At 39.9% G+C, this 72,089-nt stretch overlaps 2 protein-coding genes, 1 long non-coding RNA gene and 1 pseudogene across 4 annotated transcripts in view; 2 read left to right on the top strand and 2 right to left on the bottom strand.

Annotated features, from left to right (window-relative positions):
• Positions 1-2,705, bottom strand: part of HSD17B13 (hydroxysteroid 17-beta dehydrogenase 13) — a 15,749-nt gene extending 13,044 nt beyond the window's left edge. Inside the window, exons 1-2 of the mRNA XM_070505385.1 lie at positions 2,360-2,705; positions 1-12 (exon numbers count right to left, since the gene is read on the bottom strand). The exon at positions 1-12 is cut by the window's left edge and continues 96 nt beyond it. Coding sequence (XP_070361486.1) covers positions 1-12; positions 2,360-2,569 — 222 coding nt within the window. The 5' untranslated portion in view covers positions 2,570-2,705. The remainder of the gene's footprint in view (positions 13-2,359) is intronic.
• A 19,127-nt stretch (positions 2,706-21,832) lies between these two features.
• On the bottom strand, positions 21,833-59,903 carry HSD17B11 (hydroxysteroid 17-beta dehydrogenase 11). Its single transcript, XM_014842432.2, has 7 exons — positions 59,079-59,903; positions 48,852-48,959; positions 43,084-43,215; positions 41,753-41,859; positions 33,776-33,913; positions 25,452-25,568; positions 21,833-22,585 (listed from the first exon to the last, which is right to left on the bottom strand). The coding sequence occupies exons 1-7, from the start codon at positions 59,286-59,288 to the stop codon at positions 22,495-22,497; spliced, it is 903 nt and encodes a 300-aa protein (XP_014697918.1). The 5' UTR covers positions 59,289-59,903; the 3' UTR covers positions 21,833-22,494.
• LOC106831943 (calicin-like) lies at positions 46,464-48,456 on the top strand (annotated as a pseudogene).
• LOC139044838 (uncharacterized) lies at positions 57,900-71,799 on the top strand. Of its 2 annotated transcripts, none has more exons than XR_011502148.1 (3): positions 57,900-58,034; positions 58,989-59,064; positions 71,541-71,799. It is a non-coding gene; the product is annotated as an uncharacterized lncRNA (long non-coding RNA). The 2 variants fall into 2 exon arrangements; XR_011502147.1 differs by having other exon boundaries at positions 71,552-71,795.
• Positions 71,800-72,089: the final 290 nt, after the last annotated feature.

Genomic DNA, 72,089 nt, shown 5'->3' with positions numbered 1-72,089 from the left:
CTCAACACCGCGCTGAAATTGGAAAAAACAAATTCAGAAAGATGGAGGTCAGTTAGGTGACAAGAGTGGAGGAGAAAGCATTGGAGAAGAAATTTTTTTAAAGATTAAAATTCATGTCCCAAATGCCCTCCTTACTTGTAAGAAAATTTCGTGAGAGATACGCTTGCCTAACTGGCAAAGAGATTATACCTGGCTTTTCTGCCAGGGAACGCTCATGTTAGTCACGTGGTGTCACCTTGTTTGGCTACATTTTCAACAGCCCTTCTGCACCAAAGGAAAAGCAAAAAAAGAAGAAAAAATCCTTCATTTTTTCCCAGCTTTTCATCTGGGGTCGGAGGTTCTGCAGGAGGCGGTTTCTGTAAGGCAGGCTACACTCGTAGCTTAAAGATGATGCTTGAGAGATGGTGCTCTTTGTGGTGTCTTGAAAGGCGATGTTTGGATATGGAGAAGACAACTCAACAGTTCATTTAACATATATTTGTTGAGCGCCAACTATGTAATAGGCAGTAAATCACGAAGTGGCAATTCTCAATTAGTCGTAATTTTATAAACTATGTCCATCTGCCCATCATACTTTTGTCAATGATTCTGATTTAACCCTCTAGAGGGAAGGGGAAAGAAGGACCCTTATTTGAGGAAAACTTTCTTTTTTTTAAAAAAAATTATTTTATTGAGGTTATATTGGCTTATAACATTGTGTACTTTCACATATAAATTATTATATACCAGTTTCTATATAAACTGTACCTTGCCCACCCCCAATAGTCTAGTTTTATCTGTCACTGTAAATATGTGCCCCTTTCCCCTTTTCACCCTCCCCCTGACTCCCTTTCCCTCTCATAACCACTAACCTTTTCTCTCTATCCACGTGTTTATCTTCTGCATATGAGGGAAGTGTAACAAAAAGGTATTTGGTACCTTCCACAGGTGAAGGAGATCTGAATTATATTATAGCTGTGGAGTGAATTATTCAAAACCTTAAATGTTTAACCATAAAATTCAAGGATTCAAAGAGACCCTGTGAGGTTGCGTGACCCATCCTTCAGGCAGAATCTTAAATAAGTCATTTTTGTTTCTTGTCACTGGAATTTAAAAAAATGTAACAAATATCAGTCCTTTCCTCAAAAATACACATCTGGAAAGAGATCCAAAGGTTAGATTTCATCAAGCCTTTTTCATGGATTTATATTTATTTATATTTTTTTGATAAATGCCCAAGAACAGCAAACAACAAGTTTCTCAATTTGTAAATTCTTGTCCTCTTCTAGAAAGTTCATTGGAACCTCTTCAAGTACCAAACTGATGACAAATCACTTTCATGTATATCAACTCATCTGTTATGCAAACACCCATGTCTGTTATATAAAAATATATCAACTTTTTCTGTATTCTTTACTATCTAGAAAGAACCAGAGAAGAATGAGTTTTCTAAATTCGAGTCATTTTCAAGACCTTAAGAAAATAGGTGCCAACTAGACATGACAGCAAAGAATATGAGAGAGCAGTAACATAATAGCAATTACAATCTCACTGTGATTTGTGGAAAATCTGATTCTCAAAAAAACTGTACAATTTTTCCAATATTAAAGTCCTGTGAACATTTTTCTATGTATCTTTTTGCAGCCTTATCAGACTTCACAAGTTTATTTATTGTTTATAAATAACAGAATATGAAAAATACAAATGTCTAAGAGAAAGCCTGACTCACTCCATGTGGATTTTATTTAACGTGAATGATGTTTACTAGGGCCAGGCCTTGTTCTCAGCATTTATAATATTCACTCATTTAATCCTCTTGCGGAGGGGTCAGCAAACTTTTTCTGTAAAGAGCCAGATAGTAAATATTTTAGGATTGTGTGCGTGTGAGGGGAGGTACTAAGGGGTTCTGTTGCACGTTCCTCTTTGTTTCTTTATTTGGTTTTTGCTTTGACAACCCTTTAAAAATGTGAAAATCATTCCTAGCTCAGCAGGCTGCCCAGGGACCAGGTTTGGCCCATTGGCTGTAGTTAGCTAACCCCTGTCCTTGCCCATCCCATGGGGTATTGTCTGCCAGTTTCAGAGATAAGGAAACCTGGGCTGAGAGAAACTCACTAATTGCTCCATTCAGCAGCTTGGAAACAGCCTAGCTCCTGAGTCTGTGTTATCAACCTGCGTATAGCTGCATAAAAGTCACAGCTTAGGTCTCAATTATCTTCCTTCCATCAAACTATCCTATGCATATGTAGAATAAGGCTCCAGGGAATTTAGCTATCAAACTTTGAAAGAGAAAAATACAAAGCTAAGCAGGTGCTAAGTCAAGTAATTTTTTAAACATGTGTGTTACTTGTGACTTTGAAAGATGGGCGAACGAATCTCTTACCTTGTTAATATCCCACAGAACCAGTCTGCTCTTCCGTTTTGCAAACTCATAGGCAGTCAGCCTGCCTATTCCATGCCCAGCTCCTGTAATGAGGACGATCTCCCCAGCCACAGATTTTCTTGTCCGGGGAATGAAAACCTTCACCAAGGACTCCAAGTAGGAGTAAATGATGGTGATCAGAAGCCAGAGGAGATCCAAGACAATGTTCATGACTGCTCCCTGCTCTTCTCCTTTGGCTCAGTCCTTCCTAGGTCCAGCAAAGAGCTGCCCTCCTCACAGAGCTCTAGGGAAGAGCTGTGCCCCAGGTGTTGATGGGACCAGCAGAGGTGAGGCAGATTTGCAGGCAGGCTTTGTCCACGTGTTATAATTGATTGGATAGACCTCAAGGTTTTGAAGTGATGCCTCTTGCTAGTAAAAGCCTGGCACAGGGACAAAGGAACACACAAAAAAGTGCTCTCTGGACTTGCTTACTGAGAAGCAGTTCTGTGTCATGTTTCACCATGATGTTTCACCTGTAGAAAAAATTCTAGAGATACTGCATCAGCCAACAGTCTCTTGGTATCCCTCTGTAAACTGATTTTTTTTTTAAATAAAGGAAAAGGAGAAAGTAGAGATATTATATTAAGAAAACTTAAAGTATGTATGGGCCAACCAAGCTCAGTTTGGTTTGTTTATTCATGAAAGCTCAGCTTCAATATTTTAGTTAGCTAATCATTTTATGTGAGATGTCCATTTCCCTGAAAATCTCTTGAGTTTTGGGAGAGATTGTAGGTTATATAAAGCAATCAGTTCCCTTTGTGATAATATGGAAAAAAGCATTAGACCAGGGGCCAGAAATCTCCACTTAAAAGTGGTGTGATTTCTAGTACCTCAAAAGTGGAAACAACCCATGGGGCTGGCCCCATGGCCAAGTGGTTAATTTCACGCACTCTGCTTTGGTGGCCCAGGGTTTTGCCCGTTCAGATCCTGGGTGCAGACCTAGCATCACTCATCAGGCCACGCTGAGGTGGTGTCCCACATGCCACAACTAGAAGGACCCACAACTAAAATACACTACTACGTACTGGGGGGCTTTGGGAGAAGAAGGAAAAATAAAAAATAAAATCTTAAAAAAAAAAGTGGAAACAACCCAAATGTCCATTAATGGGTGAATGGATAAACAAAATGTGATATATACATACAATGCAATATTATTCTTCCTTAAAAAGAATTCAATTCTGATAGATACCACAATACGGATGAACCTTGAAAACATTATGCTAAGTGAAATAAGCAAGACACAAAAGGACAAATAGTGTATAATTCCACTTATATGACCTGGGATAGTCAAATACACAGCGACAGAAAGTAGAATGGTGGTTATCAGGGATGAGGGATGTAGGGGGAATGAGGAATTATTGTTTAAGGGGTACAGAGTTTCAGTTTGGGGTGATGAAAAAGTTATGGAGATAGATGGTGGTGATGGTTGCACAATGTGAGTGCACTTAATGCCACTGCATGGTACACTTAAAAATGGTTAAAATAGCAAATTTTATACTATGTATATTTTACCACAATAAAAAGAAGTAATGTGACTTCAGGCAATCGTATTTATTTTTTCTATGCCTCAGTTTCCTAATCTAGTAAATAAAGATAAAAACAAATGCTTTTGGGTAAAATGCTTTTACCCAACACAGACCTTCAGCACACATCACAAGCTCAACCTTCCCTTGCATACCTGCACACAAAGTGGTTATAAGGATCAAATGAGATAGCATGTATATGAAATGGCTTTGCAACTGGTAAGTGGTTATATAAATCAAATGATAATAATAGTAATAGCTTTAGGACGTCATCATCGTGTGACATGAGAGGATCTCTTTGTCTCTTCCCTTCAGTCTATAGTGCGTAAAACATCCATAACCCAACAAAGGCTAATTGCCCAACAATCAGGACACTGGAGAGATCCACACATGGTACATACAAATGTGAGTGGACTGAAGCACACAGAAGAGGTGAAACAGGACAATAGCACAGGCAGAGCCCAAGACCCTGGACCCCTGGCTGTCGTGGCTGAGCTAGCCAGCTCTAGCCCCAGAGAACCTGCTGGGCAGCAGCATAGGTGCATGTGCGACTCCAGCTAGCCAGCTGCAGTGACACCTGTGGCCACAGGGAATTGAACAGTGTTGGAGGCTGAGCCCCAGGATCCTGGGGCCCCCCAGCTGCAGCTCAGAGCCTGGTAGCAGCAGCAGAAGTGCACACACGACTTTGACATTCCAGTCAGAGAGTGCCTGCGGCCACAAGGTAACAAACAACAAGAGGCATTGCCTGGTGAACCCAGCTCCCTCCCCACCCTCTCCCAAACCCTGCCATGGTGCTGGAGTTTCCAACTCAGTTGATTCTGACGTAGTGGAGGTGTCAGCCCCCCTGTACCCCTGGCGGCAAAGCCAGTGACCACAGTAACACCAGCAACAGCAAGATAGCAGTGACCCTCAGAGGTACAGACAGCAGACTAGAGTACTGGAAGCATGCAGAATAGAAGGGGTGGAGGGTGGAATGTGCAGATCCTCAAATAAAGCCAGAGGCAGCTCAGGTTAAAAGAAAACAAAAGCTAGTGCTTTAGTGCTACCTACAGAAAGACTGAAGAAAGGCCTTCAATCTCCAATTGTTTGAAAAGTTTGAATCAAAATAAAACTATATCTAAATACAACAAGTGCTTATTACAATAAATGTGCCAACAGAGGAATGACTCAGAAAGCACCACAAAAAGCCACAGTAGCACAAAACCACCACAAGAAAATAAAACAGTTCTCCAGAACCAAACGTATAGTCATGGGAGATTGTGATCTAACTGATGAAGAATTGAAAATAACTGTCACGAAGAAACTCAGTGAGCTACAAGAAAACTCAGAAAGGTAGTTCAGTGAGCTCAGGAATAAAATCAATGAACAGAAGGAATGCTTTACGAAAGAGATCAAAACTCTAATAAGGAACCAAACAGAAAAATTCTGGAGCTGAAAAACTCAATAAATGAGGTGAAGAATGCATTAGAAAGCACTGTAAACATAACAGACCATATAGAAGAGAGAATTAGTGAGCTCAAAGATTGAAACCTAGAAATGATGCAGCAAGAAGAGGAGAGGGAGCGAAGGTTAAAAAAAAAAGAGTAAAAGTTCTCCAAGAATTGTCCAACTCCATCAGAAAGGGCAATATAAGGATAAGGGATATCCCAGGAGGAAAAGAGAGAGAGATGAGAGCAGAGAGCTTATTTAAAGAAATAATAGCTGAGAACTTTCCAAACCTGGGGAAGGAACTGGATGTACAAATCCATGAAGCTAACAGAACACCCAATTATCTCAATGCAGAAAGACCTTCTCCAAGACACATGATAATAAAACTGTTAAAAGTTAATGATAAAGAGGAGAAGATCCAAGATGGCGGCATGAGTAGTCTTCTTTGTCTCTCCCCCTTCGAATCTTCAACTAATTGGACATTCATCGCTTAACAAAGGATATCCATATAGCATCTCAGGATGCCTGAGAGACCCACGCTGCTATACATTGGAAGGCAGACGGACTTCCCTCCGGGAGGAGGTGGAGATAGATGAAAACTCTCCGACCCCGACCCCCGAACAGCCTAGTATCTGCAAGTGGCTTTCTTCCAGCAGATGCCCCCAGAACATCGCCAAACACCAAGGGCAGGAGGGAGCGCACACCAGAGGAGCGACGGTGGAAACAGGCGACCAGAGCCCTACCTAAGCCCCCTGCAATTACACCTAAGCCCAGAGGGAAGCTCCAGAGTTACACACCGGAGGCGGTGCAGAAAACCCCTACCCGCCATTAGTGGAGAGGCCCCGCCTAGCATCCACAATGCCAGGAGGCTCCCGGAGAGAATTCCAAACGGTGTGGCGGCCTGCCAGCTGCCGCCGCTGGCTCCACTGACTGGGCTTTTGCCCGGGAGGGGCTCAGGACTACCGGAGATCTCCTGGGAGAGGACTGGGGCTGGGTGGAGCTCCAGTGGCCGGCTCCGTGGCCTGGGGGGGGGAAACTCCAGAGTTCTGTCCGGGCAGCAGGCAAAGTCTCTGCCTGCCATTAGCGGAGAGGCCCTGCCCAGCATCCACAATGCCGGGAGGGTCCCAAAGAGGAGAATCCCAGGCAGGGCAGCAGCTGGCCAGCTGCCACTGAACTCAAAGTCTCTGGCTATCCCCCAGACAGGGCAAGGGTCTCCCAGAAATCCTAGGGGAGAGGACTGGGGCTGGGTGGAGTTCCAGTGACCCAGCTCTGTGGCCCAGGGGGAAAGTCTACAGTCTCACAGCAGCCTCAGTGATAGCCTCTGCACAGCACTAGTAGAGAGCACTCACCCAGCAACCACAAGGCTGGAAGACCCTGGGACAAAAGTAGCATAGCTAGGTGAGCTAACCACAGACTGCAGAAGATGCCCATAGCTCTGCTGTGACCCATAGTGGACAAGTGAGATTTTGTGGGTGCTGACAGTGACAGAGCTGCAAATATAAGTGATCCTGCCCCTGGCTGCTGTGAAAGCCCATAACACCGCTGCAGACCCTAAGGAGGGAGCATGTCTAGGTGGTCTGCAACAGTAGGCACCAGCAGCCTGAAGCCCCCTTGTAATGGCCCCCACAGCTGAAAAGGGAACCGACAGGATCACTGTGACTGTGAGGAGGGGCCCAGGCCCAGTTAGCAACAGCTGATAGGGTTCCTGGTTGGGGCAGTATAAACAGCTGTCCCCCAACCACACCAGTAGAAACAAATGGAAGCAGTAACTAAACTCTACCTCTATGTGGAGGCACAAATCTACACCATCAAGCAATATAAAAAAAATATTAAATCTCCAGAACAGAAGGAAAATGACAAACACACAGAAAACAATCCCAAAGACAATGAAATACATAACCTAAATGATGACTTCAAAACAGCCATCATTAAAAAACTCAATGAGTTAAAAGAGAATTCAGACAGACAACTCAATGAGTTCAGGAGCTATGTCACAAAAGAGTTCGATACTATAAAGAAGAACCAAACAGAAATACTGGAAATGAAGAACACAATAGAGGAGATTAAGAAAAATCTAGATGCACTGAACAGTAGGGCTGATAATAAGGAGGAAAAAATTAGCAGTTTGGAAGATAGGAATATAGAAATGCTGCAGGCAGAGGAGGAGAGAGAACTAAGACTAAAAAGAAATGAAGAAACTCTCCGAGAATTATCTGACGCAATTAGGAGATGCAACCTAAGGATTATAGGTATACCAGAGGAAGAGAGAGGGAGAAGGGGGCAGAAAGCCTATTCAAAGAAATAATGGCTGAGAACTTCCCAAACCTGGGGAGAGAGATGGAACTTCATGTGACAGAAGCCAATAGATCTCCAAACTTTATCAACGCAAGTAGGCCAACCCCAAGGCATATAGTAGTGAAGCTAGCAAAAGTCAACGACAAGGAGAGAATACTAAGGGCAGCCAGGCAGAAGAAATTAACCTACAAAGGAACCCCCATCAGGCTATCAGCAGATTTCTCAGCAGAAACTTTACAGGCTAGAAGAGAGTGGAATGATATATTCAAAAATCTGAAGGACAAAAACCTGCAGCCAAGAATTCTCTACCCAGCGAAAATATCCTTCAAATACGATGGAGAAATAAAAACTTTCCCAGATAAACAAAAATTAAGGGAGTTCATTGCCACAAAACCTCCTCTTCAAGAAATGCTCAGGAAAACACTCATTCCTGAACAATCAAAAAAAGGAAAGGGGCTACAAAACCAAGAGCAGAGGAGATAAGTAGAAGGACAACAACAGAGAGTAGCAGCTCTCCATCAGAACAGACTAAACCATGGGACGAGAAACAAAGGAAATTGAAGAGAACCGGAAAACAAGACATAAAATGGCAGTGGTAGGCCCCCACATTTCAATAATCACTCTAAATGTAAATGGATTGAACTCTCCAATGAAAAGACACAGAGTGGCAGGATGGATCAAAGAACAAGACCCAACAATATGCTGCCTCCAGGAAACACACCTCAGCCCCAAAGACAAACACAGACTCAGAGTGAAGGGATGGAAGACAATACTCCAAGCTAATAACGAACAAAAGAGAGCAAGTGTTGCTATACTAATATCAGACAAAGTAGACTTCAAAGCAAAACAGATAAAGAAAGACAAAGAGGGACAGTATATAATGATAAAAGGGACTCTCCACCAAGAAGACATAACACTTATAAATATATATGCACCCAACACAGAAGCACCAAAATTTGTAAAGCAACTCTTAACAGAACTAAGGGAAGACATCAACAACAATACAATAATAGTAGGGGACCTCAACACCCCATTAACACCAATGGATAGAACATCCAGACAGAAAATCAACAAGGAAATTATAGAATTAAATGAAAAATTAGACCAGATGGACTTAATAGATATATATAGAACACCTCATCCAAAAACAGCAGGTTACACATTCTTCTCAAGTGCGCATGGAACATTCTCAAGAATAGACCATATTCTGGGAAACAAAGCAAGCATCAATAAATACAAGAGAGTTGAAATAATATCAAGCATCTTTTCTGATCATAATGCTATGAAACTAGAAATCAACTACAAGAATAAAGCAGAGAAAGGTGCAAAAATGAGGAGACTAAACAACACACTACTGAACAAACAATGGATTATTGAAGAAATTAAAGAAGAAATCAAACATTATCTGGAGACAAATGAAAATGAAAACATGCCATACCAACTCATTTGGGATGCAGCAAAAGCAGTCCTAAGAGGGAAATTCATTGCAATACAGGCTTAGCTCACTAAACAAGAAAAAGCTCACATAAGCAACCTCAAATGACACCTAACAGAATTAGAAAAAGAAGAACAAACAAAGCCCAGAGTCAGTAGAAGGAGGGAAATAATAAAAATAAGAGCAGAAATAAAGGATATTGAAACAAAAAAGACAGTAGAAAGGATCAATGAAACAAAGAGTTGGTTCTTCAGAAAAATTAACAAAATCGACAAACCCTTAGCCAGACTCACCAAGAAAAGAAGAGAGAAATCCCAAATAAATAAAATTAGGAATGAGAGAGGAGAAATCACAACAGATACCAAAGAAATACAAGGGATCATAAGAGAATACTATGAAAAACTATATGCCAACAAATTGAACAACCTAGAAGAAATGGAGAAATTCCTGGACTCTTACAACCTCCCCAAACCGAACCAGGAAGAAATGGAGAATCTGAATAGGCCAATCACAAGTAAAGAAATAGAAACAGTAATCAAAAACCTCCCCAAAAATAAGAGTCCAGGACCAGAAGGCTTCTCTGGAGAATTCTACCAAACATTCAAAGAAGATTTAATACCTATCCTTCTCAAACTATTCCAGAATATTGAGGAAGATGGAGCACTCCCTAACACATTCTATGAAGCCAACATCACTCTGATCCCCAAACCTGACAAGGACAACACAAAGAAGGAGAACTACAGGCCGATATTACTGATGAACATAGATGCAAAAATCCTCAACAAAATTCTGGCAAACTGAATACAGCAATACATCAAAAAGATTATACACCATTATCAAGTGGGATTTATACCAGGGACACAGGGATGGTTCAACATCCGCAAGTCAATCAATGTGATACACTACATTAACAAAATGAGAAACAAAAACCACATGATCATCTCAATAGATGCAGAGAAAGCATTTGACAAGATCCAACATGCATTTATGATAAAAACCCTCAATAAAATGGGTATAGAAGGAAAGTACCTCAACATAATAAAGGCCATATATGACAAACCCACAGCCAACATCATACTCAATGGACAAAAACTGAAAGCCATCCCTCTGAGGACAGGAACAAGACAAGGGTGCCCACTTTCACCACTCCTATTCAACATAGTACTGGAGGTGTTGGCCACAGCAATTCGGCAGGAAAAAGAAATAAAAGGAATTCAAATAGGCAATGAAGAAGTAAAACTCTCGCTGTTTGCAGACGACATGATGTTATATATAGAAAACCCTAAAGAATCCACAGGAAAACTATTAGAAACAATCAACAGCTACAGCAAAGTTGCAGGGTATAACATCAACATACATAAATCAGTAGCATTTATATACACTAACAATGAACCAACAGAAAAAGAACTCAAGAACTCAATCCCATTCACAATCGCAATGAAAAGAATAAAATACCTTGGGATAAATTTAACCAAGGAAGTGAAAGATTTATACAATGAAAACTACAAGACTTTCTTGAAAGAAATTGACAACGACATCAAGAGATGGAAAGACATTCCATGCACATGGATTGGAAGAATAAACATAGTTAAAATGTCCATACTACCTAAAGCAATCTACAGATTCAACGCCATCCCAATCAGAATCCCAATGACATTCTTTACAGAATTAGAACAAAGAATGCTAAAATTCATATGGGGCAACAAAAGACCGAGAATTGCTAAAGCAATCCTGAATAAGAAAAACAAAGCCAGAGGCATCACAATCCCCGATTTCAAAACATATTGCAAAGCTACAGTGATCAAAACAGCATGGTACTGGTACAAAAACAGGTGCACAGATCAATGGAACAGAATTGAAAGCCCAGAAATAAAACCACACGTCTATGGACAGCTAATCTTCGACAAAGGAGCTGAGGGCCTACAATGGAGAAAAGAAAGTCTCTTTAACAAATGGTGCTGGGAAAACTGGACACCCACATGTAAAAGAATGAAAATTGACCATTATTTTTCACCATTCACAAAAATAAACTCAAAATGGATCAAAGACCTAAAGATTAGGCCTGAAACAATAAGCCTTCTAGAAGAGAACATAGGCAGTACACTGTTTGGCAGCAGTTTCAAAAGAATCTTTTCGGACACCATAACTCCTCAGATGAGGGAAACATCAGAAGGAATAAACAAATGGGACTTCATCAGACTAAAGAGTTTCTTCAAGGCAAGGGAAAACAGGATTGAAACAAAAAAACAGCCCACTAATTGGGAAAAAATATTTACAAGCTAGTTATCCGACAAAGGGTTAATCTCCATAATATACAAAGAACTCACATGGCTTAACAACAAAAAAACAAACAACCCGATCAAAAAATGGGCAGAGGATGTGAACAGACATTTCTCCAAGGAAGATATAAGTATGGCCAATAGACACATGGAAAGATGTTCATCATCACTAATCATCAGGGAAATGCAAATCAAAACTACACTAAGATATCACCTTACACCCGTTGGATTGGCAAAAATATCCAAAACCAAGAGTGACAAATGTTGGAGAGGTTGTGGAGAAAAAGGAACACTCATACACTGTTGGTGGGAATGCAAACTGGTGCAGCCACTATGGAAAACAGTATGGAGATTTCTCAAAAAGTTAAAAATAGAAATACCCTATGACCCAGCCATCCCACTACTGGGTGTCTATCCCAAGAACCTGAAATCAGCAATCCCAAGAGTCCCATGCACCCCTATGTTCATCGCAGCATTATTTACAATAGCCAAGACGTGGAACCAACCCAAATACCCAGAAACTGATGACTGGATAATGAAGATATGGTATATATACACAATGGAATACTACTCAGCCATAAAAAAGGACCAAATTGTTCCATTTGCATCAACATGGATGGACCTTGAGGGTATTAGGTTAAGCAAAATAAGCCAGACAGAGAAAGACGAACTCTATATGACTCCACTTATAGGTGGAAGTTAACATATAGACAAGGAGAACTGATCAGTGGTTACAAGGGAAAAGGGAGGGTGGGGGGAGGGCACAAAGGGTGAAGTCGTGTACCCACAACATGACTAACAATAATGTACAACTGAAATCTCACAAGGTTGTAATCTATCATAATCTTAATAAAAAAAAGTTAATGATAAAGAAAGAATATTAATGGCAGCTAGGGGGAAAAAACCAGTAACTTATAAGGGAACCCCTGTTAGCCCATCAGCAGATTTCTCAGCAGAAAATCTACAGGCCAGGAGAGAGTGGAATGATATATTCAAAATATTGAAAGATAAAAACTGTCAGCCAAGAATACTCTATCCAGCAAAATAGACTTCAAGCCATAAAGGATAACGAAGAGACAAAGATGGACCTTATATAATGATAATGGGGATAATCCATCAGGAAGATAGAACATTTATTAAGATATATGCACCTGACATAGGAGCAAGAAAATATATTAAGCAATTATTAATAAACCTAAAGGGAGAAATTGACAGCAACACAATAGTAGTAGGGGACTTTAACACTCCACTTACATCAATGAACAGATCATCCAGACAGAGAGTCAACAAGGAAACATCAGCCTTAAATAAAACATTAGACCAGATGGACTTAATAGATATGTATAGAACATTCTATTCAAAAGTGACAGAATACACATTCTTCTCAAGTTCACATGGAACATTCTTAAAGATAGACCATATTTTGAGGAACAAAACAAGTCTCAATACATTTAAGAAGATTGAAATCATATCAAGTATCTTTGCTGAACACAATGCTATGAAACTAGAAATTAACTATGAGAAGAAAGCTAGAAAAGTCACAAATATGTGGAGACTAAACAACATACTACTGAACAACTATTGGATCAATGACGAAATCAAAGAAGAATAAAAAAATACCTGTAGACAAATGAAAATGAAAACACAACATACCAATGTCTATGGGATGCAGCAAAAGTGGTATTAAGAGAGAAGTTTATAGCAATACAGGCCTATCTCAAGAAACAAGAAAATCTCAAATAAACAATCTAACATTACACCTAAAGGAACTAGAAAAAGAAGAACAAACAAAGCCCAAAGTCAGCAGAAGGAGGGAAATAATAAAAATCAGAGCAGAAACAAATGAAATAGAGACTAAAAAGACAATAGAAAAGATCAATGAAATGAAGAGCTGGTTCTTTGAGAAGATAAGCAAAACTGAGAAACCTTTAGCTAGGCTCACTAAAAAAAAGGGAGAAGGGTCAAATAAATAAAATCAGAAATGAAGGAGGAGAAATTACAGCAGATACCACAGAAATACAAAAGATTATAAGAGAATACTGTGAAAAGCTATGTGCCAGTAAATTAGATAATCTAGAAGAAATGAATAAATTCTTAGAATCATATAACCTTCTAAAATGGAATCAAGAAGAAATAGAGAATCTGAATAGATTGATCATTAGTAAGGAGACTGAAACAGTAATCTAAAACCTCCAAAAAACGAAAGTCCAGGATCAGACGGCTTTCCTGCTGAATTCAACTAAACATTCAAAGAAGATTTAACACCTATACTTCTCACACTCTTCCAAAAAATTGAAGAGGAGGGGAACGCCTCCTAACTCATTTTACAACATTACTATGATACCAAAATCATACAAGGACAACACACGAAAAATTACAGGCCAATATTGCTGATGAATGTAGATGAAAAAAATCCTCAACAAAATATTAGCAAGCTGAATATAACAATATATTAAAAGGATTATATATCACAACAAAGTGCAATTTATTCCAGGGATGCAAGGGTGACTCAACATCTGCAAATCAATCAACATGACACACCATATTAAAAAAATGAAGAATAAAAATCACATGATCATCTCAATAGAAGCAGCAAAAGCACTTGACAAGATTCAGCATCCATTTATGAAAAAAATTCTCAATAAAATGGGTATAGAAGGACAGTATCTCAACACAATGAAGGCCATATGTGACAAATGCACAGCTAGCATCATACTCAATGGTAAAACACCAAAGCTATCCCTCTAAGATCAGGAACAAGACAAAGATGCTCATTAACACCACTCTTATTCAACATAGTATTGGAAGTCCTAGCCAGAACAATTAAGCAAGAAAAAGAAACAAAAGTGATCCAAATTGGAAAGAAAAAAATAAAACTGTCACTGTTTGCAGATAACATGATTTTAAAACCCTAAAGAATCCGCCAAAAACTGTTAGAAATAATAAATGATACAGTAAAGATGTAGGGTACAAAATCAACATACAAAAATCAGTTGCATTTCTATACACCAACAACAAACTATCAGAAAGAGAACTCAAGATACAATTCCATTTACAATCACAACAAAAAGAATAAAATATCCATGAATAAATTTAACCAGAGAAGTGAAAGACCTAAACACTGAAAACTGTAAGACATTGTTAAAAGAAATTGAAGAAGACACAAAGAAATGGAAAAATATTCCATGGTCATGGATTAGGAGAATTAACATAGTTACAAAGTCCATATCACCCTAAGCAATCTACAGATTCAATGCAATCCCAATCAGAATCTCAATGCCATTTTTCAGGGAACTAGAGCAAAGAATCCTAAAATTTATATGGGACAACAAAAGACCCTGAATAGCCAAAGAAATCCTGAGAAAAAAGAACAAAACTGGAGGTATTACATTCCCTGATTTCAAAGTATACTACAAAACTATAGTAATTAAGACAGTATGGTACTGGCAGAAAAATAGACACACAGATCAATGGAAGAGAACTGAGAGCTCCTAGATATGACTTGGAAACAACATAAATGCTCATCAAGGGAGGAATAGATAAAGAAGATGTGGTATATATATGCAATGGAATACTACTCGGCCATAAAAAAGATGAAACCTTGCCATTTGTGACAACATGGATGGACCCTTATGCTAAGCGAAATAAGTAAGATAGAGAAAGACAAATACTGTATGATTTCACTCATATGTGGAAGATAACAAGAACCACAACAACAAACAAACACATGGATACAGAGAACAGATTGGTGGTTACCAGAGGGGAAGGGGATGGGAGGAGGGCAAAAGGGGTAAAGAGGCACGTGTATATGGCGATGGATGGCAACTAGAGTTTTCATGATGAACACAATGTAGTGTATACAGAAGTTGAAATATAATGATGTACACCTGAAATTTATATAATCTTAGAAACCAATGTTGCCTCAATAAAAAAAAATAGTACTAGTTTAAATTTATTAAGAACTCGTTATATGCCATGAACCGATTTAAGGGCTTTACATATCAACTTATTTAATCCTAACAGGGAGTGTTTGAGGCAGGTACTATGAAAATCTGCATTGGACAGACAGGTGAAGAAACTGATGTATGGGAAAGTTAAGTAACTTGCTCAAGTCATATAGCTGGTAAGAGGTTGAGTTAGGATTCAAACTCACGAAGTCTGATTGCGGAGCCCCAACTTTTAACTTAGACCAACTAAGTTAAAAACCAACCCATCAAGTGGTTCTCCACCATAGGAACTTTTGCCCTATAGGGGACATTTTGCCATGTCTGGAGACATTTTTGGTTGTCACAACTCAGGCATGCTACTGGCATCTAGTGGGTAAAGTCCAGACAGCCCTGTGCATTGAAGGAAAGAATTATCCAGCCCCAAATGTCAGTAGCACCGAGGTTGAGACACGCTGACCTAGGCTATACCATACAGAGAGTGTAATCGGTTCTTTAAGTTTGAACCCTGAGTGTGTTTTAAAAAAAGTGCACTTGACTGTATCAGTGTGCGTGCAGGTTTGCAGTGATGTTTATATGAACCCATACAGATGTGTAGATATCAACATAGGTAATTTAGATCAGATCTCATACTGAGCTGCGATGTCAGGAATCTGTTTTCAGATTGATTTCAGATCTGTTTTCAGGTTTAGGTTGAATGTCTATAACATCAATATTCAGCTTGCTCAGAGTGGGCCAGACCAGAGGACTCACACCATCCAAATTCATATACTACTGATATATTTCTGAAAGGCAAACAAAAAATTCTAGCAGGATCTAGATTCTTTTACCTACTGGGGTATTTGTATTATCCAAGAATTGAGAAACTTTGAGGAAGTGAAAATCAGTCAATGTTACTTAGTTATTTGGGTGCTGAGAAATTTCATTAATCTAACCAAACAAACCAACCCCAAATTCACATCCCACAGAGAACCGTAGTATATTTTTGGTTTATAAAACCCCTCTCTTCATCTCTACATGTCAATCCTATTTCTTCCCCTATAGTAGGAAAGAAAGAGTCCTGATCTCTTTAGTCTGCTTCTCAACCTTTCTTTCCTTGTTCCTCTAATTATGCTTCTTTGCCTATTAATTCCAATCTCTTCCTGCCTACAAGATCTGTCTCTTTTGCTTTCAGCTATTTTCATATCTCTCCCACTGTAAAAATATTCAGTGAAATCTTTACCCACCCCATCCCCGTTGGCCATCTTGTCTTGCATATCTTACTGTCAAGTCAATCTTCAGTGATTACCTCTGCTTTTTTTTGGCTCCCCATTTCCCTGGGAGGATACAAATCTCTTGCCCCTTTACTCCCCACCTGGTGCAAAGTGCTATGACAGTCCCAAATGTAAGGGGCTACGTGAGCTCATGGAAGGGTGAATCAGCCAGTCCTGAAGATGGGGTGGGAGGTGAGCCATAGATGAGACCTAAAGGGTGAGCAGGGTTAGCCAGACGATGAAGGGGATAAGAGTATTCCAGATATAAGAAACCACATGTGCTGGCACTGGGAGTTGAGAGATTATGGTGCATTCAGGAAATAGGAAGTGTTGTCTTGGAGAAGAGGGTGGGGCAGAGAGAAGACAGAGAACGTAGCAGAGGCGCAATCACTCACAGTCTTAGCATCAGTGAGGGCTAGTGAAAGTTTTGAGCAGGGGACTGCTATCATCAGACTTGGAAATGCTTCAGGATGGCGCCTGCCTTGGAAGAAGGACAAGAATAGGTGGAGGGAGACTAGGTAAGAGGCTTTTCAGTAATCCAGGCTAGAGATGGTGATGGCCTGAATGAGGGTAGTGGCAAAGGAGATATTTAGGAGATAGAATAATAGAAGAAATAGGCATTCGTTTAATAAATACATATCAAACATTTGGCATGTTTGAAGGACTGTTCCAGGCAGTGGGGATACAGCAGTAAACAGAATACATAAAAACTACTTCCCTTGGGAAGCTTATGCTCTAGGGGCAATGGGGACAATAAAGAAGATAAAGAAGCAAAATGCATAGCATGCACCGTAGCGATGAGTGCCAAGGGGAAAAATAGAGACCGGGGGAGAAATGGGATCTTGCAGGGTATGTCTGTGTAGGCGAGGTTGAAGTTTTAGGTATGGAGTGAGAAGTTCTGAAAAGACTTAAGGAAAAAGACTTCAAGGAAAGAGGGAGCTAGCCATGTAGCTATCTGGAGGAAGAGCATTCTGGAGAGGGAACAGTAAGGTGCAGAGGTCTTGAGATGGGAACATGTCTGGTGAGTTGAGGAACATCAAGGGGAGCAGTGTGGCTGGAGTGAATTGAAAGAGGGTGAGGGTAGTGTGATGGTTAGTTTTATAGGTCAACATGGGGAGGCTATAGTTCCCAGTTCTTCAATCAAAGTGATCTAGGTGTTGCTATGAAGATATTTTGTGGATGTGGTTAACATTTATAATCAGTAATCTTTAAAAAAAATTATTCTTGACAATGTGGATTGGCCTCACCCAATCAGTTGGAAGGACTTGAAAGCAAAGCTGAGCTTTCTCTGTGCTAGACTGAATGTTTGTGTCCATTCGAGGTTCGTACGTTGAAACCTAATCCTCACAGTAATGGTATTTGGAGGTGGGGCCTTTGGGAGGTGATTAGGTCATGAGAGCAGAACTCTCATGAATGGGATTAGCAGCCTTATAAAAGAGATCCCAGAGAGGGCCGCTGCCTCTTCTGCCATGTGAGGACACAGCAAGAAAACAGGCTGTCGGTCTGTGAACTAGAAAGCAGGCTCTCACCAGATAGCAAGTTTGCTGGTGGCTTGATCTTGGACTTCCCAGCCTGTGGAACTGTGAGGAATAAATTTCTGTTGTTTATAAGCCAGCAGTCTTTGGTATTTTGTTATGGCTGCCAGAACTAACTAAGATACCCTGAGTAAGAAGATTACCTGCCTCCAGACAGCAGCATCAGCTTCTGCCCGTTTCCAGCCGGCCGGCCTCCCCTACAGATTTCAGACTGGCTGGCTTCCCACAAACACCTGAGCCAATTCCGCAACGCCTTGAAATACATTTCTCTGTCTGTCTGTGTGTACATATATAAAATCTCCTACAGGTTCTGTTTCTCTGGAGAACCCTAAGGCCGGTAGTAAGGTAGTGGGTAAGAAGACTGGATTACATATGGCCTTGTAGGTCACGGAAAGGACTTCAGCTTTAAGTTCTAGATGAGAAGCTAATGAAAGATTTTGAGCTGAAGCGTGACATGATCTCATATTTTAAAGAATCATTCTGGCTGCTGTGTTGGGAATAGCACAAAGGGCAACAAGAGGGGATAGTGGCTTGGATCAGGGTGGTAGCAGCGGGGATGATAAGAGGTGATAGAATTCTAGATATACTTTCAAGGTAGAGCAAACAGAATTCTTTTTGTAACGGACGTGGGGAGTGAGAGAGAGGAATCAAGGATGACACTAATTTTTTTTGGCCTGAGCAACTGGAATCAACTGGGTCAAAAACATCACAAACTCAGGAAATACAAATGAGGGAACAGTGACTGATCTGGACCGTGTGTGGTGGGGATCAGAGGATTTTGGTGAGGTGAGGGTGAGGGGAAGGAAGGAGGCAGGTGTCACCCCAGGGTTTTGGCTTGGACACTTGTTAGAAGTGCCGTTCTCTGTGAGGGAACACAGACGGGGTAGAGAAGATGCTAGGTTTTGCATGTGTTGATTATAAGACATTTATTTAACTGGAACTGGAGGTTATCCAGGAGATTATGTAGTCTGATTCGATCCTTTTATAGACGAGGAAACAGACTCCAGAAGAGCTCTCTTGAATTAGACCGTCCAGCGCTCTTTTTGCAGTACCAGGGCACCTGTAATTGCAGGGAAGACTGTGAAAGTAAAAGGCACTTCTCCCTAATTCTGAGGTTGGCCCAGTCGTCCCTAGATAAAAAACAAAAAAACTTCAGTAGTCAGATTGGCTCTAAGGTCAAACGGGAATTCCTATCTGTTTTGGAGAAGGATGTGGTGTCCAGTGTAGATTAAGATTATCTCAATATTTTCAGGCTTAGCATCTCGATTTCAGGAAACTTTAGACTGTGGTGATGTTGGACCAGGCCAGGCTTGACCTTTTTCAGGTGGAATAATTGGGCATCTGCATTGTAGCGTTTTATTCTACGTTAAAATAATTCCTAGATTGAATAGCTTCGATTGCCATCAGAGATTTTCATTGGCTGACTTGGGAATATTGTTTAAATAAGAAGGAAAGCTTGGGTAAAAGGAACTGGAGGGTGTTTAGGGCAATGGCTCAACTCTCCACGAGTTCCACTGAGGATGTATGATAGTGAGGTCAGCAAACTTGGGTTCAAATCCTTAGCTGGACTTCTAAGTAGCTGTGTGATTTTAGGTGTTTGTTGAACCTCTCTGACCTAGGTATCTCATCTGTTAAATGAGGATAATGATGTCAGACAACACAGAATTGTTTAAGGGAGCAAGTCTATCACCCAGCCTGGGAGAGGAGGATCTTAATTGCTCTCATTCCCCACAGTAGAATCCTTATTAGCGATTTACTCTCTAGCCAAATTGGTATTGAAGATGTACTGAGGGTCAGTTTTAACCCTTTTCCTTTGCCTGTTCCCCCACTCTTTCTAACCCACAGTTCCATGAAAAAGTAGATTTCTGGCAAATGAGAATGGTGGCATGGGGTCGGGGCGGGCAAGTGTTTCTGAAGGTAAGCGTGGGAATATTCTCAAAGGGAATAGGAGAGAGGCCAGTGAGTCCTAGTAGTCCCATGGCAGGGCCCCAGGGTGACAGCAAGGGCTCATAGGAAGGCTTTATGGTGTGTCCAGGGAAGGCGGGTTTCCTGGCACAGTCAGGATTTCTGTACCCTGCAAATTAGAGAGCTATCTGTCATCAAGGTCCTAGTGTAGGACCACAGAGGACCACGATGGTTGACAACTAGGAGCCTTTTCCCAATTACCCCAAGACTGTGTAAGCCTCTTTGATTCTGGTGTGACCCTCAGAAGCGGCTCTATTGATGGCTGAGATGGATTTTCTCACTAAACTGTTAGAAGTGGGTTCAAAGTTAGGATTAACTTCATTCAACTAACAGTTAAAAGTTTTCAGACTTAAAGTCACAGCAGTAATTGCCCGATGCTGGTGAACTGGAGCAAACTTTAAAAAAATGCAGAGAACAAAATTCAGAACCCCTACAGCATTCAATTGCCTCCCAGCAGAGTAGGGCTCTAGCTTCTAGGTTCTTCTGGGTTCCTCCTTACTACTGCTGTGTCCACAGCTAGGTCAAGTCCTTCAGCAATGCCTACTACACAGGATTGCTGGGGCATTCAATGGCAAACTGTGTCTAGCATGCGGCTAACATTCAACAAAAGGGACTGATTACCATTCTGTCAGCATAACATCCAAGAAGCAGTATTTATTTCTCATAATGGTTAACGCCAAAGTTCATCCAAGTGTTAATTTCAGACAAGTGTGTTAAGAGCCAAAACATGTTTACTGTGAAAAGAGGAAAGTTATCAGTACACTTTGGGCCTCAGCTATTTCACTGGAGTTTTCCTAACGGTTTTCTCCTAGCCTACTTCATTGTTCCACTTGGCAAGCTGGAACCGGTATGACTTCATTGAAAGAATAAACAATTACATCTATTTCAAAATGAGTTAGAAGCTCACTTTAACAGACTCTCTATCTTCTAGAGTCATCCTTGGCTAACAGGATAGGGTTCAGGTCAATCTATAAACTCTGTGGCAATTCACAGATACTCTCGTAGAGACTACTAGAATGTGGCTAATGTATGGAGAGAAATCTAAATTACATAACTCAAACATAATGATGTTTTGGAAAGCAGGCATTTTTGACTCAGATATGTATTTACATCAACTAAATGTAGAATATGGTCCAACAGCAATAGTATTTTGATTCTCTGTATTAGAAGAAGGTAGTTGATGGGAAAGAGGGAGAAATTTATGGTAGGAATGACACCTTCTGTGAAATTTTCTTATATGTTATAGAATCTATATCATAACCTTCCTTTAACGGATCATATGGTCTTTATAATCTATAGTGGTCCTCAGAAGCCTACTTAACTTATTCACTAAGTCAGGTGTTTATGACAGTACCTGACATGTGTTGAATAAATATCAGTTTCTGCTTAGAAACTGGATCAAAATCTTTTACCAGAAAGTTTCTGAACCTAAATGTGGCTCATTCACTACAATGCACAGTGGTCAGTGATTCTGATTAGTATGTTTTCTGAGTGTGAACTTTCTGATATAAAGACCAAAGTTTTTTACTTCGCATCTACGTATCTAACAAAGTCTTGAAAATAGTTTTCTTTAATTGAAATCCACCAAACTACTTATTTTATCAATTTGTAGGTCTGCTCTTATAGTCTCATCTCACTGAGTCTGACTCACATCCAAGAAACTTCTAGACACTAAAAAAAAAAAGGATAAAGACCTTTGATTACATAATCCATTTTCCTTTAATTCGAAGGTTAAGTCATGTTCTGTTTGAAAAAAAAAAGATGGAAACACCAAAAGTTTAAGTTCAATCCATTTATTATTGTTGCCATTTATGGGTACATTTCCCAATTCTCTGCCTCAAATCCCAATGATTCTTTTATATTTGCAGCACATGTCCATCTCTAGTTTCCTTGTGCTGAAACATTTGGCATTGAAATGTGAGGTATGTCTCAGAAAACACATGTAATGTGTAGGATGAAATGTTTGAGCGACATTTCTTACATCTCATGAAATGCATGGTAATGCCACTAGATTCAGTCCTTCATTATATTTAGAGAGCTTGAAGTTTCTGTTTCATGTAGAATAGAAAAGGAAACATGTAAATTACATAAAATTTAAGTGTAAGTAAACATAAAAATGTCTTAAATATTTATAGTACAAATTTTGCAAAGCCTTCAGATGAACCACAAAATCTTGGAAATTACTGTAAAACTGTTTGTGTTGTTCTTCTCCATTTTCCATAAGGCCAATTCCTAAGATATTTCTCTCTTTGCATCATATGAAATTAGCTTTCAGCTAAAGAGCAAGTGGTAAGAAACGAGGACTGCCAGAGCCTCAAAAGGTGATATTGAAGAAAATAAGATAGTTAGGAAAAGCAGAAGTCCAAACATTAAAATTCTGATTAATATTAGATGAAATCAACTTAAACCTGGTAAATCAGTTTCCAAAAAACCAGGAATTTATTCTCCTTTAGTTTTATATCCAATCACTGCATCAAACTTTATGTCCATCTTTCGTTTTAAAATTGCCAAGAAACGCTCAGGAAAGATCCTAAAAGAAAGATGCATGAAAATAATCAGGAAATTAATATTAAGAGCATTTGTAAAATATCTTCTTTTAAAATACTTACATTTATCATGTCCATGTTCATCTTAAACAAGATTAAGAACTTTAACTCGGAGTCACTACTATATGTTCTTCCAATTAAATCCATTTCCTTTTCAAAAGGAAAAGGAAGGGGGTTTAACCTGCTTCAGGGTAAGAGTGACTTGAAATATTTAGATTTTGAAATAAATATCTCCTACATTTTTCATAAGATCTAAGAGAGGAGATATATATATAGAACTGAATAGTTGAGATGCTAAAGGCTTCCGAAAAAAGAAACCTGAGATAGGAAAGGAAGTGAGACTAGGAACTAATTTTATACTTCATAATCCAGAATATTATTAAAATGTTCCACTAAGAGACTGGGGAAAGCAGAATTGCTACATGAAAATGCAGACGATGCTCTTCGTTTTGAGCACAATGCGGAACATATTTAATTCCTTTAAAATGCCTCGCATGTAAACAGAAAAATTAACACCCACCCCACAGTGTTCTTGTGAAGAATCAATGTATTAATATAAAATGCCTTAAACAGTGATAGACACAGAGTAGGTCTATTTTTTTCTCCCCACCCTATACTTAAGAATATTGAGGAACTCGTCACATATCAATGAGTCTGAAGGAAACTAAACAGAATATGTAAGTCAGTGTAACTATACATGGATATCTGCCTTGACGCCATTAAAATAAGGTTTGGAAATTGAACACCAAACATTCATAATCAGAGGAAAATTAGTGTAATGATAACAATAGTGGTAATTATATTAATAACAGTGGCCTATAGTATTTATTGAGTCTTTATAGTATACTGAATACTTTAAATGCATTATTTTATTTATTCCTCATAGCCCTATAAAGTCTTATTGTTGTCTCCCTTTGACAGATGAAGAAACTGAGCTTCCAAGAAGTTAAATAACTTATCCAAGTTCATGTTGCATGCGAGTCACACAAACACAGCTCCATCTAACACTAGAGCTCAAACTTTGAGTCTCTATGTTAAAGGTCTAGGAAAGAGGATCAATTTATTCAATCAACAAACATTTTGGTGACTCCTATGTGTCCATCACCTCTTCAAAATGCAGGAGATATATTGATAAAAACCAGGCAGAATTCCTTCCCTCACAGAGTCACATTCTAAAGGGCTGTAAGCACTGAGGCTTGCTGATGTGATGTGACAAGTATTCACAGGTTTTAACTCAGTTATTCACCACGGAGACCCTTGAGCTTCACTACCTAAACCTCTAAGGTATGTTCAACCATAGTTTCTAGCAGAAGGGGCTAAAAAGCCTGACACATGTCACTTAGGCCTTTGATCTCTTAAAGTTTTTCAGTCTCTGGGTCAATAATTCTCAAAGTATGATTTTTGTTTTTCTGGTCAGGAAGATTGGCCCTGAGCTAACATCTGTGCCAATCCTCCTCTATTTTATGTGGAATCCTGCCACAGCATGGCTTGATAAGCAGTGTGTAGGTCTGTGCCTGGGATCTGAACCCACAAATCCTGGGCCGCCAAAGTGGAGTGTGCGAACTTAATCACTATGCCACCAGGCTGGCCCCACAAAGTATGATCTTTGAAGCAACTGCCTGTGGTTGTTGCCTGTTAAAATGTAGACTTCTGGGTTCCAACTTAAACATCCTAAATTAAAATCTCTGGAGGTGAGATCCAGGGATCTATTTTTTATTTTTATTTATTTATTTATTTATTTATTTTTCTGCTTTATCTCCCCAAACCCTCCTGGTACATAATTGTACATCTTAGTTGCAGGTCCTTCTAGTTGTTGGGATCTATTTTTTAAATTGACCTGACAAGTGATCCTGACACCTGCCATCTGGGAGAAGCCTGACTCAAGGGACAGGCAGCAAGAGGCTTTCTTTTTCCGTCTAAGGCACCTCTTCTCTTTCCCCTTATTACCTGACCGGCCTCACTGCCACGCAGCTTTCTCAGGTGAGCAATGAGGCAATGAGCTATGAAGAGGCATCCTTTAAACCAATGGTTTCCAATCTTGGTTGGACATTAGAATCACCAGGAAAGTTGTTGCATCTCTCAGAGACCAGGCTACATCGCAGACCAATTATATCAGAATCTTGGGGAGTAGGTCTCAGGTATTAGCCTTTTTAAAACTCCCAGGTGAATTCCAACGTGCACCAAAGTTGAGAGCTGCTGTTCTAAAGAAATGCTTCTCAAATTTGCATATGCATACAAATCGCCTGCAGATCTTATCAAAATGCAAATTCTGATTCAGGAGTTCGAGAGAGTCTGTATTTCCAACAAACTCCCAGGTGATGCTGACGCTGCTGGTCCGTGGACCACATCTGAGGTAACAAGGCTCAAGGATCTCTAAAATTATGATAGATTATTTAGCAATTTCTTTGCTTCCGTGTGATTTTGCACAAAATAAGAGCCCAGTGGTTATCTGTTATATATTTAAATGAACATCTAAAACCTAACAATAGTCTGCTCCAATATCGTTGTCCTATGATTCCTTTATGTAGTAATGCTTAAGAATTATCCTTATTCATATTCATTCTTTTATAAGGCAAAACTTCCAGAAATATACACATTTCTTTCCTTTAAAAAAAAACACTTTAAAACGTGTGGAAATTATTCAGTTCATTTACCCACCTACTATATCAATCTTGCTTCAATGATTAACAAATATGGCTTTAAAAATTGATGGATTCTTTAAGCCTATTATTTTTATTAACTTAATTCCATTTAATTGTACTTTATCAAATGTCTGGTTTTAAGTCTGACTGAACACACGTAATAGAAAAAGCTTTATTTATAATGCTGTCAAACATAGCTGTCGCTTACCTTTCCAGCAGTGTTAAAAAGCGTATGGAAGATGGAACAAAAATCATTTTCTGCTCAGTCAGGATCCCATTTATCAGCTTGACTACCACTTCCTCAGGTTCCAGTGTGGGTCCCAAACTGAAATCAGAAGCAGTTTTCAGAAACAAAACATTTCCCTGAGGCTTCAGCTTTAGTTTGGCGCTAAACAAATGAGTTAAATTACTATAGGAACCAAAACATAACTGCCTTGCAGCGTCCAGCCCACCGTCGGTGCTCAAAAATGGCAGCTGCTTTAGCATTAACACTAACAACAACAACAACAACAACCATTTATTTAGTGCTTATCATGGACTGCACACCGTGCTGAGCATTCCACACAGGTTATCTCACTGAAGTTTTACTCAACCCTATGAAGGAGATACTATCGTCCCTATTTGGCAAGTGAGAATTACAGAAGTAACTAGGACCAAAAAAATACTTTAGCTAGATTAAGACTGACAGACTCACTTTTAAATCTTTAGAAGTCTTGGGAAAGAAGTCAGATATCATTATATAAGTTTTATTATATACTAGGACTGTTTAGTGAAAAATTTCTAAAGTGTCAGAGGAATTAAAATATATAGGAATGTGCCCGGCTCTAGGTCTGATCTCCACATGGAATGCTTATATTCATTAGGTCTTCATTTAATTTTCAGCTTTGTCACTTAGGTCCATGTTGCATCTTCACTGTGTAATCACTCTGGCACATGCACTACTGAGTAGCAGGCAGCCCCTAACAAGTGGCCTTTGTTATCTGGGTGTTAGACTACGTGCACTGAGGACAGAGTTGCACAGGAGTTGCTCCTAAGTTTTCAACATTTTATTAATGACATAGAAAAAAAGATACATAATTAACTATACTCATGAAATTTGCCAACGTCACCAAATTGTTTGGGTGACGAACATTTTCGGGAGGCAGACTCTAAATGTGTATGACTAGTTTAGGGAAGTGAGACGAAAAGAACCAGATGAGAGTCTTTAGGAACAAATACGGAATAGTTAATTGGGAAAGAAAAGAATATGCAGTAAAGTAAAATTGGGACAATTGAGGAGTGCAGTATTGTACTTAAAAGTGAGCATGATAATTGAATACGCGAAGGAGAGCAGAGCTTAAAGTATATATGAATAATCCTTCATTCTCAGCCTAGGTCAGTCATTTATTAGAATACCGTGTTCACCCCAGGACCCCGATGTAACAGTATTACATATGAAAAGCTTGGCGATGTGACAGGAGAGGAAGTATAATAATAACAGTGCTGGCTTTTGGCCCAATGGAGGCAAAAATGAAAGGCAATGGAGGCTTAAAGACTAATAGTCCTTTAGCGTCTGGCACAGACAGGTAATGGGTGTCAAGGAATATGAATCTAGAAACTGGAGAATGCTTGTGCCTTGAAAAGTGTTCAGAAGGCAATTAACTTTCTAGCATGTTGCTGCCAGACTTCAGTATTCCCACATCCCATGAAACCTCACCAACACCTGTGTAAACAGTACAGCACACTTCCTCATTCACACTGAGGCCTCGCTAACCCACGAACCAAGTAGTGCTGCATTGACTGAACTTTTCTTAGTGGACTCCATCTCCTTACCTAAAGGTCTTAGCCTCTGTCAGAGGAATTTTTATCAAATTTAATGGCTGTCCAATATCATGATTTCATTTTATTTTTATTTATTTATTTATTTTTCGAGGAAGATTAGCTCTGAGCTAACTACCACCAATCTTCCTCTTTTTGCTGAGGAAGACTGGCCCTGAGCTAACATCCATGCCCATTTTCCTCTACTTTATATGTGGGATGCCTACCACAGCATGGCGTTTGCCAAGCAGTGCCATATCTGCACCCAGGATCCGAACTGATGAACCCCGGGCCGCAGAGAAGCAGAATGTGTGAACTTAACCGCCGTGCCACCGGGCCGGCCCCTAATATCATAATTTTAAAAAGACCAAAAGAAAAGGCTTCAGAAAAAATTCAATTTCTTGCAGAATAAAATATTAACATTAAAATGTCAGTATGTGAAAATATTTTTCCCTTGACAGTCTAATGTTAACAAGAGTTGCAAATCCTATTCAGTAAATGTTCATAAAGGATTTTGTAGAAACTATCCAAAAACACTTTGGGCCAATCTCTTGGGGTGGGGAAGGAGAATGCATGTGGGGGCGTAGGAATACTTAGGGGAAAGGATTTTCAGGTAGAAGGACTGGGTTTGATTATCTAACTTTTTTACTTAAGTAGCCGAGTAATTTTGGGGACGACATCTCTACTCTTTCAAGCTCAGGTTTTTGTTTTCGTGTTTAATCTGAAAAACAGGGATAATGCAGTGGTGTGCTGGTAAATGTTTAACAACTGGCTCTCCAGGGACAGAATTACCCATTTTGTAGCATTTTCCAATTTCTATGGTGTAAATCCTCCCACCAAGGCCAATTTCAAGCTACCAACAACGGCTTCACTGAAGGAGTACCAGCCAGCTTCAGTGCCCCACTGGTAACATGATGGTTAAATGGGAAATGTATGTGTAAGTACTTTATCCAGTTATACTGTACAAATGTTACTTGTCACCTCCTTAAACATCTTCTTTTTCATTGTACTAGACAATAAAAACTAATATCTTTCTGAGGCACACACAAAAACTAAATTTTTAGAGAAAATAAATTTTGATATGTATATTACATGTAGGAGAGTAGACGTTTTAAAAGGATGTTCAACAAAAATAATGCTTGGCTGTCAAAAAAATTAACCAGAACATCCAATTACACATAATCGAATCCATTCAGATTATGCTGCATTGTTTATATCACTAACTGGAAAGAAAGAGATGACTTATTTGAAGGAAAAACATTAATTAAAAATTATTCATATACCTAACAAGAGAGCCCCAAAATACATGAAGCAAAAATTTACAGAATTGAAGAGAGATATAGACAGGTTAACAATAAGAGCTGGAGACGTTAATCCCACTTTCAACGACGGATTGAAGAACTAGACAGAAGATCAACAAAGAAATCGAAGACCTGAACAACAGTATGAATCAGCCAGACCTGAGAGCATCCATGGAACACTGCACCCAACAGCAGCAGAATATGTATTCCTCTCGAGGGCACAAGGAACATTGTCCAGGACAGACCATACGTTTGACCACAAAACAAGCCTCATTAAATTTAAAGAGACTGAAATCATACTAAGTACGTTCTCCAACCACAATGGAATGAAGTTAGAAATCAATAACAGAAGGAAAACTGGAAAATTCACAAATATGTGGAAATTAACCAATGGGACAAAGAAGAAATTAGAGGAAATTAGAAAATACTTTGAGATGAATGAAAAAACACAACATACTAAAATTTATGGGATTCAGGAAAAGCAGTGTTCAGAGGGAAATCTATAGCTATAAACACCTACGTTGAAAAAAAAAGATCTCAAATAAATAACCTAACTTTCCACCTTAAGAAACTAGGAGAAAAACAACAAACTAAACCTACACCAAACAGAAATAAAGGAAATAATAAAGCAGCGATAAACGAAATAGAGAATAGATAACAATAGAGAGAATCAATGAAATCAAAAGTTGGCTCTTGGAAAAGATCAACAAAATTGACAAACCTTTAGCTAGACTGACCAAGAAAAAAAGAGAGAAGATAAAGTATTAAAATCAGGAATGAAAGTGAGGACATTATTACCAACCTTACAGAAATCAAAAGGATTATAGACATACCTCAGAGATACTGCAGGTTTGGCCCCAGACTACCCCAATAAAGCAAATATCACAAGAAAGCAAGTCACATGAACTTTTTGGTCTCCCAGTGCATATAAAAATTATGTTCACACTATACCATAGCCTATTAAGTTTGCAATAACATTATGTCTAAAAAAACAATGCACAACCTTAATTAAAAAATCCTTTATTGCTAAAAAATGCTAACCATCAGCAAGTCGTAATCTTTTTGCTGGAGGGGAGTCTTGTGAAAAATGCACTATCTGCGAAGCACAATAAAATGAGGTACGCCAGTACAAGAGAATACTATGAACAACTTTATGCCAAAAATTAGATAACCTAGATGAAATGTATAAATTCCTAGGAACACACAAAGCACCAAAACTGACAAGAGGAAACAGAAAATCTGAGTAGACTTTTAATAAGAGATTAAATCAGTAATCAAAAAACTCTCAGCAAAGAAAAGCCCAGGACCAGATAGCTTCATTTTGAACTCTATCCAAACTTAAAGAATTAATACCAATTCTTCTCAAAGTCTTTCAAAAAACAGAAGAGGAGCAAACTCTTCTTAACTCATTCTGTGAGGCCAGAATTAGTTACTAAAGTCAGACTAAGATACCGCTAGAAAACTACATAGCAATGTCGCTTATGAATGTCGATGCAAATATTCTCAACAAAACACTATCAAACCAAACTAAGCATCATATTAAAAGGATTACATAGCATGGCCAAGTGAGACTTATTCCAGGAATGCAAGGTGGTTGACCATATAAAAACCAATCAATGTAATATACCAGATTAATAGGATGAAGGAAAAGCCCCACATGATCATCTCAACAGGCGCAGAAAAAGCATTTGACACAATCCAACACCCTTTCATGGAGAAAAAAAAAACCACTCAACAAACTGGGAACATAAGGGAACTTCCTTAACCCAATTTTTATAGGCACTTGTATGATGCAGTCTGATTTGTATAAGCAAAGTCGAATAGAGAAGATAACAGGACTTATTAAATAGGAAAAGATGATGCCAACCTTTCTAATGATCAAAAAGAACGTAACATAGAAGTACTGTTTCTATCCTATCATACTGGCAAAAATTAGAAGTGTGCTAATATTTAAAGCCGACAAAGGTGAGGGGAATGGGTGCTTGATCCCCTGCCGATGGGAGGAAAAATTAGGGCAGTCCTTCTGGAGGGCAATCTAATAAATCTACCAAAAGTAATTAAGTTCCTACTGTTTGATTTGGCAATTCTCTTTCAAAAAAACAATCATAACAGAATGGTTAGAAAAGTGAGCAAAGATACAGACACACACACACACATGTACATATATATGAATACATATGTCTGTATGTATACACGCACAAACAAGAATATGCACTTATTACAATAATGAAAGATTCGATATCTAAATGTCCGTCAATAGAGAAGATGTCTACCCAAAGAGTGTTAGGCTAACATTAAAAAGAATAAAGTAAGGTAGCTGTCTATATATCAACACAGAAAGCTGACAACAGCACATTGTTAAGTCAAAAAGGCAACTTCCAGAATAGTATGTACGTTCCCATGTACCAGAAAAAGAAATGCATTAAATTAAGAAGTGTAGCCTCTTAAATTGGAAAGCTGTAATTGGAAATCTAATTTTTCAGTAAAGTTGTTATCTCTGGAAGAGTAGCATCTTTGAGGGGACTTTTCTCTATATTACTTAAATTTTGTTTATAATCATCATATACTATCAGAAAAGCGATAAAGATATTTCCAATGAAATATTTAATATACATTTTTAAAATGATGATTCTCAGGAAAGAAACTTCAATTAAAAATTTGTGTTAAAAAATAAAGCTAGGAATAGCGTGGCATTTGGAGTCAAGGACCCAGGTAGGAATTCCAGTCTGCCACTTTGGGGCCGTGGGACCTTGGGCAATATTCTTTACTTCTCCAAGTTTCAGCTTCTTTGTCTGTAAAATGGGCATAGTAAGACTTATCTTGCAGAATTGTTATAAGGATTAGAACAGGGGTAGGTAAACTATCCCCCGGGCCAAATCTAGCCCTCCTGGATTAGAGATTAGAGGTGGTTTATGCAAGGTATTAGACCTACTGGGGTACGTGGTAATTTAGTAGGCCTTCAATAAATGCTTTTTTTTCTTTTTGGAGGAAGATTCGCCCTGAGCTAACATCTGTGTCCATTTTTCTCTACTTTATATGTGGGACACCTGTCACAGCATGGCTTGATAAGCGGTGCATAGGTCTGCACCCAGGATCTGAACCAGCGAACCCTGGGCCGCCAAAGTCAAGCGTGCAAATTTAACTGCTATGCCACTGGGCCGGCACCAATAAATGCTTTTAATAAAACGATTTCTTGATATCCAAGTTTGTTTAACAAAAATAACTCAGCTGTCAAAAAAAATTACTCAGAACACCTAATTACACTTAATTCCAATAACTCAGGTTAATGCTGCATTATAACCTTCACAGTAAACTCACTTCTTTGCAAAGTGTTAGATGTGTAAATATAAGAATCAAGAAGCTACATGTCTGATGTGCTTTAAAAGTGAATTTAAGTTCCAACATTAATATGATACAAATTATTTTGAGTCAGTCATTTAGAGGTTGGTTCAGCTTCCTCCTTTCAGAAAGGCTGTACCCGTGTAAAACGGGAAAAGTTTAGTCTGAATCTCAGCTCTTCTACTTATGGGCAAATTACTTTGTCTTGTGAAGCAAAGTATTCTCATGAGGTTTAAGAAAATTATGGAATTTATTTAGTGTCCAAAATATAAATCAGAGTAGGATCTCTCTGTCCTCTAATTAGAAGAACTAAGAGTCTAGATTAAAACCAACTTTACCTTTGGCATCCACTCTAGTATCAGCTTATCTTCAAAGGGATTCACCTGGCAGGCCCAGGCCCCGGACCCTTCCTTAGCTGGGTTACATTCCCGACATTAGGCTGGAATCATGCCAACTTCTATTTACACTCCCCTCCCTCCCTCCCCCGCCAGCTAGCTTCCCAATTATTTTCCGATTGTACTAGTAGAGCTTTGCCAGGAGAGGGCACCCTTGCCCACATGAAGGTTAGCTTCTGTGGCTTCTTGTCCAGGGGCCAAGGGTAAAAAATACGATTATGATTTTAAAAAATATGGTGTCTATTTTTAACTGTTGAAAGACAGTCTGAATGAAATATATCATTTTAGTATCTAAATCCTGAAAATAATGGAAGAAATTGGCAAATTTTATCCTCAGGGATGGTACTCACCTCTTCCTTCGACACCTCCTGTCAATTTTAGTGAACTCTTTTTTTTTTTTTTAAGATTTTATTTTTCCTTTTTTGCTCCAAAGCCCCGAGGTACATAGTTGTGTATTTTTAGTTATGGGTCCTTCTAGTTGTGGCATGTGGGACACCACCTCAGCATGGCTTGAGGAGCGGTGCCATGTCCGCGCCCAGGATTCAAACTGGTGAAACCCTGGGCCACCAAAGCAGAGTGTGTGAACTCAACCACTCGGCCACGGGGCCGGCCCCTAGTGAACTCTTTTTAAAAAAAATGAATTAATTTATTTTTATCGAGATATGTTTGCCATATCACATTGTGTAGGTTTAAGGTGTACAATGTGTTGATTTGACACATTTATATATTGCAATATGATTCCCACCGTAGCATTGGCTAACGTCTCTATCACATCGAATGATTATTTCTTTTTTGTAGTGGGAACAATTAAAATCTAGCTTCTGAGCAACTTTGAAGTTTATAATACAGTATTGTTGCCTATAATCATAACGCTGAGGGAAGTAAGCAGCTTAGTTACTGCTTCCAGAACCCTAGGTGCCATATATGCGAGTTATACAAAATTCAGACATTTAATCTGCACTTAGAGAGAAGTCTAGAAGGACGCTCATCAAAATGTTAAGAGTAGTTTCCACCGGACAGAGAGGTTTAAGGAAATTTAAAAAGAAACTTTCTTATTTGTATTATTCTACATGTTGGAATTAAAACAAAGTATGCATCATATTTACAAAGACATTAAAGCTATTCCCAAAGATAGGAAACATGAAAAATTAACCTCAGAGCTGATCCTTTGTAATTTTCTTTGTTAACCAAGGAAAGACTCTGGTCTGATACTCATTTTGGAGGATAATGACTAGATCACTGAAGGAATGTGTTTTTCACACTGTGGTCCTGGGTTATCTCTATCAGAATGACCTACGATGCTTGTTAACCATACAGAGATCCAGGCCCCCTTCTCCACCACTACCCTATCCCAACCAAACCCAATAAATCAACACCTCTGGGAGTGGGGCCCTCCGTGGTTCCCAAGCACTCCTGGTGAAATCCATGTGTATGGAAGTCTGAGAACCACTGCTTAGGGGAAGAAAGAAGGGAGGATTTGCAAGTTCACCTGTATCATTCATATTTATATCTATATACAATTCTCTCCCTCTCTATCTCTCCACCCGTTTTCCCACAATCTATAGAAGCCGAGACTGAGATGAGCTAAGGGCATCAAATATCAGGTATTTCAAGGCTTAAAATACTTAGGAAAACCCACACAATAGCTGATATTCATAGCAATCGCCAATCCTTTTGTCTCCATTTCTGTCTCCGCTTACCTGGTACTCGGGTTTTTGATGAAGCCAGTGTTTATGAAATTAGGGCAGAGACACGTTGTTTTGACTCCGGTTCTTTTTAAGGCAGCCAGTTCTTCAGTCAAACCTCTATGAAATCCAACAGCAGCAAACTTGCTCGAACTGCGAATAAACAGAGGTCACCAAATAATTCAAGAAAGCTGCTGCATCTATTGACTTCAGACGTCTGTTTTCCTTAGTTAAACGTGGTCCTCTGCCCAGCGGCATGGGCAGCGCCTGAATCTCAGGGCCCAGTCCAGACCTACTGTCACCGACTAACTGCCCCGAGGAACTCAAGGGTGGGTTCGGAAGCATTTAACTGTTTAAGAGACGCAATCAGCAACCACCCTGAACCAGACCAAGCCCCACCCACCAGAGCAACACGACACACACATGCTTGCGCCTTGTTACTGTAACCTACAGTGTATGTGGAAGCAAGTTTTCCAACTGAGCCTGCGCAAGTGGATGCCCACCTCTGCCTTTTGAATATTCATCCTCCATCCGAAATAAAAGGTCCCTGTTTCCCTTTGTTCAGCGACACCAGGATTTTGGAAACGATCCCTCATGGTCTCCTATTTGCTGCAAATATATCCTACTTTGTGTGACCACTACTTGTGGAGAGTCTGGAGGCCATCTCCCTTTGGTTTCGGTAACTACTGAATCAGAATCTGCATTTTAGCCCATCCTCAGGTAACTCTATAGGCATACTGAAGCCTAAAAAGCACAGACATAGAAGGTTTACTGCATCCCAGCATCATTCATCAGTGAGAATTGAGTAGGTTTAAATGTTTTGTTAGGAAAATTGTTAAGGTGTTTGTTTTCGTTGTTGCCGTTTCCACAAAATTTAATGTCACTATAGGCTGTTCATTATTTACTATATGTTCATGGAATTTATTGGAAAATTCTCCTGAATAAGTCCTAGTCTTCCTTTAAGTCTCAGCTTGACTTCCTCCAAGAGGCCTTTCCTGAACCCTAGTTTAAATCATTCCTCCATTATATAGTAATCTTCAGTTTTCCAAAATAGCATGCCCCGGATTTGTAATTAAATATTCATGTGGGTGAATTTTTTAATGTCTGTCCCCCATACCTTTCACTTAAGCTCCATGACTGTTTTGGCCTCCAGTGAAGCCCCAGAGCCTAGCCCAGTGTTTGCTGTGTAATACGTGCACAATAAATATTTGTCAAATGAATGAATCAAAATGCAAAGCAATTCTTATTGTCACAACTCCTTCATTCAGAAGGAGAAGGGAAATTAATCATACGTCTACATGGACATTACTTCCCCAGTTAGCTTTTTAAAAAAACTGCTTTATTGAGGGGCCGGCTGGATGGTGCAGTGGTTAAGTTTGCACTTTCTGCTTCTCAGTGGCCCGGGGTTCACCGGTTTGGATCCCAGGTGCGGCCATGGCACTGCTTGGCACACCATGCTGTGGTAGGCGTCCCACATAGAAAGTAGAGGAAGATGGGCACGGATGTTAGCTCAGGGCCAGTCTTCCTCAGCAAAAAGAGGAGGTTTGGCAGTAGTTAGCTCAGGGCTAATCTTCCTCAAAAAAAAAAGAACTGCTTTATTGAGATATAAATTCACACATCATATAATTCACCCATTTAAAGTGTACAATTCAATGGTTTTTGGAATATTACATTATTAATTTTTAAAAATTGTGCAAAAATATTTATAACAAAATTTGCCATTTTAACCGTTTTTTTTTCCTTTTTCTCCCCAAAGCCCCCCGGTACACAGTTGTATATTCTTCGTTGTGGGTCCTTCTAGTTGTGGCATGTGGGACTCTGCCCAGCATGGTTTGATGAGCAGTGCTATGTCCGCGCCCAGGATTTGAACCAACGAAACACTGGGCCGCCTGCAGTGGAGCACGCGAACTTAACCACTCGGCCACGGGGCCAGCCCCTTAACCATTTTTAAGTGTACAATTCAGTGGCATTAATTATCAGATTCTTTTTCTATAAGTCTGAATGGATTAGCAATTATACAAAGCAGCTGTAAGTTCTTGCCAATTAACCTGTGCTTTGGAAAATAAAAGGCTGAGGAAATTTTTCTTTCACCTATTTTTTTTTAAAGCTTAGACATATATTGAAGTCTTAAAAGAAACATTGCTAGATTCAATTGTATAAAATGTAAATCTTCTGGGGCCGGCCGGTGGCACAGTGGTTAGGTGCGCAGGTTCCACTTTGGCAGCCCGGGGTTTGCCAGTTCAGCTCCTGGGTGCGGACAAGGCACCGCTTGCTAAACCATGCTGTGGCAGGCGTCCCACATATAAAGTAGAGGAAGATGGGCATGGATGTTAGCTCAGGGCCAGTCTTCCTCAGCAAAAAGAGGAGGATTGGCAGCAGATGTTAGCTCAGGGCTAGTCTTCCTCAAAAAAAACCACAAAACTTCTGTACATTGAAAAACAACACAAACAAAAATAATCCTATCTAAAATTGATTACTATATGCCAGAGACTGTCCTCAGTTATTCAGATGCATTATTTAATTTAATCCTTACAACAATTCTATGGAATAAATACCGTTATGATCCCGATTTACCAAAAATGAAATGGAGGCCACAGAGGGTTATAAAACTGGCCCAAAGACACAGAACAAAGTGGTAGCATCAGGCTTTAAAGCTGGGCGACAAACCAGGCCTCTAAATGATATAGTCGAAACTTTATTAATTAGCTCCCGACCAAGCTAAGAGACAAGTGACAAACTGGTAAAGCATTTGCAACATATAAGACAAGGATAACCGTTAGTATATGACAACTTTTATAAATGAATAAGACGATACTCTAATGGATAAATGGCTAAGGAACATTAACAGAAAATTTATAAAATAAAAACACCAATAGATATATGCATATAAAATGTTTTCTATCAAAAGTAATGAACATAAGGGGCTGGCCCCGTGGCCGAGTGGTTAAGTTCGCGCCCTCCGCTGCAGGCTGCCCAGTGTTTCGTTGGTTCGAATCCTGGGCGCGGACATGGCACTGCTCATCAGACCACGCTGAGGCAGCGTCCCACATGCCACAACTAGAAGGACCCACAACGAAGAATACACAACTATGTACCGGGGGGCTTTGGGGAGAAAAAGGAAAAAATAAAAATCTTTAAAAAAAAAAAAAAGTAATGAACATAAATGTAAAGTAAAACAAGATAGCATTTTTGCCTAGCAGTAATGGTAAGGATATGAGGAAACTTTTGTTTGAGTTGTTTTTCAACATACAGAATATTTTCATTTCATATAATTGAACTAGCAATCTTTTCTTTCTAAGCCTTCAATACATGTCTAAGCTTGAAAAAAAAAGTGAGAGAGAACTTTCCATAGCTTTCTATTTTCCAAAGCACAGGTTAATTGGCAGCCTTTTCTGGAAGGCAATTTGGCAAAAGGTATCAAATTCATTAAAAATATGTCATGCTCTTAGATCTAGTAATTTCTCCTTTAAGCATTTATACCAAGAAAAAAGTTGACCATGTTTATAAAGATTTATATTCAAAGACAGTCCCTGGGGTCTATAGTTCCTTAGGGCAAACAGCTAGAAACAATTCTAAATCTCTGCAGTGGGCGGCTATTGTTTTTGCCCATTGGTGTTCACATTCCCTTGTTCCAGAAGCATCACTGACTTTGTCAGGTAACGCCCCCCTCTCCTCTCCAGACAGTGGCTGGATCCAAGTTGGTCTAGTTAGAGTGAACTCTAGAACTGGAACGTTTAAAGGCATTACTGGGAAGCCATGCCTTTTCCTCCACCTGCTGGACGTGGAGTTCAAAGGCTATTCCAGAACTGCTGGTGGCCATCTACCAACAGAGGAGGACGGTCTGCCTGAGACTTGAATTAGAGCCCCAAACTTCCTCTCTTGGTCTGGGGCAGTCTAAGTTTTGCATTCCTTGCAACTGGGAGCGTCCTGACAAATAAATTACCCAACAATAATGGATAAATTGAATAAATAGTGGCACATATGTACAGGGGCATACCATGCAGGAATTGAAAGCGATATTGCACATATATATTTATTAACATGCCAAACATCATTGTAAATTAAAAAAGGGCAAGATTATGTACGTAGATTTTTTTCAATGCATGACTATATATCTGCATTTAAAATGTCCTAAAAAATTACAATATGCTCACCTTAGTTATTTCTGCTTGGTGAGAGTATCAGTAAATTTTCTCTTTTTCTTTAACTAAACTGTATTTTCTGATTTTTCTTATGTGAACCAAAAATGCAGCAATATATTAAAACTCAGAGTTAACGATCTTGAGTGTGTTAAAGAAATTTTACAGTTTTGAACTTTAGAGTGGATTTGTTTTTAGACATATATATGAAAGCTAAAAGTGAGTGGATTTTTTTCTGCACTTTGTAACATTACATCAAATTTCTTATTAATAAGTTGAGTTAATATTTCTTATTTCAAATTATTCTCTTAAATAACATTTCATTACAAGTTAATGATCATGACTCAATTTTGCCATGTCCTCCCATACTGGTAACTTTTAACACTCAGGAGCCAGAGCATACAAGATTAGTTCCACTGGGGCAGAGAATTCTGGAAGCTAAAATGAGAGGTGGGACCTTCCCATTTTGTGTAATATAGGGAAGTGGAATTGGAATGTGATACCAACAGGCACCCTCCTGCTACTGAATATTTGCAGGATTCCAGGTTCCATGCTGAGTGCCTAACATCATATCATTTAAACTTTACAGCACCCTGATGAGTTAGTTTGTTGCTATTATTAGCCTATTTTATGGATGAAGAAAATGAAGCTTAGAGAAGTTGAGTAATTTGCCACAGGTCATACAAAGTTAGTAAGTGACTGAATAAAGATTCATAACATCATTATTTATAATAATCCTACCTTGGAAATAACCCAAATGTTGATAAATAGTAGGATGGAAAAAGAAATTAATGTCTAGTCACTCGATGTAATACTATACAGGCATGAAAATGATTGAACTACAGCTACCAACAAAAACACGGAAAACTCTCACAAACACAGTGTTATTTCATGTATATAAAGACCAAAAAGAGGCAAAATTAATCTCTGGTGTTACACGTCAGTATAGGTGTTATCTTTGGGAAGGAAAGAGGGAAAGGTGGTTGGGAAGAATTCCAAAATGAGCTTCTGGGGTCTTGTTAATGTTCTGTTTTTTGACTGCATGATGGTTAAATAGATGTGCCCACTTTGTGGTAACCCTTTGAGCTGTACGCTTATAATTTCTGCATTTTTATAAATGTATGCTATACTTCAATTAAAAAGTTTATGTTTTAAGAAGCAGTGTCTCAGTTTAGTGGCCCAATTGTTAATAACAACAGCTGATAAAATTGCTTTCTGCTGGGAGAAGCCTTCAGTGTGTCTCTGTGAAAGTCCTACCATTGATGAGATGCTGAGCAAAAACCAGTGAACTGAATTGAAGCTAATTGTGGTCAATCAGGGTCACAGACTGCAGCAGCTCAGCCCAGTGAGAGCTGAGGATCCAAAGAGGAGGTGTGCAAGGGCAAGCAAACCACAGATCTGTCCCAAAGCTGGATGTGTACAAACCACTCGTGTGGTTACAACCCTGCCTATTAGCCCAAATGGCGCCTTTGTGTGAATCAGAGAAAGCCACTCCTCTTCTTAAGCTACTTTACTGCCATCTGCTGGAAAATCTCTTTAATCTCAAAGGTCCCGGACGTGAACACTGCACTCTAGAATTGTGTGGTGCCCAACCTGCATACCTGTGTGTGTCATTCCTGCTTTGATAATGCTCGATGAGAACCTTTCTGCTGAAAGCACCATCAGTAGACACTAAAATAAATTTGTTTCTCACACAAAGCATGCTCTCTCTTGGTTTTCACTGCTAACCACTCAGTGGACTGGAATCAAATCCGAATCCAAAGAGCTACAGTATTTACTATGGCAAGAGAAGGAGGAAGTGTCCTCTTTGCTTAACTCCATGCCTGGAGACTGAGACAGAATCTGGCAGGGAGTGGAGTGTCATGTAACAACCAGGGAGCACACCTGCAACTACCTTTCATCAAGGAAGTGGAATAATGGCAAACTGTATTAGCCCTTGACCACTAAGGGCTCACTGCCAAACTTAAACTGCCTCTGAGAGAGACAATATGCAGCCTGGACACCATAGGTCTGCTCTGTGACCATGTCAGCAGGTATTTCCTCTTTTTTCAGAAACTCCATCCAAGTCTATATTTAATGCATTTATTTTTTTTAAGGCTTCAGCGCATAGTTGCGTGTCCTGGTTGTTAGTTAAGGTCTCTACGTGCCGCCACAGTGTGACAACTGACAGGTGGGTGGTGAGGTTCCATGACTGGGAAACGACCCTGGGCTGTGGCGGCGGGAGCACTGAATCTTAACGACTAGGCCACCAGGGCTGGCTCTATATTTATTTTGAAAACTATTAGAAAACAAATAATAGTGTTCAGTAAGAAAGGAAAGAGATAGAGATGAACGAAAAGAACACACAAGTTAGCAAGAATATACACCACGCCATTTTAACTCGACCACACCTACAGATGGCTGTTCTTAGGTAACGGCAAGACGCGTGATTTTTATTTTCTTTTTTTGTTCATCCATGTCTTCTTTCTCTCTTTCTCTTTCTTACTGAACATATATTTATTTTCTAATAGTTTAAAAAATATATAAAGACTTGGATTGAGTTTCTAAAACAAAGATGAAATAACTGCTAAAGCAGGACAGAGCAGACCTGTGGTGTCCAGATTGCACACTGTCTCTCTCAGAGCCAGGTGAAGCTTGGCATGCGCCCCCAGCCATCATGGACTAATACAATTTGGCACGTATTCCACTTCCTTGATGAAAGATAGCTGCAGGTGCTGCTGCCAGGCTCATATGCTCATATCTCATATGGAAACAAGCTACCCATCCATGCCTATGTCTATATATTTATACACAAATCTATAGCTATATATACAACTATATGTTGTTTCTAGAATTTATATGCTTAGTTCCAAAAAAGCACAATAGTAGAAAACAAATTTGAGCATTATTCATATGCATATTTATTTGCACAATCATAATTCAACATTTTAAGAGCTATTATTTGCTAAAATACAGAAATGACCAAGAACTGTGAGGGCGTGTGCAACCAGTAGGATTGCCTTGGCTGCAGTGGCCTCACTGATCCATTCTTTATAGCATACAGTGGAGCACACCATTACTGTGCCCTGCTTACCACAGTAAGTTCTTCAGTCATTACAGTGCCGTGGGTCCCATCCCCCCACTCCCCCAGGAAGATTAGCCCTGAGCTAACATCTGTTACCAATCTTCCTTGTTTTTTGCTTGAGGAAGATTAGCCCTGAGCTAACATCTGCTGCCAATCCTCCTCTTTTTGCTGAAGAAGACTGGCCTTGAGCTAACATCCGTGCTCATCTTCCTCTACTTTATATGTAGGACGCCTGCCACGGCATGGCTTGACAAGCGGTGCATCAGTCTGCACCTGGCATCTGAACCAGCAAACCCTGGGCCACCGAAGCAGAGCATTCAAACTTAACAGCTGTGCCACTAGGCTGGACGCTGATGTGGATTTTTAAGTGGATAACTACTAAAATTTCTTTTACAACAATTCCATTGTTTGGATGATTTTAATGTTTAGAATTCCAGAATATACTATCTCAACATTATTTTGTTTCCACAAAATTATTTTATTAAAAATTATTAATATGGTACAAAAATATTGCTCTTGTCTCGTAATTCCTTGCTGCTACAAGGGATGCGAAATGCTTTAAGCAGTTGGCTTCTAACTGGATCATTTCCCTGCAGCCACCTCTAGAAAGGTCATCCTCGGAGGGCATCAATGATGACTAATTCTGCTGTACAAGAGACTTGGTGCAACTCTTTCTGCCTATCTCAGCAACTTCAAGTCTATCATCATTTAACGGGAGTTCTCATCAGGGTAAGAAATCACACATAAGTTAAACGTAGGAACCAACGAAGGAAACACATGTTTACATACCAATAAGCCAGTAAGAAGGGGACCACAGTATGCCCGGCTGCTGAAGCCACAGTGACAATATGGCCATGATTGTTATTCATCATCGCTGGAAGAAATGCCTTTGCAGTCTAGAAATAGTTTTTATTAAAAAAGAAAAGACTGTTGTTATTTCTGATTTGCAAACCTATTGGAAATATTTCTAACCAAAGGTATATTTTGTTAACATTGCTCTTGGCATAAACGAAAAAACCGAAATTATTTGCCAAATGCAGTAACATAAGGCAAGTGGATAGGATGCCCAGATTAAAAAAACTAAGCAAAACAATGGATACTGTAAGCTCTGAAAATCCTGCCATTTAAATTGTTAACTTCTCATGTCCCCAGATCCTCCACTTTTTGTCACTGATGTCTTTTATCATCTCATATATTGAGTAGGTATAATAATCTAAAGTTATGAAAAAGATTTACATTTAATGTGAAATTGTTAGAAAACAGTTTCTTTATGTCACCAAAATACTGAAGTGAACGGCAATCTTCCAGTAGTCACGGAATAATTCACGCAATAAATATTTATTGAACACCTACTATTTGCTGGGGATTCAGAAACAAATAAGACAATGCCCTACATTTTAATAGAGGTGGAAAGACAGGCAAACTTGTAAGCCAAAAAATATACAAAGATGGATGTCAATAACTTGGGAATAGTAACATAAAACAATACTGCATTTTCACCAACCTCAATATTCTTTTGAGATTACTCATTCCGAATTCACATCCAAGAAAACTATGAGGGACTCTTAGGAACTGGCGATTTGGGCAATACTTAGACTATTCAAAAACTCTCATTATCTTGCCTTATATATTATTTGAGACTTTGAATGGTGAGGCTCGTAATAAAGTTTGCAATTTGGGGGCCAGAAAATAACACAAGGCTTGAGTCTCATGATAATCTAAAAGTCAACTGGGGTCACCTCGGATAGCATCACAGAAGATGACTCAGATGATCCCTAATCCCTTCTTTCATCTCTAAGTAGGCTCACACAGAGATTTGAGGATCTAGCTGAGAATTAAAACATACATAACACCTGAAGTTTATTATTATTATTAATTATTATTATTAACATTTTTTGAGAGAGGAGGAAGAATGATTGGTGAGATTTGGTTGTAGTACAAAAAAATGATCTCTGTGTAGAATGTTATTCCTGGTACCTGGAGAAAACTTTGTATGGATTTAGTATTGATCAATCCAAAACTTAGTATTGATTTGATATGTCCTTATGTCTGCTGAAAGCTCTACTTTAATCTTTGGGCTTTAGAAAAGGGAATGTTTTTGTAAAAGAAATCCTACTTACCCAGAAATGTGCAAGTGTATTAACTTCAAAAGTCTTTTCAATCTGAGGGTCTTGTGTAGCAAACAGATCTGATGTGTAGACGACACCAGCATTATTTACTAAAATACTAACATCTCCTACTTCCGCCTTCACCTTTAAAAACAAAATAAGAAAAATCTGTATTATTAAGAGGTATGAGAGTAGGTTTGCATGCAATGACTATTACAAAAGTATGTGTTTTTCTATTAGATATGGGGAAAAAGTAGTTACATAATCTATATGCCAACACACACAAAAAAACCTTTTAATTTTAGGTGCTTAATTTCAAAATAGGTCTGCTTGTAAGTCTACTGGCAGAAATTTTCTTTCGCAATTTAATCTCTGGACTTTGCTCTATTGATTACATCTCAAGAGGCATTTGGTTAACAAAAATATAACTGGTGACAAAAAAGCATCAGTATTTTTTAAATACTACTTTAAAAGGTAAGCAAGAAAAAAAAATTAATGGGCAAATGCAGGGACTATTATGGGGAACTATGTGAAACTGATTATACAATTCAACTGGCCATACCTTCTATTTCTTTATTTGTGTGATCACTTCCTCTATTGCTCACCAACCTGTCTCCACCAAGTGACAGCAGACTTAGGGCCTAGTAACGCAAGAACCATCTCACTTGATATTTTTATGGCTCTTTGAGTAACTAGGCTTCTCAGTGGATGGACTTTAGAGTTACAGTGCATTTTGTTATACATTGTGTTCCAAATAAAAGCTAGCTTCTACTAATAGAGTTACCATTATGTAGATAGCGTTGCCTGCGTTGGGGGACTGAGGGGGAGGTGGCAAATAGCCTATTAAAGCCCTTCATTGTTCTATGCAGTTTACACAACTTCGTTATTGATCTCACTTAATTCGCCCAGCAATTCTATGAGGTAGCAACTCTTAGTATGCTCATTTTAAAGATGAGAAACGTGAAACATAGAATGGCTGTCTCTTGCCTAAGGTCACAAGGCTTCAATATGAAAGATCACCTGGAGCGGGACTCTCCCAGATTCTCTGGTCAGAGCCCAAGACAGATCTCAAACCTCAACGAGAAAGCACGCCAGGGCAGGGTCCAGCAACAGCTCAGCAGGACGCCAGTGTGCCACCGCTGGAGGCTCATCAGCCAGAACTGAATTTCATCAGGTTCTATTTAGATTATTAACGTCAAGCTAAGTTATCTGGCCCTTGATGAACTCTATTTGTAACTATATCCACATGTCTAGTACAACATGAAAACTGTTGTTCAGAATAATGCCCCTAAGTTATTGAGAAAAACAGGGCATCTTATATGGCTGAATTGATAAAGTTGCCGTAATGTCGCCAAATTAATGTGACTCAAAATACAAATTACTGTTTTATATTGACCCTTCCTTCAACCTTGAGCTCCCCGTCATCACCTATTGTCTCTCCAGGGTGTAAATGTCTGCTTTGCACATTTCTTAATAACGAAAGCAATCCGAGAGTTTAATTGCTTAGGTGCATAAAATTGTCCTGATACCAAAATAGCCATATCAAAATAGCTACTTCAAAATGTCTGATAATCATGTGTTATTGCATGTACTCTGTTTAAGCATATAGTTTACCTTAGAACAACGTCAGTAAAAACACTGTGGTTGAAATACGTGGGGTAAGTCCAAATAATAAAATTATCTTTTCCAGAAAAGCCTCTTCCCGGATGAGTCTGGAGATGAAAGTTTTCCTTCTAGGTAACTAAGGATGCTGGGCTAGTAAATTCCGTTAACAATGGTTAATAACAAAATTATACAGACAATATTGGTGTTTCTATTATAGTACTAATAACTAATTCTTAGAAAGTGACTACTGAGTGCCTGGTGCTGTTCTAAGAACTGAACATGACTAACTCAACCCTCATAACAACCCTATGAGGTAATACTGCGTTAACTCCCATTTTATAATTGAAAGTTAGGCACAGAGAGGTTATGTAACTTGCCCAAGGTGATATAGCTCGTATTAACCAGAGAGCGCTCATCTCTACGAAGGAGACTCATTGTCTCTTTAAGTAAAGTTAAGTAAAATACTTATTGCTAAATGCAGATGTTTCTCACCTATAGGCCTTGCTCTTACTGTAACTGCCTTCAGGAAAGCCATTTCCCACCAGTGGCCTTGGTAAATTCTACCCTTTCTTTTGACTTAGCTCAAGTCTCATCAATAATAAAGAGGCATCAGTTTGAAACAGAAGATTACAATCTAAAAATAGAAGTTAAAAATGTCACCAAATCTAAAATTTCCTAAGCAAGTCTGGTTGAACCGGAATCCTTACACCAGACTGAATCAGAATGTCCAGGAGAGAGGGCCAGGACTGTGTATTTTAAAGAATTTGCCCAGCTAAGTCTAAGAACCTTCCTGCTATTACAGTATTTAGGTAACAAGTACATGCATGAATGCCTTCAGAGTGAAACCCCATTATATATAGCACATCTCATCTGTATATAGAAGAGGCAAATCATGCTTCATAGAAATAGATCTATCTACCATTAAAGCCTGATAGGGGCTGGCCTGCTGGCGCAGTGGTTAAGTGCGCATGTTCCACTTCAGCGGCCCGGCGTTCGTTTGGATCCTGGGTGCAGACATGGCACTGCTCATCAAGCCATGCTGTGGTAGGCATCCCACGTATAATGTAGAGGAAGATTGGCACAGATGTTAGCTCAGGGCCAGTCTTCCTCAGCAAAAAGAGGAGGATTGGCGGCAGATGTTAGCTCAGGGCTAATCCTCCTTAAAAAAAATAAATAAATAAATAGAGCCTGATAAACAGGTTTTCCTAAATTCCTAATTCAGTTCTTTCACTGGGCTTCAGAAAACTCTGCCAGTGATTCTGCAGTGTCATCCAAGGATTCACTTGCATCAGAATCAGATGGGCTGCCGCGGGGCGAAGCCTATCCAGTGCCCGCCAGGCCAGAGTCCAGTCTCAGCTGGAGCAGTTGCCAGCGGCCCTGCCAGGAGTGGAAGTGCTGCCCCGCGCACCACCAGCCCCAGTGGTCATCTCCCAGGCCGGCCCTGCCGAGCTCCGCCCCGACGCTGCCTGCGCTCCCCGCTGCCGCCCCTGCCCCAGCCCACGCAGGGTTGGGGGACCCTGTGGCCAAGCACCAGGAGCAGCCTGCCCTCATCCCTCCTTAACCACTCCCTGCCCAACTGGCTCTGACATTCCAGAAGCAGCCTTGAACTGACGTTTGAAGGTCCCAGGTGGCAGCTGCAACCCATCTCTGAGCTGCCTCCTGAGCCCTGGGCCCTGGGCACTAGGTCCCCGTAGGGTATCTGGCCTTGGCAAGTTGGAGACGTCAGAGGGGAGAAAGGTCCTGAGCGTCTGAGAAAGGCCTCAGGAGGGTCTGCACTGTGATGACCTCGTCCACTCTATGACATCATCCTCTCTCCCACCCTCTACTCCTCCCCAATCAACTTCTCTGCAAACAACCATCAGTCTGAATTCCAGTGGCCTAAGAAAGTATTTTCTCCACTAGCTGCTGCTGATCTGTCTCAGCTAGCAAGAAGTACCATGAAACGGGACTTCACCGAGAAAAGCTACGACAGCTTCATGCTGCAGAAACTGAACGAACAGAGGTGATGCAGAGAGTACTGGGACACGGCCCTGACTGTGGACCACCATATCCTCTTTGCACATCACAATGTGCTGGCTGCTGTCTCTCCAGTAGCGAAGGGACTCATCTCTAGTGGTGATGTGAAGACCACCGGTGAGCTCTTTATCACCGTTGACCCCAACTACCTGAGTCTGGCCACGGTGGACCAGCTCCTGGACTACTTCTGTGGTGGCAAGGTGGTGATCTTAGAGCAGAATGCGGAGGAGCTCCTTCGTGAGGCCCAGTATTTCAACACAACACACCTTAGAATCCACTGCAATGACTTCCTCATTAAGTCCATTAACCCTGTCAACTGCTGGCGCTACCTCATCTTGGCTGAGACGTTTGCGCTCAAAGAGTTATTGGACTTGGCCTGCTCTGGCATTGGTGACAACCTCCACCACTGGGCCAATCCTAAGGGCTTCATGCAGCCTGATGACTTCATGTGCTGTCCACCTGTCATCTTCGGCCACCTGCTTCAAAGATGAAAACCTTCATGCGCTCAACAAGGACCAGGCTCTCAGCGCACTCATAAATTGGGTATACTTCTGGAAGGATAAGCAGGAGAAGTATTTCATGAAGTTCTTCTATTATATCAATTTCAGTGCCATCTCCAACAAGACGCTGATGTTTGCCAGCAACAAGCTGAGGGGCATGGAGCACAACGCAGCCCACACAACCCTGATTGAGTCTTTGTGGAGTGAAAGCAGGAGAGGCCATCCAGCCTGCTGAGCTACCAGCAGGAAGGGGCCCTGCTTGATTCAGTGGTCATCCTAGGTGGCCAAAAGGCTCAAGGCAAGTTCAACGATGGAATGCTGGCCTATACCATCCCCAAGAACCTGTGGCTGAAGCTCTCAGAGATGCCCCATGAGGCAGCAGCACTTAGTGCCGCCTCTGCTGGTCACTACATCTACATCTCTGGTGGCACCACTCACCAGATTTCAGGGCTGATGACAGCTTGGTGGTATGACATGGGTGACAACTCCTGGAGCAAGTTGCCTGACCTGCCAATTGGGCTTGTCTTCCACACTATGGTGACTTACCGGGGGACAGTGTACTCAGTGGGTGGGAGCATTGCCCCAAGGCAGTATGTCTCTAATATCTATGGGTATGATGAGTGCAAGAAGGCCTGGTGCCTTCCTGGGAAGATGAGCAGCCCTATGGATGCCACAGCTGTGATTACCAAGAGGACCAGAACCTGTACATTGTCACCTGGCAGTGCTTGGTGAAGTGCTCCAGAGTATCACCTTCCCCATTAAATTCAACCACTGGCCCCTGCTCTCTTTTTATAAAGACAACATCCTCTGCGTGCACAGCCATTGGCAGAAATCAACCTGCAGAAGATAAAGGCCAACAAGACAACCATCCCTCTGCCTCTCTTGCCCAACAACTGCCCTTTGGATGAGTCCCATGCTACATGCTCCCTTGGAGAGGGCAGGGTGTGGGGGGTGTCACCACAGCCAGCGATGTCAGAAAAAGGACTCCACCTTCAATTCAAAGGCCTACTTGCTGGACCAAAAGACAGGCAAGTGGAAGACCCTGGCCACCCCACCGGAGGCACTGGACTGTCCCGCCTGCTGTCTAGTCAAGCTACCTTGCAGGATTCTTCAAAGGAATTAAATCACTTTTTAGTTGGGAGAATTAAAAAAAAAGAAAAGAAACAGATGGGTGAGGTGTGGGTGCATAGGGTACAAACATGCAGATTCCTGGGACCAGCCCTCAACCTACTGAAGAAAAACCTCTACAGTGCTTATTTATTTATTTATTTTTGGTGAGGAAGATTCACCTTGAGCTAACATCCATGCCAATCTTCCTCTATTTTGTATGTGGGAGGCCTCCACAGCATGGCTGATGAGTGGAGTATGTCCACACCCAGGATTAGAACTCACGAACCCTGGCCGCTGAAGAGGAGTGCGTGGAACTTTGATCACTTGGTCACAGGGCCAGCCCCAACTGGGTGCTTATTTTTTAACCAGCTCCCTAAAAGATTCAAGAACACACTGAAGTCTGGGCCTCAGTTCTAGGTTCTATTTCTGGGTCTGCCCCTAGCTGGCGATCACAAAACTTCTGTTGCTTTGTCTGCATCATGACTGGTCATGTCCAGAATCCCTCCCAGCTCTGACATAATATGATTCTAACCAAATGTAAGATCCCACCTTCTTCGCAGTGCTGTAAATATCTTCTCGGTTGCTGCAGTCCACCACGAAGGCATGCGCCCTTGCGCCCAGTCTCCTGCATTCAGCGGCTGTTTCTTCAATTCCATGCTAGGAAAAGCAACAAAGAGGGTGAGGAGAACAAAATAAGTGACATGAGCACATTACATCAACAGCTGAAAATCATTAAAGGAAGTCAGATTCTTGGAACTAGAATTGGGCAAGAATTGAACCGAAACATATTTCTGACCAGGATTTAGACACACTCCACCCTCAGTACTCTGACTAGCTTCTGTTATTTGGAACTGAATTTAAAGTCAGCTTTTCAAAAGAAGACAGAAGTCTTAAAATACTTGTTTTGTATTCAAGAATTTTACATACTTTGTGAATGTATGTATATATGTGTGTGTATTCTCTTTCAGGCTTTAAAAAATAACATAAAGCTTTTTTTCCATGTCACTAAAAGATAATCATGGACATCAATTTTTTTGGCTGCAAAAATAAATAATAATAAGCTCAGAGATAAATAATAATGAGATGAATAAGCTCAGAAAGGTCATACTGTAGTAGAAAGAAACATAAAATAAGTGAAATAGTTAGGGAGGACCGCATGAAATTGTTATTGTTTTAGAATAAAGGATTGGATATTGGCAGTTTTGTATGGTTCAAACTAATACACTATGGTAAGTATAATAGAGCTATATTCAGGAGCCAGCCTGGTGGTGCAGTGGTTATGTTTGCATGTTCCACTTCGGTGGCCTAGGGTTCACTGGTTTGGGTCCCGGGTGCCGAGCTATGCACTGCTTGTCAAGCCATGCTGTGGCAGCATCCCACATATAAAGTAGAGGAAGATGGGCACAGATGTTAGCTCAGGGCCAGTCTTCCTCAGCAAAAAAGAGGAGGATTGGCAGCGGATGTTAGCTCAGGGCTAATCTTCCTCAAAAAAAAAAAAATAGAGCTCTATTCAGAGAGTTATGGAAACACAGGGGAATCTCCCACTGAAACTGTAGCACACTCTGATGAGGAGCCCTTATTCCCCAAAGGACAAGAAAACATCTCAGGGGGACCTTTTGTTGCTCTCCTGGACTCAACAGGCAGCTTTTAGCACTTTCCTTTAAAAGCATATACATACAGGCTTGTGAAATTTCAGTTGTAGATTATTTTTTAGTCATATTATAGGTGCACCACTTCACCCTTTGTGCACACGCCCACCTCCTCTTTCCTCCAGTAACCACTAACCTGTTCTCTTTGTTCATGTGTTTATCTTCCACATATGAGTGAAATCACATGGTGTTCGTCTTTCTCTGTCTGGCTTATTTTGCTTAACATAATACCCTCAAGGTCCATCCATGTTGTTGTGAATGGGACAATTTTATCCTTTTTTACAGCTGAGTAGTATTCCATTGTATATATATACCATATCTTCTTTATCCAATCATCAGTCGATGGGCACTTAGGTTGCTTCCAAGTCTTGGCTATTATAAATAATGCTGCAATGAACATAGGGGTGCATGGGTCTCTTTGAATTGCCGATTTCAAGTTGTTTGGATAGATACCCAGTAGTAGGATGGATGGGTCATATGGTATTTCTATTTTTAATTTTTTGAGAAATCTCCATACTGTTTTCCATCATGGCTGCACAAGTTTGCATTCCCACCAGCAGTGTATGAGGGTTCCTTTTTCTCCACAACCTCTCCAACATCTGTCATTTTTTATCTTGGTTAGTTTAGCCATTCTAACATGTGTAAGGTGATATCTTAGAGTAGTTTTGATTTGCATTTCCCTGATAATCAGTGATGATGAGCACATGTGCCTATTGGCCATCCGTATATCTTCTTGGGAGAAATGTTTGCTTGTATCCTCTGCCCATTTTTTGATCAGGTTGTTTGACTTTTTGTTGTTGAGTTGCATGAGTTCTTTATATATTATGGAGATTAACCCTTTGTCAGATATATGATTTGCAAATATTTTTTCTCAGTTCGTGGGTTGTTTTTTGTTTCAATCCTGTTTTCCCTTGCCTTGTAGAAGCCCTTTAGTCTGATGAAGTCCCATTTGTTTATTCTTTCTCTTGTTTCCCTTGTCCAAGAAGACATGGTGTCTGAAAAGATCCTTTTAAGACTGATGTCAAAGAGTGTACTTGCCTGTATTTTCTTCTGGAAGCCTTATGGTTTCAAGTCTTACCTTTAGGTCTTTGATCCATTCTGAGTTTATTTTGGTGAATGGTGAAAAAGAATGGTCAATTTTCAATCTTTTACATGTGGCTGTCCAGTTTTCCCAGCACCATTTGTTGAAGAGACTTTCTTTTCTCCATTGTAGGCCCTCAGCTCCTTTGTCGAAGATTAGCTGTCCATAGATGTGTGGTTTTATTTCTGGGCTTTCAATTCTGTTCCATTGATCTGTGCACCTGTTTTTGTACCAGTACCATGCTGTTTTGATTACTGTAGCTTTGTAGTATATTTTGAAGTCAGGGATTGTGATGTCTCCAGCTTCGTTCTTTTTTCTCAGGATTACTTTAGCAATTTGGGGTCTTTTGTTGCCCCATGCGAATTTTAGGATTCTTTGTTCTATTTCTGTAAAGAATATCATTGGGATTCTGATTGGGATGGCGGTGAATCTGTAGATTGCTTTAGGTAGTATGGACATTTTAACTATGTTTATTCTTCTAATCCATGTGCATGGGATGTCTTTCCATCTCTTTCTGTCATCATCAACATGTTTCAGGAAAGTCTTGTAGTTTTCATTATATAGGTCTTTCACTTCCTTGCTTAAGTTTATTCCAAGATATTTTATTCTTTTTGTTGTGATTGTGAATGGGATTGTGTTCTCGAGTTCTCTTTCTGTTAGTTCATTATTAGAGTATAGAAATGCTACTGATTTACATACATGATTTTGTACCCTGCAACTTTGCTGTAATTGTTGATTACTTCTAGTAGCTTTCTGATGGATTTTTTTAGGGTTTTCTATATATAAGATCATGTTGTCTGCAAATAGTAAGAGTTTCACTTTTTCATTGCCTATTTGGATTCCTTTTATTTCTTTTTCCTGCCTAATTGCTCTGGCCAAAACCGCCAGTGCTATGTTGAATAGGAGTGGTGAGAGTGGGCACGCTGGTCTTGTTCCTGTTCTCAGATGGATGGCTTTCAGTTCCTTTAAAAGTATATTTTATTAATAGTATATATGATGGAATATTATTCAGCCTTCAATAGGAATAAAATTCTCACACATGCTACAACATGGATGAACCTTGAGGATGTGAAGCTAAGTGAGATAAGACAGACACAAAAGGACAGATATTGCATAATGCCAGTCATATGAGCTACCTAGAGTGGTCAAATTCAGAGACAGAAAGTAGAATGGTGGTTGTCAGGGGCTGGGGAAGAGGGGAATGGGGAGTACTTGTTCAATGAGTACAGAGTTTCAGCTTGGAATGAAGAAAAATTTCTGGAGATGGATAATAGAGATCATTGCATAACAATGTGAATGTACTACTGCCACTGAACTGCTGAACTGTTGAACTGCCACTTAAAATTGGTTAAAATGGAGAATTTCATGTTATATATATTTTATCACCATAAAAAAGATTTTCAAAAGTATATTATATTGAGGGGCTGGCCCCGTGGCGAAGTGGTTAAGCTCGCGTGCTCCGCTGCAGGCGGCCCAGTGTTTCGTTGGTTCAAATCCTGGGTGCGGACATGGCACTGCTCATCAAACCATGCTGAGGCAGCATCCCACATGCCACAACTAGAAGGACCCACAATGAAGGATACACAACTATGTACCAGGGGGCTTTGGGGAGAAAAAGGAAAAAAATTTAAAAAATCTTTTAAAAAAAGTATATTATATTGATTTTTTGGGTCTTCTCAAATTTTAATTGTGGACTCCCCTTTAGTCTTTACTTATCATTCTTTGCCCTCTATCCCCACAACTAAAACCTTTTGCCCATTACCTAGATTACTACACATCTAAATGTTTTTATGATTCCTTCCATTACTTTTTTTCCAATTATTCACTAATTCACCTTTTCATTCAATCAACAGTCTTTGCATATATACTATGTGCTCACCCACCACTTACTGTAAATTTATCTTCTCAAATTTATCTAACCAGGCATGGGGGTGAGAATGGTCAAGAAATATGAGATTTTCTACATAGAAGAGAATGAATAATTCATAGCACCAGTCCCAGTAGAATAACAAAGCCAAAGCCACACCAATCCCTCCCTAAATGCACGTTCCATTTTTGTAGACTTCATGATGAATATGACGATGTCAGTCCCTGACGTCCTCAGATGGATATATTTGGACTCTGCTCTCCTTGCTGCTTGAGTTAATCTGAGAAACTATCTCTGGTGACAATTTGTCTTTGTATCCTAGGTAAACAGAATTTGTTCTGGCCCCTCCCTGCCCTTCCAGCTGGATCCTAAGAGAATCTTAACTTCTACTTCACTTTCTCACTCATTCTCCACACTTCCATCAGCCCAAGAGTTTTACACCTCTAGGTTCTGCTGCTTGGACTGCTCGAAATTGCCACTCCACTCTACTTCCCCAGTCGGGTTTAGTGGTTCTTGGACTTTTATAATCTCAAAATCTGTAAAATTCCAAGAAAAGTAGACTGGGGTGTATATACTGAACTAGGACTGCCAACCTTTTATTTGGCCAAATAAGGACATTAAAAATTAATGCAACTAGATTATAGAAGAAATTAAAGAAGAAATCAAATATTATCTGGAGACAAATGAAAATGAAAACACGCCATACCAACTCATTTGGGACACAGCAAAAGCAGTCCTAAGAGGGAAATTCATTGCAATACAGGCTCACCTCACTAAACAAGAAAAAGCTCACATAAGCAACCTCAAACGACACCTAACAGAATTAGAAAAAGAAGAACAAACAAAGCCCAAAGTCAGTAGAAGGAGGGAAATAATAAAAATTAGAGCAGAAATAAACGACATTGAAACAAAAAGGACAGTAGAAAGGATCAATGAAACAAAGAGATGCTCCTTTGAAAAAATTAACAAAATCAACAAACCCTTAGCCAGACTCACCAAGAAAAGAAGAGAGAAATCTCAAATAAATAAAATTAGGAATGAGAGAGGAGAAATCACAACGGATACTAAAGAAATACAAGGGATCATAAGAGAATACTATGAAAAACTATATGCCAACAAATTGAACAACCTAGAAGAAATGGACAAATTCCTAGACTCTTACAACCACCCCAAACTGAATCAGGAAGAAATGGAGAATCTGAATAGACCAATCACAAGTAAAGAAACAGGAACAGTAATCAAAAACCTCCCCCAAAATAAGAGTCCAGGACCAGAAGGCTTCTCTGGAGAATTCTACCAAACATTCAAAGAAGATTTAATACCTATCCTTCTCAAACTATTCCAGAATATTGAGGAAGATGGAGCACTCCCTAACACATTCTATGAAGCCAACATCACTCTGATCCCCAAACCTGACAAGGACAACACAAAGAAGGAAAACTACAGGCCAATATCACTGATGAACATAGATGCAAAAATCCTCAACAAAATTCTGGCAAACTGAATACAGCAATACATCAAAAAGATTATACACCATGATCAAGTGGGATTTATGCCAGGGACACAGGGATGGTTCAACATCCGCAAGTCAATCAATGTGATACACTACATTAACAAAATGAGAAACAAAAACCACATGATCATCTCAATAGATGCAGAGAAAGCATTTGACAAGATCCAACATCCGTTTATGATAAAAACCCTCAATAAAATGGGTATAGAAGGAAAGTACCTCAACATAATAAAGGCCATATATGACAAACCCACAGCCAACATCATACTCAATGGACAAAAACTGAAAGCCATCCCTCTGAGGACAGGAACAAGACAAGGGTGCCCACTTTCACCACTCCTATTCAACATAGTACTGGAGGTGTTGGCCACAGCAATTCGGCAGGAAAAAGAAATAAAAGGAATTCAAATAGGCAATGAAGAAGTAAAACTCTCGCTGTTTGCAGACGACATGATGTTATATATAGAAAACCCTAAAGAATCCACAGGAAAACTATTAGAAACAATCAACAGCTACAGTAAAGTTGCAGGGTATAAAATCAACATACATAAATCAGTAGCATTTCTATACACTAACAATAAACCAACAGAAAAAGAACTCAAGAACGCAATGCCATTCACTATTGCAATGAAAAGAATAAAATACCTTGGGATAAATTTAACCAAGGAAGTGAAAGATTTATACAATGAAAACTACAAGACTTTCTTGAAAGAAATCGACGATGACATAAAGAGATGGAAAGACATTTCATGCACATGGATTGGAAGAATAAACATAGTTAAAATGTCCATACTACCTAAAGCAATCTACAGATTCAACACCATCCCAATCAGAATCCCAATGACATTCTTTACAGAAATTGAACAAAGAATCCTAAAATTCATATGGGGCAACAAAAGACCGAGAATTGCTAAAGCAATCCTGGGCAAGAAAAACAAAGCCGGAGGCATCACAATCCCTGACTTCAAAACATACTACAAAGCTACAGTAATCAAAACAGCATGGTACTGGTACAAAAACAGGTGCACAGATCAATGGAACAGAATTGAAAGCCCAGAAATAAAACCACACATCTATGGACAGCTAATCTTTGACAAAGGAGCTGAGGGCCTACAATGGAGAAAAGAAAGTCTCTTTAACAAATGGTGCTGGGAAAACTGGACAGCCACATGTAAAAGATTGAAAATTGACCATTATTTTTCACCATTCACAAAAATAAACTCAAAATGGATCAAAGACCTAAAGATTAGGCCTGAAACAATAAGCCTTCTAGAAGAGAACATAGGCAGTACACTGTTTGGCAGCAGTTTCAAAAGAATCTTTTCGGACACCATAACTCCTCGGATGAGGGAAACAATAGAAAGAATAAATAAATGGGACTTCATCAGACTAAAGAGCTTCTTCAAAGCAAGGGAAAACAGGATTGAAACAAAAAAACAGCCCACTAATTGGGAAAAAATATTTACAAGCTAGTTATCCGACAAAGGGTTAATCTCCATAATATACAAAGAACTCACACAGTTCAACAACAAAAAAACAAACAACCCGATCAAAAAATGGGCAGAGGATGTGAACAGACATTTCTCCAAAGAAGATATAAGGATGGCCAATAGACACATGAAAAGATGTTCATCATCACTAATCATTAGGAAAATGCAAATCAAAACTACACTAACATATCACCTTACACCCATTAGATTGGCAAAAATATCCAAAACCAAGAGTGACAAATGTTGGAGAGGTTGTGGAGAAAAAGGAACCCTCATACACTGTTGGTGGGAATGCAAACTGGTGCAGCCACTATGGAAAACAGTATGGAGATTTCTCAAAAAGTTAAAAATAGAAATACCTTATGACCCAGCCATCCCACTACTGGGTATCTATCCTAAGAACCAGAAATCAGCAATTCCAAGAGTCCCATGCACCCCTATGTTCATTGCAGCATTATTTACAATAGCCAAGACGTGGAACCAACCTAAGTGCCCAGCAACTGATGATTGGATAAAGAAGATATGGTATATATACACAATGGAATACTACTCAGCCATAAAAAAGGACAAAATCGTCCCTTTCGCATCAACATGGATGGACCTTGAGGATATTATGTTAAGCGAAATAAGCCAGACAGAGAAAGACGAACTCTATATGACTCTACTCATAGGTGGAAGTTAACATATAGACAAGGAGAACTGATGGGTGGTTACCAGGGAAAAGGGGGGAGTGGGGGGAGGGCACAAAGGGTGAAGTGGTGTACCCACAACATGACTAACAATAATGTACAACTGAAATCTCACAAGGTTGTAAACTATCATAATCTTAATAAAAAAAATTAACACAACTATCATTGCAATTTCATTAAAAGTATACATATTTTACCCACAAAAAAGTAGGAAGGACATAATCTCAAAATAAAAGGATTATTTAAGTTAAACGAATTTAACATAATGAAAACTCACTACATTATCCTTCATTTTCTGACCACTTCCGCTACTACCACCCTGGTCTGACAAACCAGCACCATCTCTCACCTGGATTATCACAATGGTCTAACTCGTCTCCCTGCCACCCAGCAGCAGGAGGAAACTCTTCAGTAGAAACTGGCTCAAAACCCTCCACTGGATCCCCCAGTAAAAGCTGAAGCACAAACCACGGCCGACAGGAACACTACGATTTGGAGTCTCTGTTCCTTAAGTCTCTAGACCAGCGCTGTTCCATAGAAATATAATGCAAGTCACAGACGTAATTTTAATGTTTCTAGTAGCCACATTAAAAAAAATTAATTTAGTATTATATTTGATTTAACTTAATATATCCAAAATATTATTTTGAAATATTATTATGAAATATTATCATTGCAACATGTAATCCATACAAAAGTTATTAACAAGATGCTCTACATTCTTTTTTACACAATCAGTCTTTGAAATCCCATGGGTATTTACACCCACAGCACATCTCAATGCAGATGAGCTACATTTCAAATGCTCAACAGCCACAAGTGGCTACGCTACTAGCAACTACTGTACTGGACAGCACAGATCTAGACCTTTCTTTTACTTCTCTCCCTTCCCTCACTTTGTGCCAGGCTTTGCATGGCTGATCTCTCTCTGCAGAGCTGCGCGAAGGGCTCACTGTAGCCTCAGCCTCTTCTGATCTCGACTCAACTGTCTTCATCTCATCGAGGCCTTCTCCCATCCCCACCCTCCCCGCCATACAGAGTCCCTATCCCCTTCCATGTTTTATTTCTTCCTGATACTTATCACCATCCAACAATTACATATTTTATTATACAGCATGTCTTGTTGATCATCCCTAGCTCACGAGGTTCGTGTTTTCCTCACCGCCGTGTCTTCAGTTCTGCTTTGGAACAGTGCCTGGCAGAGAGTGAGTGCTCAATATTTGTTGGATAAATGCACTTTGCTCCAGAGTAGAGAAAACTTTGTACAAACCAGCACTGGGCGTTGGGAATCATTCACCTAGCTGTGTAAAGTAACCCTTACACATTGGCTTAAACTTCACTTTGTGAAGGAATAATACTAACACTCGTGTATTTACCAAGTGCCAGACACTGTGCTAACTGCTTTGCGTGCATTATTTGGTATAATCCTCCCAGTCCTCAAAGGTAAGTGGTGTTATTTTATCCATTTTGCAGAAAAGGAACCGAAGCTCTCGGAAGTTTCCCATGAAGTTGAATAGTTATCCGTGAGGAAGTGGAGAGCTCCCCCGAGTTTGACCACACCCATGCGGGACACTACTGTGACCACAGCAGATGAGGCTGGGCCTAGTTTGTACCTTACATTGCATGTGGAATTATTTAATGTCTATTTTCCCTACTAGACTGAGGGAATAGGACCCTATTTCCTGCTTGCCATTGTGTTCTTAATATCTAGGCAGCAGGTGCTCAATAAGTATTTGTTGATTGCTATTTCAATCGCCCTGCTCACTGGGTTAGCTGTCATCTAGAGTCACACAGCCTGAACTCTTCATTACAGCATTGCATGTTGTCTCCTGTGTACAGATGGTGTTTCAGGCCATCAGGTGGCTCAGAACACCTTTGTCCATCTACCACTGGCCAAATCAAATGTAAGATTCTAAATCCTCTCTTCCTTAACGCTACACCTTCTAGTACAACATTACATTGAAGATTTTTTCTTTTTTATTGTTTTTAACTAAAAGATGATTTTGAAAATTTACTGTTGGCAATTATTATGGCAGAGTAATGTTGCTTTCTGTTGGGTGTAATCTTTTAAACCCATTTATTTCAGGAACTGCAAGTAGGGTTTTTTTTTTTTAATAGGTACAAACCTCTTACTCTTTTAATATACTAGCTCAAACGATTACTTTTTCCATATGATTAAGTTAGAGGAATCAGTGAAATCAGGTTTCGGGGGAGATTACAAATTATTTTCAGGGCAAAAGTAAGGATAAATTTATAATGTCAAATTTGCGATAGGCAGTAACTGGAAATCTTATACTCTCTAGGTCCGTTTTCATGTGATCATAAACACATTAATTAATCCACGGTTTCCCCGCATCTATAAAATGGCAATAGTAATTTTTTCTACCTAATTTACAGAGATGCTGCAAGGGGTTGTTGCCTGTAAAATGCAGACGTGTCCACAGATTAAAGGTACCAGAAAGTAAAAAACATGGTAAGCACTATTACCTTATTTATATCCCATAGAACCAGTTTGCATTTAAGTTTGGCAAATTCATAGGCAGTCAGTCTCCCAAGTCCATGTCCAGCTCCAGTAATCAGGACGATTTCTCCGGCGACCGATTTCCTCTTCTTGGGAATAAAAAGCTTCAGGAAAGACTCTAAGGTGAAAAAGATCAGTAAGGGCAGAAGCAGGAGCTGGTCCAGCAAGAATTTCATCCTTTTCGCTGCTTGAGCTTTTGCTTTGTTTCTTTTTACCAAGCACTCTAACCTGCCTCTGGGAGATGTTGACTCAAATACCGGAGGGAATAAAAAGCAAGAACGAGGAAGGGCTCCTTTATAACAAACAACTCGAAACCGCACCTTCCGGCTGGCCTCGGTTAGGTCGTCTGCAATTGGCTGGGGCTGCAGCGCGGAGCCACTGCTCGCCAGCTCAGAAATCTGGGAGGGACAAAGTCCTGGGCAGAACGAAGCTTCCTAGTTCTGGCGTCGCAGCCAGCGTCGTCTTTCATCCGCTGCCTCCGCGTCTCCTGAGCCGACCTTGGAGGCTTAGTTGCCTCACGTTTTCCTAAATTTGATAGATTCTTCTCCAAGTTGCAAGGATGACTGACGGTGTCCGCAGTCCAGACGCTTCTTTGAAACTTGATGGTTGCCCATCACTGGTTAAAGGGAAGCCAGTGTAGTTTTCTGTCTTAAAGGAGCCTGGAGAGAAGGCCAATTGTTCTGCCCCCAGCTGAGGAATGACCGTTCATCACGTTTTAGTTTGAGCTAAGCACGGTTTCTGGAGGACAGAGGAAATTTTTCCCCTCTCAAGGACAGCCATCATCAAGCCCCAGGAGAAGTCCAATCATGTTAAAGGGAATTCTTTCCCTAAGGAAGAGCAGTGTAATTGGATAACCTTTTTCACTCAACTTATTAAAATTTGTGAGAAAACGTACATTACACTTTAGTAATTGTATCTTTATCCAGTTTAATAAGTCACTGTCTCCGGAATGAAGGATAAAATAGAAAATCACCTTGCCGATAGATGACCTCTGTAATTTTTGCTTTCGTAGCCTTTATATGTAAGTATTCAATATATAACTGGTGATTTAAGAAAATCCCAGAGATTGGTTATTATTCTTTTATATATTTTATATATTTGTGGTTTTTAAAGATACCTTTCATTGGGTGAGTTTAAAATGTTTTATAGGGAGCCAGTCCTGTGGCATAGTGGTTAAGTTAGGCATGCCTTGCTCTGGTGACCCAGGTTTGCGGGTTCAGATCCCAGGCACAGACATACACCACTTGTCAGGTATGCTGTGGTGGCGACCTACATATAAAGTGGAGCAAGATTGGCACAGATGTTAGGTCAGGGCTAATCTTCCTTAGAAAATAAATAAATAATATAAAATGTTTTATGTATGGGGCATCTTAATTTCATGCTGGCTTCTGTTAAAAACAAGACGACAGGCTCAAAATGGAGCTGTTTATGCTAAGCACCATGTCACCAAACTGAGACTGAACTTAATCACAGTTTCGGTTCTCCTAGAAGTGGAATCTTACGCCAGTCAATCATGTGACTTCTTCCTATAGATATTGGGCAAAAAAGTTTGACAAACACTGACCCTGCTCTAGCTCCAGTTATGCTTCTGCTTGCTGTGGGGACCTTAAAAAGTCAATCCAGCTGATTTATTTGTTCACAAAATAGTTTTTTTCTCTACTTCCTAGGAGGCTTGTTGAAAATCAAACAAAAGGGGCCAGCCCGGTGGTGCAGCGGTTAAGTGCACACGTTCTGCTTCTCGGTGGCCCGGGGTTTGCCGGTTTGGATCCTGGGTGTGGACATGGCACCACTTGGCAAAAGCCATGCTGTCGCAGGTGTCCCACATATAAAGTAGAGGAAGATGGGCACGGATGTTAGCTGAAGACCTGTCTTCCATGGCAAAAAGAGGAGGATTGGCAGTAGTTAGTTCAGGGCTGATCTTCCTCAAAAAAAAAAAAAAAAGAAAGAAAAGAAAATCAAACAAAAGCTCTGGAAACTAACTCTCTACACAAATATTAGTACCATTGTAAACTCTTATTTGGGGGCTATGAGAAAAAGTTGCAGATAATATCGAGAGTTTTCAAGAACTCCATGGTAGAGTTCGGTCTCCTCAGGACCGTCACTATCCCTTCATCCCCTATAACAGTGTAAGGCTGCTTAAGTAAGACGGAGAAGTGAGCGTGATTATTTGTGAACTTCAATTTCTTGTGATCATCCTGTCTCTGAAGTAAAGGGTGACCATTAGTCATTAGTCACCCACATGACAAAAGTCTCTCTCTAAGCTCTGTAGCTTCTCACAAAAAGCCCTCATTCAATTACAGTCAAGAACTTGTCGACGATAGTAACCCATAACCAATCTATAAATGAAAATTTGGGAGAGTTTATTCTGAGCTCAGTTCCTAGCCTAAGGAAAGATGCTTAATCCTTAAGGAAATGCCAACATTGGGAGGGGGAGGGAAGTTGCACCTTCATCTCAAGGACCTTTGTTCTTGCCGTAGTGAATATCTAAAGCAGATATACAATGCATGCTCAACGGCCTCGGCCTCGGTCAGGCCCTTTTGGAAAGACAAGGTCAGGCCAAATTAGGTTTACACAAAATGGCTTCCGCATATGCTCCAATATCCTCTTGCTTGCCATTTCTGTTTGTCAAACTGAATTGAAACTGACAGACAGTTAACCTCTTACTGTGCACAAGATCAGAGTTGGGTCTTTATTTTCAATAACCAATCTTTGGGATTTTCTTAAATCACCAGTTATATATTGAATACTTATGTATATAGGCTACGAAAGCAAAAATTACAGAGGTCATCTATCGGCAAGGTGATTTTCTATTTTATCCTTCATTCCGGAGACAGTGACTTATTAAACTGGATAAAGATACAATTACTAAAGTGTAATGTACGTTTTCTCACAAATTTTAATAAGTTGAGTGAAAAAGGTTATCCAATTACACTGCTCTTCCTTAGGGAAAGAATTCCCTTTAACATGATTGGACTTCTCCTGGGGCTTGATGATGGCTGTCCTTGAGAGGGAAAAATCTCCTCTGTCCTCCAGAAACCGTGCTTAGCTCAAACCAAAACGTGATGTACGGTCATTCCTCAGCTGGGGGCAGAACAATTGGCCTTCTCTCCAGGCTCCTTTAAGACAGAAAACTACACTGGCTTCCCTTTAACCAGTGATGGGCAACCATCAAGTTTCAAAGAAGCGTCTGGACTGTGGACACTGTCAGTCATCCTTGCAACTTGGAGAAGAATCGATCAAATTTAGGAAAACGTGAGGCAACTAAGCCTCCAAGGCCGGCTCAGGAGACGCGGAGGCAGCGGATGAAAGACGACGCTGGCTGTGACGCCAGAACTAGGAAGCTTTGCTCTGCCCCGGACTTTGTCCCTCCCAGATTTCTTTTTTTTTTTTAAGGGAAGCAAGGACATTTCAGATGGGGAATGAGTATTCAAAAAGGAGAGGTGGTTATTTGCTTGTGCTGGCTCAGTTGGAAAGCATGTTTCCACATACACTGCAGTTTATCTCAATAAGATAACAAACTCTTCCTGGAGAGATCTTAGCATTAAAAATGATGAGGATTTTAGGCTGGTTAATTTTAAAACTGCAGATGAGAAGCAGGCTCTTAGGAGTGGAATTTGCTTGCCCTTTGATCAGAGACAGTTGCATTTGTGAAGGAAATCTCCATGCCTCCCTTTCTGTGCCAGGAGGAAGGGGGGATGGCCTTATCTCTGGAAACTCTTAATGGGGAAGGCAAGAACTTAAGTTGTTTACTGTCTGGCAACCTCATGTAACTGACCCCCCACCCCAAAATCCTCCTTTGTCTTTAGCTGAGGATAATATTTGAGCAGTGACTTCTGCCATTTACTCAATCCGGTTTGATTCTTCTCTAAAAGTTGTGACCGCCCAATGGCTGGACCCTACTGGCACTGGTACCATTTTAACTCTTTTTTTTGTGTGTGTGTGTCTCATAAAGAGATAACTCTCATACCTATGCCTTAAATTTAGCTCTAACCCTCAACTTGGTGCAGCAGAAGCTCTGACTGCCCATGGGTCCTGTCCCCATGCTATTCTATTCTCTAAATAAAAGAGCACTACTGCCAGATCTTAAGAGTCTAAGAAATCTTTCTTTCGACTCCTCGGCTCACCGACCCCGCATCAAAAAATAAGGCAAAGTTTATAGGCTTTGCTCTTGTGGTGAGGCTTGGTCTGGTTCAGGGTGGTTGGTGATTGCATCTCCTTAACATAACAAAAGAAAAAAATTCAATTTGGAACGACAGTTAAAATACTCTCCCAGATTTCTGAGCTGGGGAGCAGTCGCTCCGCGCTGCAGCCCCAGCCAATTGCGGAAGACCTGACTGAGGCCAGCTGGAAGGAGCGGTTTTGAGTTGTTGTTTCTTGTTATAAAGGAGCCCTTCCTGGTTCTTGCTTTTATTGCTCTGGTATTTGAGTCAACAACTCCCAGAAGCAGTTTAGAGTGCTTGGTGAAAGCAAATAAAGCAAAAGCTCAAAGCAGCAAAAAGGATGAATTTCTTGCTGGTCAACATAGTGAGTCAAAACTACCCACTTTTTTTTTAAATACAATTTTTTAATAGAAAAATAGCAGAGCCTGAGCCTCAATATATGTTGATGAGGATTTTTAGGCTGCTTAATTTTAAAATGGCTTATGATGAGGATTTTTAGGCTGGTTAGTTTTAAAACTACAGATGAGATTCAGGCTCCAAGGAGTGGAATTTGTTTGCCCCTTTGTTGGTAAACATTTACATTTCTAAGGGAAACCTCTATCTGTGAAGATGCCTCCCGCTCTGTGCCAGGAAGAAGGGGGGGATGGTCTTATCTCTGGAAGCTCTTAATCAATGCCAGAGGCAAGAACTTACGTTGGTTGCTGTCTGGCAATCTCATGTAACTGATTTAGGGTGGTGGCTTCTGACCTTTACTTAATCCAATTTGATTCTTGTCTAAAAGTCATGGGATCACCCAATGACCAGACCCCACCTGCACTGATACCATTTTAACTTTTTTTCATGTTCTTTCCTTTGTCTTGTAAAGAGATGAATCATATACCTATGCCTTAAATTTAGCCCTAACCCTCAACTCGGGGCAGCAGCAGGAGCTCTGACTGCCCGTGGGTCCTGTCCCCACGCACCAGCTCTACCTGCCCATGGGTCCTGTCCCCATGCCAGCGGGGGCAGCAGCAGCAGCTCTGCCTGCCCATGGGCTCTGTCCCCATGCCAGCGGGGGCAGCAGAAGCGGCGGCAGCAGAAGCTCTGACTGCCCATGGGTCCTGTCCCCATGCTATTCCATACTATTCTCTAAATAAAAGAGCACTACTGCCAGATCTTGAGAGTCTAAGAAATCTTTCTTTCGACTCCTTGGCTCACCGACCCCGCATCATATGTTACCTTTCATCGGGTGACTTTACAATGTTTTATAGGGGGCCGGCCCTGTGGTAAACTCAGACGCAAATAAATATAAGGTGTTCTGGTTACCTATTGCTGTGCCATTAGGTATTTCTATATCTATTTGGCCGACTATTTATCTTTCTGTGCATGATGTATCTATGTTATTTATCATCTATTTATCACCATATAATAATTCCATTACCATCAGCACCACCAATTTTGTCTTTCCAACTAGACTGCGCAGGAGGACACCATGCACAGTTAACTTGTGTATTTTTCACAGTGCTTAAGCACAGACAGCATCATCCATAAAATAACTACTAGTTAGTAAATATTTCTTTTTAGTCTTTGTTTTATGAAAATTATATGATTCTTTTATTTAAAAAACAAAGCACAAGAAACAACCAAAAAATACAAAGAAAAAAATTCTTTCAAATCTCATTTTTCAGAAATAAACACTTCCTTTGTAACTATCATGCCAGTCCTTGAGCTGTCAGAGGTCTTCATATATTCTGGATATTAACCCTTATCAGATAGATGATTTGTAAATATATTCTCCCATTCTGTAGGTTGTCTTTTCACTGTGTGTATAGTGTCTTTTGATGCACAAAAGTTTTTAATTTTGATGAAGTCTCATTTATCTATTTTTTCTTTTGATGTTTTTGCTTATGGTATCATATCCAAGAAACAGTTGCCTAATCCAAAATAGGCACAAAGATTTATGCCTATGTTTTCTTCTAACAGTTCTATCATTGTAGCTCTTACATTTAGCTTGTTGATCTGTTCTAAATTAATTTTACATATGATGCAAGGTAGGAGTTCAAATTCATTCTTTTACATATGGATGTCCAGTTGTCCCAGCACCATTTATTGAAAAGACTATACTTTTATCATTGAATTATCTTTATAACCTTGTCAAAAATCATTGACCATACATGTATAGGTTTATATTTAGACTCTCATTCTATTCCATTGATGTATTTCAAATATCTATTCTGATGCCAGTACCACACTGTGCTTGTTACTGTAGGTTTGTAGTTAGTCTTGAAACTGGGCAGTGTGAGTGAGTCCTCCAACTTTGTTCTTATTTTTCAAGATTGTTTGGCTATTCTGGGTCACTTGTATTTCCATATGAATTTTAGGATTAGCTTGTCCATTTCTACAAAAAGGCAACTGGAATTTTGATAGGGATTGTGTTGAATCTGTAGATGAATTTGAGAGTATTGCTATCTTAACAATATTAAGTCTTCTGATATATGAGTATGAAATGTCTTCCATTTATTTAGATCTTCTTACATTTCTTTCAGCAATGTTTTAGTTTTCAGAGTATGTCTTACACTTCTTTTGTTAAAATTATTACTAATTATTTTATTCCTTTTGATGCTATTACAAATGGAATTGTTTTCTTAATTTCATTTTCAGATTGCTACTGAGAATATATAGAAATAGAATTGATTTTTGTATATTGACCTTATATCCTGCAACCTTGCTGAACTTTTTAATTCATTCTAGTAGATGTTTAGTGGATTTGTTAGGATTTTCCTATATAGAAGATCATATTATTTGCATTTTCCTTCCCATCTGGTTGCCTTTTTTCTTTGCTTTGCTTAATTGTCGTGGATAGAACCTCCAGTACAATGTTGATTAGAAGTGGCTAGAAGTGATGAGTGATGAGAGCAAGAACAAAGATGTCTTATTCCTGATCTTAGAGGAAAAATATTCAATCTTTCATCATTAAGTAGGATGTTAGCTGTGCGTTTTTCATAGATGCTCTTTAGTAGGTTGAGGAGCTTCTCTTCTATTCCTACTTTGTTGAATGTTTTTACCATAAAGAGGTGTTTGATTTTGTGAAATGCTTCTTCTATGTCTATTGTGATGATTGTGTGGTTTTGTTTTTTATTTATTGATATGGTGTATTACTTTAATGGATTTTCATATATTAAACCAACCTTGCATTCCTGGAGTGTATCCCATTTGGTGCATATCCCATGGTGCATTATCCTGTTTGTATATTACTCAGTGTTGTTTACCAGTATTTTGTTGAGGACTTTTGTGTCTCTATGCATAAAAGATATTGGTCCATAGTTTTCTTCTGATGTCTGTCTGTTTTTGGTATCAGAATAATATTGGCCTTATAGCATATGTCAGGAAGAGTTTGCTCCTCTCTTTTTGGAAGAGTTTATGAATAATTAATATTAATTCTTCTTTAAATGTTTGGTAGAATTCACCAGTGAAGCCATATGGGTCTGGGTTCCACTTTGTAGGTAATTTTTGAATGCTAATTCAATCTCTTTACTTATTATAAATCTACTCACAGGTTTTCTAGTTCTTCTTGGGTTAGTTTTGTTAGTTTGTGTCTTTCTTGGAATCTTTCCATTTCATCTACAAAAACATGTCTTTTTGAAGCCAAAGGCCAATTCTCTTCCCATTACATTATGCAGTCTCTAGTTAATGGTATTCTTTAAAAAATATCTTTGTTCTTTGTCTCTGAAGCATTTAAAGGAAAGTAAGTCTCATTTATTGTATTGCCCATGAATCTATTGATACTATTAGCCAAACTTTTTTTATCCAAGTGTTTTAATTCTTTCCTTTTGGATATTGTGTGGGCTATTTCAAATCAATGCAACTGATATTTTTGAGCATCTTCTCTGTGTCAGGCACATAATTCTCTTTCTAAAGACTCCTTCTTCATTTTTAACTCCTTCACAGACTCTTCTTTTGCCTCCATTTCAATTCAATTCACAAAGCATTTATTGAGTTTCTATATGTGCCAGTAGCTGTGCAAATTGGCAAATGTAGAATATTAATATTTGGAAGAAGCAAACAGTCCAATGGGTGAAACACATATGCAAAATGATGAATACTGAACACTGTGGAAAGTACTATGAGAGATAAAGACTAAAGTCAATGAAGACTAGAAGAAAGGCACAGTTACCTCTCCCTATGCAGGTTAGGGAATGCTTCACAGGCAAACCTAAGTAGGAATTCATCACATTAATGTACAGGAAGAGAAGCAAGAGCATTCATAGCAGATGGCACAGGGTATGCAAGGTTAAGAAGGTATGTCACAATGTTCTGGGAACTGTGTAAGATTCTAAGGAGGAGAGAGAGGAGATGAGACTGAGGAGGTGGACTGAGGCTAAGTCTTAAAGGGCTTCCTATGTTATAGGTTAGAATGTGATTTTATCCAGTTGGCGATCAAGATTATTGATATATTTTAAATAGTAGGATAACATGATTGAATCCTCCATTCATGTGACAAATTACTACGCACTTCCCTTGTGACAATGATTGTGATAGGTCCTGGGCTAAGAAGGTCAGTGTGACATGGAAGCCGAGGTTAAGAGCACTGATTTTGGAGCCAAATTTTCAGGGTTTGAATCCTGGCTCCATTGTTACTAGCCTCATGACCTTGGACAATTTACTTAAACCCTTTGTACCTCATTTTCCTCACCTATAAAATACAGATAAGAATAGAATCTAACTTTTAGGATTGCTGTGAGGACAAATCTAGTAATATACACAAATACTTAGGAGAGTCTGCTATCATTATTATTACAATTTTGAATAAAACCACTCACCATCTGTCTCTGTGAATCTTGCACCCTAGTGGGGAAGGTAGAAAATGAATAACCTGTGTGAATATATAATTACAAATTTGCTATTACAAAAATTCTATAAAAGAGTCAAAGAGGTGCTTTGACGTAGAATAACAGGTAAGGTTGGAGGGATGCCTTTATCGAGGGTGACCAAAGGAGGTGACATTGAATCAGAAGTCTGAAGAATCTGTCAAACACTCTTCTCAAGACATTTTGCCTAAACCCATAACTTCAATTTCCACCTCTCTGTGAGTGGCTCTTTGTTCAGGTGACCATGACAGAAAACAGTAGTCCCTCCTTATCCATAGAGGACATGTTCCCAGTGGATGCCTAACTGAGGATAGCACCGAACCCTATCTATACTATGTTTTTTCCTATACACACACATTTATGATAAAGTTTAATTTATAAATTAAGCACAGTAGGAGATTAACAACATTAATAATAAAATAGGGTAATTATAACAATATACCGTAATAAAAGTTACTGTAGATCTTAGCAACCTCAGCATATGATATTTTTCCTTTCCTTAAATCAAGAACTTTCACCTTTTCACTTAAAGGAGGCACTTTATGGCTCCCCTTTGGCATATCTGAATTGCCAGCATTACTACTTTTGCACTTTGGAGCCATTATTAAGTAAAGTAAAGGTGATTTCAAGATAAGCACTGCAGTATTGTGACAGCTGATCTGATAACCGGCTACTAAGAGACTAGGGGTGGGTAGTGCATGCAGTGTGGATACACTGGACGAAGAAATGATTCATGTCCTAGGTGGGATGGAGTGAGATGGCATGAGATTTCATCATGCTACTCAGAATGGCATTCAATTTAAAACTTATGAATTGTTTATTTCTGGAATTTTCCATCTAATATTTTTGGACAGTGATTGACCATGGATAACTGAAACTGTAGAAAATGAAATCATGGATAATGGGGGGCTACGTATGTAAACTGGGTGGCTTATAAACAATAGATATTTATTTCTCACAGTTCTGAAGGCTGGAAAGTCTAAGATCAAGGCACCAGCAGATTCCGTGTCTGGTGAGGCATAGCTTCTTGGTTGGTAGATGGCCATCTTTTCCTGTATCCTCACATGGCAGAAGGGGTGAAGGAGCTCTCTAGGACCTCTTTTATAAGGACATCATTTATGAGGGCTCCCCACTTATGACCTAATCACTTCCCAAAGGCCCCACCTCCTAATACCATCATCTTTGAGGGTTAGGATTTCAACATATGACTATTCAGAGGACACAAACATTCAGTCTTTAGCATTCCACTCCTGGTCCCCCGGAATTCATGTCCTTCTCACATGCAGAACACATTCATTATATCCCAACCGCCCAAAAGTCTTAACTCATTCCAGCATGAACTCTGAAATCTAAAATCCTAAGTCTTATCTATATGGCATCTAAATCACATATGGGTGACACTCAAGGTATGATTCAACCTGAGGTAAATTGCTCTCCAGCTGTGAGTCTGTGAAACCAACATGCTAGGTGCTTCCAAAATACAACGGTGGGACAGGCATAGGATAGACACCCCCATTCCGAAAGGGAGAAATAGGAAAGAAGAAAGGAGTGACAAGTCCCAAGTAAGTCCAAAACCTAACGGGTCAAACAACATTAAACCTTAAGGCTCAAGAATAAGCCTGTTTGGCTGGATGCTCTGTCTTCCAGGCCCACTGGAGCTGCAGTCCTCCTTCCATATTTCTCCCCACTGGTGTGGGGTGCAGATTGCTCTGTAGGTCTGGAGTCAGCAGACATCCCCCCTGCCTCCGCTGGACATTGCCCGAATGGTGGCTCTCTGTGGTGGCACTGCCCTTTGAAATCCAGGTGAGGGCAGTCATGCATTCTGCGTGCAGGTGGAGACAGTGCTGTACTGACGCCACCGAAGTTTGCTACCTGTGCCCTTGGAAGAGGCAGTCACTATGGCCCCTACTGCATGGAGGCCCACAAGAGCCACACCTGAGTTAGCCAAGGAGCGTGGCACTGGACTGCAGGGAGTGGAGCCCATAAAGCGAAGCAGTGCTGGGCAGCGCATGCTAAGGTTGTGCATGCGCAGGAAGCCTCTCTTCTGAAACTGCTCTGTCCTGGGGCCCTTGCTGTGATGGTGGGGCAGCCCTTCAGGACTCTTCTTCTTGGAAAGTAGCTCCTGGCTTCTTTTGAAACGGTCGATCCATACTAATCTCCTTATCAGACAGTCACTTGGGCATACCCTTAGTGTTCTCTTCCAGCCATGTTTTCTCATTTTTCACAACATAGATAGGCTGAGAATTTTCCAAATCTTTATGTTCTGTTTCCTTTTCAATGAACAATTCCATCTTTAAGTCATTTCTTTCTTCTAGTATTTTACTAAAAGCAGCCAGGAAGAACGAGGCTGCTCCTTCAACACTTTGCTTAGGAATAGGTTCAGCTAAATATCCAATTTCATTGCTTACAAGTTTTACCTTCCACAAAAACCCAGAACATGAACAAAATTCAGCCAAGTTCTTTGCAAGGATTGCCTTTCCTTCACTTTCCAATAATACGTTCTTCATTTCTGTCTGAGAACTCATGAGAAAGGCCTTTAGCATCCATGTTTCTACCAACATTCTGTTCAGGATTACTTACAAATTCTTAGGAAGACTGAGGCCTTCTCTGTAGCTGTCTTCTTTTCTTTCTGAGTCATTGCCAGAATCACCTTTAATGATCTGTTCATGGCAGCATAGGCTTTTTCTAGCATGCACCTCAAAACTCTTTCAGCCTGTACCCAGTTCCAAAGCCTCTTCCACACTTTGAGTATTTGTTACAGCAGCATCCCACTCCTGCTTCCAATTCTCTTAGACCTTTAGGGTCACTATAACAAAAACGCCATAGAGCGGCTGGCTTAAACAAGAAACATTTATTTCTCAATTTTGGGGGCTAGGAAATCTAAGATTAAGGTGCCAAAAGATTTGGCATCTGGCAAGAGTTCACTTCCTGGTTCATGGGCAGCCATCGTCATGCTGCGTCTTCACGTGGCAGAAGAGGACAAGGGATCTCTTAAAAGGGCACTAATCCCATTCGTGAGAGTTTTGCTCTCATGATCTAATCACCTCCCAAAGTCCCCACCTCCAAATACCATCATGCTAGGGGCTAGGTTTCAACATCTGAATTAGTGGGGCACACAAATATTCAATCTATAGCAGAGATGTACTGCTCTGGCCCTGACTTTTCTCCTGAACTTCATACTTTTTATCCAACTGCTTGTTGCACATTTAGACCTTAAGTTCTCTCACAACCACACGCTCAGTATGTAAGTGAGCATAAATGAGGCCCTCTTGTTATGCTAAATGACCCCAGCCCCTCCTCTGTGTGACTACTTGCTGCTCTGTGCATACTCTGAAATAATTCACATGCTCTCCTGATTTATGGCCTCCACTTACTCATGTACTCCTCTATAGCTTGATGAATTAAAACTTTGTTCTATGAGTTTCTCCCCAGGAACAGGCTGACCACAGGCGGGAAACACACCTACAGGGTATCCATCACAGCTGACAGAAGAATGGAACAATGTGATGCCTGGAGCAATCACACCCAGAGACCAACATCCCTGGACCCCCTCCTCACTGCCCATTTTCCCTATAACTGCCTCAAGATTCTGTAATCCTTGAAGATGGCTTTGTTGAGACATTAGTCTGCCATCTTCCCAATTATGACGGCTAATTGAATTAAAGCTTCCGTTCTCAATCCTTAATTTGTGATTAATTGGCTCAGATCACAGAGGGCAGAGCAAGCCCATTGCTCAGTATCAAGTATATGTAACCAAACTCTTTATCTTCTTCTTAATTAATGGCTAAAAGGAAAATACCACTCCAAAACCTTATTTTTTCTTTTCCCTTTTTTTTTTTAGATTTTTAAAAATTTTATCCTTTTTCTCCCAAAGCCCCCTGGTACATAGTTGTGTATTTTTAGTTGTGGGTCCTTCTAGTTGTGGCATGTGGGACACCACCTCAGCATGGCTTGATGAGCGGCGCCATGT

This window comes from Equus asinus, chromosome 3, assembly GCF_041296235.1.
Source record: "Equus asinus isolate D_3611 breed Donkey chromosome 3, EquAss-T2T_v2, whole genome shotgun sequence".
NCBI classification, from domain to species: domain Eukaryota; kingdom Metazoa; phylum Chordata; class Mammalia; order Perissodactyla; family Equidae; genus Equus; species Equus asinus.
This window is presented reverse-complemented; position numbering and strand designations above follow the sequence as displayed.

Bases quoted from the DNA above. Each gene is read 5' to 3' on its own strand.
- HSD17B11 (XM_014842432.2), bottom strand. From the start codon at position 59,288: ATGAAATTCTTGCTGGACCAGCTCCTGCTTCTGCCCTTACTGATCTTT. The intron at 43,216-48,851 runs GTGGGATCTTAC...TTGTTTTTAAAG, and splicing joins TTTACAGCACTGCGAAGAAG to GTGAAGGCGGAAGTAGGAGA. The intron at 25,569-33,775 runs GTAAGCGGAGAC...TTCTGATTTCAG, and splicing joins ATCAAAAACCCGAGTACCAG to TTTGGGACCCACACTGGAAC.